At 34.6% G+C, this 72,089-nt stretch overlaps 1 protein-coding gene across 1 annotated transcript; it reads left to right on the top strand.

The window, feature by feature from the left end:
* The first annotated feature begins 29,395 nt into the window (after positions 1-29,395).
* On the top strand, positions 29,396-58,518 carry LOC149213388 (uncharacterized). The gene is made up of 3 exons (XM_089390748.1): positions 29,396-30,733; positions 57,605-58,168; positions 58,261-58,518. Exons 1-3 carry the CDS (start codon positions 30,069-30,071, stop codon positions 58,430-58,432), a joined length of 1,401 nt encoding a protein of 466 aa, XP_089246874.1. The 5' UTR covers positions 29,396-30,068; the 3' UTR covers positions 58,433-58,518.
* Positions 58,519-72,089: the final 13,571 nt, after the last annotated feature.

The following is a 72,089-nucleotide window of genomic DNA, read 5'->3' as shown; positions in this document are numbered from 1 at the left end:
TTTTGTGAGCGTGACATTTGTTGCACTTGTTCTTGTAATTTTGATATATCATGTAGCATTTCTTCCTCTTCTTCATGAGTCATGCTAGAGCTTTCAGGTTCCTTACTAGGTGTTTTCATTTTCTTTCATCGGGGCATCAGTTACCGATAATAATGCTTTACTATGCCCTTTGAATTCCTTCAAACCAAGCTTATGCAAAAATTAAAAAAAAAAAAACTACACACCTTTTTTTACTTTGTAGAAGCCTGATATTGAATCTGATGTATCTCTGTAATTTTGAATCATCCAGTTTTGAAATTGTTACCTGTAGTAGCCTTCTATGTCCTCTTTCCAATGCCACTAGTCTGATCCAAATTGGATTCTCCAAGAAAGAGTTATGCACAATCTTCCGTAGTGACCTGATTATAGACTAGTTCAGTAGAGCGAACTTGTATGAAGTTCCACGTGTCACTGTTTCAACCTTTGACTCTGAAAAATATATAAAAGAAAACTACAGTCCGTCCTATTTCTGTACCTTCTTACGAAATTTCAATCTGATGCTCAGAGAGAAAGTTATAACGATTTTCCCCAGGTCACCTGTTTTGAGTGTAATTCAGGAGTCTGCAAAAAGACCAAATTCCTCAGATCATATCTCCGAAAATATCACGCGAAAAGCTCTGAAATTCGGACCCAAGGTTCAGCGCGATTTCTTCTCAAATGGGTTTTTCTTGCGACTTCTGAAACGTCACAGACAAAAAGTTATAGCGAAAATTCCACGATGACCTGTTTGGAGCAGCGAAACCCTAGAATCCAAAGCTCCGATACCAAATGTTATGAAACCAGCTCAAGAAAAGATAGAAAAGATAGATCAACGCCTTAGAATTCAGCCTCTTCGAGGGGGAAACCTCCTTTACATTACATAAATGAACAATTCTTGGATGCTTCAAATGACAAAACCTCCTTTCTATACATAGGAGTCTAAGGAGTCACAATATAATCCAGCCGACCTAACAATAATAATATAAAGCCACAAAAATAACAATAGAGAGATTCTATGGGCACATTAATAACAATATGGGGGCAATGGGGGCACAACAATATAAATAAGGGGTATAACTACAATAGTAATGGGGTAATCACTAGTATTATAGGGACCCAACACTGTTCCCAAGGTCTGATGACGGGCTTGGGAAGTGCAGATTGAGTTTCTGCATCTGCATGTACAACTGCTGCTTTATTTGAATGAACTGTAACATTATTGACTTGCTGATGATGGGTGGTTGTCTCAATGTTCTGAACAAAAATAGGTTCAGAATGATGTCTATTTTGTTGTAGCTCTTCTTGCTGTAGCTGTGATTCAAGCTGCAAAAAATCGATCTTTTCTTATGCATTACGCAGGCATCTCTGATTATCACAGAGAATGTCTTTGTTGATGTTGACTATGTTTTCGACAATAGAATGTATTAGTGTATTCAGTAACTCTAATACTCCATAAATTCTTCCCATTTTATCAACAAATCAAACTCTGTTAAATACACTTATTTTAACCTATTTTTTCAAAGATATTAGAAGTTGCCCCTATTTCGATTTGCACCAAGTTTTGGCTGGATGGTAAAATCATACAACTTTTGGAATAAGAGGATAACTTCTATATACTTTAATACTCTATGGGAACTTCAATACTGAACACAAAAACCATAATGAGTTTTAAATTCAATGCCACAACTGGGGCAGCAACAACTGCAAATAATAATCCCCAATGCTATATTACAAAAATACGCTGCCTTGGTACACAGATAATCACTTAGCTCTCAAGGTTAAGGCCACACGAATCTATTCAACCATATAAATCAAAAAAATATAATATATATCATTCCAGGGATGAAGAGAGGAACATGAATTGTTAATAGAGGATATATATGCCTTTGGTATAAGGAAAACACGCCCAGAACTGATGTCACACTTCGACCATTTCAGAAAAACCCTTCATGAGCTAATAAATGTGTAGTAACTCAGCACAGGATAGTGTTATCATAATAAACTCGAGCCACAAGAAAAAAATGTTTCTTTTATAAGTCCAGGCACACCAACTGGAGATATTTTGGCTAGCTAGACAATATTAATTCGCCCCTCCAAGAGATAAACTCAGTCAGCAATATTAGAAAGAGAAAACTCTTTATTTTCATCAAAGAACTCATCCTTGGAGACTTCAACGAAAAATGGCATCTTTAATAAGTTGATATTCGACCTCTGAACTCAACATTTCTCTGATGTCTTATATACGATATCACAATGGGCACGCCGCTGCAGCAATTCGGAGATAACAATATTGCTGATATAATAAATATGGTTACTGTCATCAGGATAAAAGGCAGGGGCTGAGATTTACCTGCCCGGTCAGCATAAGCTCAAGAAACAGTTCATTTTCTCACTGCCATTTTTACGAGCATTGCAAATTGCTCCCCACAGTTCCCTTGGAGTAAGAACCTTCTCATGGAAGTTATTTTGGCCAAACTCATGCTACAAATGGCTCAATTTTCTGAAAACAACTTGCGAAGTGCAGAAACAACATGAATGGATTCTCTTCAAATTATTTGGAATTGGCACGAGTACATAATGTCCATAGAGGTGTTAATTTGTATTGTGTATTCAGTAATCCCGTGCTTGATGCCGAATAAAATTAAAGAATCTACAAAATGAGGAAAACAAACATGAACTCCGCTTAAAGATAACACAATAGTCCTTGCCTTTATTGCAGAATCTGATTCGATGCAATTTGGATTTTCTGTTCTGCCAGCTGCGAGAACGACCAGTTTGGAAAACTAAAACAACAAACAGAAAACATGCACATTTTCGACCATTGTTCAAAGCCTGTAGTTCACCATTCAATGCGCATACTGGAATGGCTTTCAACTGATACCAAGACCGTGAGAGGCTCTCCCAGGTAGAAATGCCATGTTTCGGCACAAGGAATACGATGCAAATGGGACACACTTCCAGATGGTAGAGCTAAAGGATGTCTTCAGTCGCGTCAGATTAGCAAGGCACGGGAAGAAACAGGTTCTTATAGAAAGGATAATGGCATTGCTTTCTCCTCCTGATCAGCAAGGGTACAAATGTAATGGAGGCGGTCTGAAAAATCATATTGTTGATATGGAGGAAGTTGCAAAAATTATTGATGACATTTTCAGGAAAATGCAGGGATCTGCGGCTCCAGATGGTAGCAAAAATAAAATCGCAGTGCTTATGGGTCTATCGACTTTGTACTGAGGTGGAAGAATAGATTTAGAAAGGGCCATAGAGGTGTCTCTCGATGTCTCTTTGAAAAACCCTCCTTCAGGATGGGGTTGCATATCCAACAATTCTCTCGTTTGTTCGCACATTAGGGTTCCCTCTGATACCAAGACCGGGCTCACAAATACGGCCAATAAAGCTGCGAAGAGTCCCAAACTCTTTGCTCCAGATTTAGTGGATGATTTAATCAACAGATTTAGTCAGTAGCAGCGTCAGAGATTGAAGAGACGACAAAGGGACAAACGAAACTTGGTTTGGAACAGTCACCGAGCAATGAATATATGGTGGTATGGGTAGGAAATACCAAGCGGTATAATGCAAATAATACGTGGGAGCTAGGTGGGAGCTAGGCGTTCATCAAATGCTCTGACACCAAACACTCTTCTTCTGTAAAACAGATAGACGTTACACCCAAAAACGTGCCAACAATGAGCGCAGGGAGGACAATAATGAACGGGTGCAGTCAATGGTTGAACGTAGGTATCGAGCAGCGTAGCAGTCAAGCGTACAGGTGGGCTTGAGAGAAAATGTCAGGCAACTAACACCACAACGTTTATATGGGCAGCGCTTTTAAATGTCCAGTATATTATATGGACAGTGCTTTTGAATGGAGAGCGGAGGAGCAGATTTTTGTATGCAAGGTAGAACATAGGAAAAATCGAGAGTTACAAAGCAGAGGAAAGCCAAAAATGGTGCTGGAGAAATAACAGGTTGCAGCTAAAATTTAGCTGAGAAAATATTCATGAGAAAATATTCTTAAAATGCAGAATTGATGGCAAAAATGATCTGCACATAAAGGCCATAAAACAAATGGCTCAGATTAATTATGCAGGGCAGGAATACGCCTGCTCTGATACCATGTTAAACACACAGGGGAGCAAGAATAATCTGAATGATAAATCATGAGAGTACAATTTTTATTAACAAATGATTTACATTTATAGTACATGTTGTGACCGTTGGGTTTCACATCCCAAGATCTCTTGGACTCCTTTTGTCCATTCGGCTTCCACACTAACTCATTGAGGATTAGGTGTCCAACAAAATATTTTAATGTCCATATTAAATAGCATAATTTTATAGATACTTTATATAGAGAAAATAAAGTAATTTACATTGAAATTTTTATTATATTTTCACTTTAGTGAGAATTATTTAGAGAATTCTTATTCCATTAATAATTTCTTTCTAATACAATGTATAAGGGATATTTTCAAAGTTTTCGATGTTTAATATGGATTTGATATGTAATATTAATTTAGAAAATATTGATAATAAAAATAATTAAATGTATACATATAGGAAAAAATATGAGGGGGACATATTTTAACATTTTAATACAAAGAATGTGAATTATAAATAAAATATTTCAATGTCAATTACATATATATAAATATACCATCTTCCTAGATCCAACAAGCGCCTAGAGGGATCAAATCTCTTCTCACTGAAAAAGATGTTTGCATAGCAAGAGATTTAATCCCTCTCGACGCTTGGTAGATGCAGAGTTAAGATGGATCTATGCTATAGGTTGTGAAAATATTATGATTTCAGTTATTTAAATTTAACAATATATTGAATTTTATAAACCAAGATTGAATCATTTGTCAACGACTCCACCCATTTCATCAATGAGATTAAGAATTCCAAGCTTCACAAAATGACATTCTTGTTAGTTTTGATGTCACATCACTATACACCAACATTCCCATTGAAGGAGCCATGGAGGTGGTCCATAAATTAACTAATCCTAACACATCTAAACTAATTGAATTATGCCTTAGATCTACTTTCTTTAGTTTCATGGGTGACATTTATGAACAAACATGCAGAGTAGCAATGGGTTCTCCTTTATCACCCATTATTGCTAATTTATTCATGGAATATTTTGAATCCAAAGCCTTAGAATCTAACCCCTTAAAACCTAAATTGTGGAAAAGGTTTGTGGACGACACCTTTAGCATTTTGCCCCATGGGCGTGAAGCATTAGAAACTTTCAAAAAACATTTGAATAGCCTTTCTTCCTCCATAAAATTCACCATGGAAGTAGAAGTCAATAATAGCCTCCCTTTTCTTGACATCTTCATCATCAGAAACCAGGATGGCTCCTTATACCACCAAGTTTATCGGAAAAAAACCCATACATAACAATATATTCATGTGACCTCTCACCATCATCCCACCCAAAAATTAGGTATTCTAAGTACTCTAGCAACACGAGATGTAAGGATTTCTGATAAAGAACACTTGGAAATGGAGAAAGCACATCTCATGAATGTATTCCTGAAAAATGGATAAAAAGGACATTAGGCTATCAAGGCTATTAAAAATGCAATCAAAGAAACTTTTCATAAAAACAAAAACAAGAATGATTTTGTTGGAAAAGTAAACCATCCTTACATCCTGGGAACTATAGACAAGATTTCCCACATACTAAAGAAAATGAATATTTTAACCACCATCAAACCATTAAATACCATCCAGAGTTGTCTCAAGTTTGTTAAATATCCCATTGACCCTAAATGTTAGAAAGGTGTTTACTTAAGCTCATGTTCTTGTGAGGTTCCTTATGTTGGAGAGACTGGTTGACCTATTAAAACTAGAATCCAAGAACAATCTTCCAAAATTAAAAGTAATCGTTCAAAAAACTCTACTCTTGTAGAACACTCCAATAAAACCAAACATCAAATTTGTATCGAAAATACTAGCATCCTTGCCAAAATTGACCACTACTTCCATAGAAAATTTAGAGAGTCTATTGAAATTAGTAAACATCCAAAAAACCTCAATAGGGATGAAGGATGGAGTATTAGTAAAAATTGGATTCCTACTTTGACATCTAAAACATTATCTGCCCAACCCCCTCACCTTAACTCTCCCAATAAATAAAAAAAGCCTCACCCTGATTTATTATTTAATATTGTTATTTTTAATTCAAAACACACATTATTCATCACGTAACTCTCTTACATTAATTAATTTTATTACAAACAATTAACTAACAACTTACCATATTTTTAAACATATCCATAAACATTATTATTTACCATTACATATCAATATATTAATCGGTAAAATATTTAATCTATATTAATACACATAATTATATTATCTCTAATAATTTACTTAATAACACACATTTTATATATTAACAAAAATCCTCCCTTTTTTTCTAGGGTTTTTATTGTCAGCCATTTCTTCCCACCTTATGATTCCGAGTTATATTCCACCTGGGTCATCAGTTTTCCACATTTTATTTTATCTTGAAGATGAATCATAACTGGGGGCAAGAAACGTCGATGATCTAACTAAAATTATGCAATGGATCTGGAAAACCATTTCAAATAATATTACAATCGTCAAAATATGAAATCTAAAAAAGAAAAAAAAATGAATTAGTTAAATTATATGTTTGAATAATTTATTATTATAATATTTTATATTAAAAATTGAATGAGTCACACTTTCGTCTTTTTAAGAACTAATTAAATTATTTTTCCTTTAATTATTTTGTCTTTTTGAATATTGAAACCTTTTACTAATTCATTTAGATTGAAAATCAGTGAATTATCTAAGCAATAGAAAAATATTTATCGTAATTTTACAATCATAGTTTCAACCATACTAAACCTTGTAATTTATAAAAATATCTTTGCATTTTTTTTAAAGTAAGTCGTTTTACATGCAATTTCATATATAAAAGTTGCATATAAATTCACTAGTACATAATTTGTAATAAACATTATTTCATAAAAATAAACATCATGACGATAATCTTCTAACAAATATAAGCATAATCTAAGATAAACATTTGAATTGACCATCATCATCTAATTATATACACTTTTAGTAACACATATAAGCGTCATTAGCTAGCATACAAATATGATAATATATTAGGGCATCATCATCATGATCACATCTAATAAAACAAAAATATTGTAATCTAACATCATCACCATAGACATCCTCAAATTAATAAAAATATCATGTCAAATAACTGTTATCACATACACATCTATTTGTAAGCACATTAAATAAACTTATATAACATGACCTAACAATATACACACCAACACAAACATATAAATTAAGTACATAAACATGAAAAAAAAAATGATATATATATATATACAAAGAAGTCAAATAACTACCTCATGAAGTCAAATAAGTGCAATCAAATATCCGATACAACAGAAATAGTAGTGCCTGCAATCTGGTCTACAATAGAAGATGCTTGATGGTCAGATACTACCTAATCAAGTACGTCTGTTGAACTCAGTTGACGTGGAGGCTGACTAAGAAGTGGTCAGTCTGTAGTAGATGGGCGTGGCTAGTCTACAGGAGAAAGTGGTCAGTCTTATTTGTTAAGAGTAGCATACAACACATCCTCTAGCTTTGTGATCTCCACATCATCAGGGGATTGATAAGCAGTTGTACTACCAGAAGGATCACCGAAACCGTGAAAACCATGATACGATGGTATGGAACAACCAGTAGAAGCATCATCATCACCATCCTCATCATAAAGATCATGATAATCACCCTCATCATCATGATCGTCATCATCACCCTCATGATCATCATGACCACCCTCATCATCTAATGGATGTGTTGTTGCATGATGCCCTGCAGCCCTCATCATCGCTAGTGCGCTACTAGCTCCAATGACATGCCACATAAGAGACATCAAATCCTACGGATAGGTCCTGTAGAGATCCAGGAACATTATATTATCTTTGAGGTTTCTGCGAGTCTCTTGATTCTGTAGTGTAGCTTCCGGATACATCGCATTCAGTTTGTTTATAGTCGACGTTTCGAACCAGCAACGATGGTTCATCATCAGGATTTGAAAAATTGTTGAAAGACTAATCTCATTTTTTAATAAATAGAGATGTGTGAGATGTTAGCCGACAATTTTAATTGTTTTATTATATTTAGTTAATTTTGATTGTATTTGTGAAATATAGGGTTTTATTAATTAATTAATTAATTTATTTATTTATTAGGGTTATGGTTATATTATTTTGATTAATTTCGTAATTATCTAAATTAGTTATTTAGTTTTGATTATTTTAATTAATTATTAATATTGATTATTTTTAATTATTTATTTTAATTATTTCTAATTACATTTCTTTTAATGAATTCTTGAATTTAATTATTCTAATCCTATTTGTTTTAATTTATTTATTAATTATATTTATTCTAATTATTTATTATAGTTAATCCTCTCTTTTTCTTTTTTTGATTGATCTTTAATTATTTATTCTAATTGTCTTATTTCAATAATTATTTTGATTATTTGATTTTTTATTTATTTATTTATTTTATTTTATTAATTTCTTTATTTATTTTATTAATTAATTAATTAATTAATTAATTTTATTTATTTATTTATTTACTTATTTATTCTCATTATTTGTTTTAATGTATTAATTACTTATTTATTCTTATTATTTGTTAAAGTAAATTCTTAATTTTAATTATGTTTAATGTTAATTAGAGTAAATTTTAATGTTTCATTGTAATCATGGTTATATCAATTGAATTTGTATTAATCTTTAAAAATATTTATTTTGATTAATTTTATGACTATTTTAATCATATTTATTTCAATTGATTATTTAATTTTAATTATTTTAATTCGTTAATTATATTTATTTATTTATTTTATTTTATTTTATTTATTTTTTTATTTTTTTATTTTTTTAATAATTGATTTTAGTTGTGCCTATTATACTTATTTTAATTTTAATTATTTGAATTCTAATATTTATAACTTTTAAGTTTGTTCTATTACAATGTCAAAATTATAGTGAGCTCGGGAGGCTTCTCTCCAAGCTTTTTGAGCATAGGAATAAAATCTTAAATCAAAATAGATAATTTGTTTCTTTAGGTCCGATAGACCATTATTTGGTCTCAGTGGACGTTAACCATCATCATCATCATCATCATCATTATAGAGTTCAGGCTTCTGTGATCCATATCAAGTTTGTGAGAGATTTTTCGGCGAACATCACATGGGATACCATTTGTCGATGTGTTTCAAACCAACTAGTGTGGTTCATCGTCAGGACAAGTTGAAGAAACAGATCCAGCTTAGCAAGTTAAATAGTCTGAGCAGAGCCTCCAATGGCTAACTTGACCAACGACTAGTTTGACTCTAGGACCAGGGTTAAAATTATTTTATAAATTTAATCAGTAATATTTAGGACCAATCCCTTAAAAATATAAAAAATATTTTTAATGGGTATTTATTTCAAAAAATATTATTAAAATTATAAGTTAAATAGTATTTAAAAGGAAATTTAGTTAGATAAAGGACCTTATAATATATGAATAAATTAAATGTCTAAATACAAATATATAAAGTAAAAAGTTAATTAATAATTAAATGGAAAATTAGTTACATAAAGGACCTTATAATAAAATAAAGTAAAATCATAAGGATGTTAGGTTAGTTAGAAAATTAGTTAAAAATATAAGTTGATTAGAATTTAAATAGAAAATTAGTTATATAAGCGACCTTATAATAAATTATATGTAGGAATATATGAAGTAATATATATAAAAATAATTGAAAGGGGAGATTATTCAGAAGTACTATTAAAATTAAAAGCTAATTAGAAATCACATGGAAAATTAAAGGACTATAAGAAATGAAAAAATTAGAGGAGGGTTATAGTTATATTATTTTGATTAATTTCGTAATTATCTAAATTAGTTATTTAGTATTGATTATTTTATTAATTAATCAAAATAATATAACCATAACCCTCCTCTAACTAACCTAGAACAAACTTAAAAGTTATAAATATTAGAATTCAAATAATTAAAATTAAAATAAGTATAATAGGCACAACTAAAATCAATAATTATAAAAAAATAAAAAAATAAAAAAATAAATATAATTAACGAATAAAATAATTAAAATTAAATAATCAATTGAAATAAATATGATTAAAATAGTCATAAAATTAATCAAAATAAATATTTTTAAAGATTAATACAAATTCAATTGATATAACCATGATTACAATGAAACATAAAAATGTACTCTAATTAACATTAAACAGAATTAAAATTAAAAATTTACTTTAACAAATAATAAGAATAAATAAGTAATTAATACATTAAAACAAATAATGAGAATAAATAAGTAAAAAAATAAAAAATAAATTAATTAATTAATTAATTAAAATAAATAATAAATAAAGAAATTAATAAAATAAAAAATAAAAATAAAAATAAAATAAAAAATAAAATAAAATAAAAAAATTCAAATAATCAAAATAATTATTGAAATAAGACAATTAGAATAAATAATTAAAGATCAATCAAAAAAAAGAAAAAGAAAAATGAGAGGATTAACTATAATAAATAATTAGAATAAATATAATTAATAAATACATTAAAACAAATAGGATTAGAATAATTAAATTCAAGAATTCATTAAAAGAAATGTAATTAGAAATAATTAAAATAAATAATTAAAAATAATCAATATAAATAATTAATTAAAATAATCAAAACTAAATAACTAATTTAGATAATTACGAAATTAATCAAAATAATATAACCATAACCCTAATAAATAAATAAATTAATTAATAAAACCCTATATTTCACAAATACAATCAAAATTAACTAAATATAATAAAACAATTAAAATTGTCGGCTAACATCTCACACATCTCTATTTATTAAAAAATGAGATTAGTCTTTCAACAATTTTTCAAATCCTGATGATGAACCATCGTTGCTGGCTCGAAACGTCGACTATAAACAAACTGAATGTGATGTATCCGGAAGCTACACTACAGAAACATTATATTAACGATGATATCTCGAGGCCTCATAGGGTGGACTCCCTGCCGAACCAAAACTATGACCAACCTATCACCATAGTCCATCCAACATCACATAGAAGGCCTCCACCCTTAGACACCCACGCCCCCCTGAGGATGTGCCTCACCCTCACCCTCTTGGGTCTTGCCCATCTCCTCATCTCATTCGACATCCGGTGGGGGAGGAGGCATGTCCTCATCAAATGTTATGATGTCTACAAAATATATAGTACAAAAACTTAATTAGACAATTTCATTAAATAATTTAATAAAACAAGTTAAATAAAATGCTAGAATAAACTTTATTCTAATTCATTAAAACAAGAAAATGAAACTAGATAAATTTAAAGAAAACACTAATGTTACCTCTATCATATGAAGGCTCATCTATTGTGAAGAAGATGTTGGGAAACCTTCTCCAATCAATCCCCAGATACCCCAACATGAAAAACACATGGTCATCCACACTAGGCAGTAGCTCCAATGCCTCATCGGAAGTCTTGAATAGAAACTTCAACATGCCCCTCTTGGGAATCATCTACACCCACATGCACATCTGAGGCTCAGTGATCGACCTAGGAAGGTGATGATCAAATGTAGGCCTCGTCTCCAAAAACCTCTGAAAAAATAAACAAAAAAGCTCAGAAGTAAAAGGGAAGGTCTCCCTCCCTTGTTCTCGACAACACACACCATCTATCTAAAGCAAACCATTTGATGCAACATGGAACCTAAATAAAATAATAAACATAATACAAAAGAGGGAAACTATTGTGCTTCCCATCACCATTTGAATGTGAAATGGTGCTGACTAATAATGAGAGGAATTGAGCATCCTTTGTAGCAAAAGAAGAAAATCGTAGTTGTCAACCACGGACTTGAAAATATGATGGACGGACCGTATGAGTTCCAACACATCTCAGTGTATGTAACTTGACTCTCAACTACAACACCATGGGGGACATCAGGGAACTGGGGGAAATCCTCCCCTCTCCTAGATAGGCCATTGATAACGTAAATGTTTTCCTCTATGGGCCTATTCCACAACCGAGGACCGACATGGAAATCCTGCCGCTAGACATTCCATCAGCAACTTTATTCTCTTGCTCCTGCTGCTACTCCCTCTACTGACGTCTATGCTACATGATTAACATATAAAATACATCAAAATCATACATAAAATACAATATTTTTATTAAATGAAACATGTATATAACTATGGAAACATAAATTTCAATCTAAAAAAAAATTAATGGTGCACTCAAAATATAGTCATGCTCCTGAATCAAGCAACCAATCATCTTTCCATGAACCAAGTGAACCATTGAATGAGTCTTAATTTACTCTAATGTTGCAATGTTCCACAACATAATGAGTAGATTCAAGTGCTTTACCTTTCCCTTTGTCAGGTGTTTTACCTTTTCCTTCATCTATTTCCTGCTCAATTTGGTCCCAAGGCAACTTACAAGTTGAAGGATCATGTCCATTTCTATTGCATCGTATGGAATGAAGATCAAAATTTTCTCATTGAAAGTGTCTACCCCTGCTGCCTCTAAACTTCCTCCTTCCTCTTCCTCTTCGGCCACCTCTTCCTATAAATAATTTTATGCATGATTATTCTCCTTTTGTGCAACGCACACAACTTATTCAGAAGGCTGAGGAGTTGTCTTCTTCCCAAAAGTTGTGTCTCTTTCAGCAAACTTCTTCTCAAAGGAGGCAAAGGTAATATCTTTAAGGTTTCCACTTGCTTGCAATGACTCGAGATAATGTGAATAGGTGGGATATAGTGCCTTCACATAATCTATGAGATGAATGTCTATTTCAACACCAATGGTTTTTATGTCATGCATAATGGATCTTACTTCTAATGCTAAGGTGAGAGGGTCATCCTTTTTCAACTCGATATTGAACAACTTTATCATCAATTGAAAAACTTCAAGTTCAGGGTGTGAGTCATGCATTTCTGTCAACTTCTTTAAGGCTTCAAAGAGATTTGAAAAAGAAGAAATATGTTGACTCACCTCTTCATTTACTGATGCTGCAATCAAATCATAGGCCTTGCTGTTCTTTTTTTCCCAAATGGAAAGTTCCTTATCTGAAGTAGGATTTTATGTGCATTGTCTCCTTCTCCTTCACAAATTTCTTTCCACAACTCATTGAAAATAAGGGTGTGTGTTATCATCCGAGACCACTCATGGTAGTTCTCTTTGCTAGAGAGAACTACACAAACTATGGAAATAAGAGAATGCATTTCTACAATACTTTTGGGCTAGCCTTGAATAAATTAAATCCTTAATAATCTTTGATAAAAAATATTTTCAAAATAATATCTAGCATATGCCAACATATATGGTTTTGAATATATAATAAACATTTAAATCTCACATGCACATATAAGTAGATTTAATGCCATCAACGTATATATACCATACATCTTTTATAACCATATACAACCAATGCACGATTTTAAAAGAAATAACATAGTTAAACATAGCATATATTGTTACACTTCAGTGATAAATGACTATCATCTCCTCTAGCAATAGTGGTAACAATCCTCAACCTCTCCTTCAATATATTGGCCCAGTAACCATGCAACTATGTCACAATACTTAAGTTTTCCCACCAAAGTACACGCAACCCAGAAATGGAAGTAAGAACAACAACACCTAACAAACTTCAATTAAGGGACTCAACCCTTGTCAACCAACCACGCAGACCCTTAATAATGATGAAGACTGGTTGTAGCATATAATGTCCCTTCGACCAATAAGAGAGGAAAGAAGCTCAACCTCTTATAACTAGGAAATTCACCAACAAATAGAATGGCTTCGACCCGATAGATAAAAAAAGGCACGACATAAGAGTTACATGATAAAGAAAAACTAAAATGGGACAAAATGTGGCATAACACTGACATGAGTTACATCACAAAAGACTATTTTGGGAGCTGACCCTGATACCATGTCACGCGAGGAGGGTAACTACAAATTAACTTATCTATTTCATTATCAATATCATGAATTTATACATGAATGGAGAGAGTCTTGTTATTTCAATTCCAAAGTCTCTTGGTTTTCTCAAATGCATATTGACAATATTTACAATAATCCTTTCAGGTTAGGTGTCAATACCCTGCTTTTAGCAGGCTATATTTATTTTTGTTTTTAGTAAAGAATACTTGACTTTCATTTAGTTTTGAAAATTCTAAATAGATTTTATAAAGTTCATTAAAGTTTTGAAAAAATTAAATATTAAACAAAATATTTTGAAAATCAAAAATAAATTTTGAAATTTTTTAAATTTGAATTTCTATTATCCGATTGGTTCACTTACATGAAATGAATAATTTCATAAGTCATTTACATGAAATGACTGATTTCATTAGTTTTGAAAGTTCATAAGTCTCACAATATAATCCATGTTTACACCAATATAATATTTTTTATGTGGTATATCTTGTAATTTTTTATACCAGAAAGTTATATTGTTTTTATTTTTAGTAAAAGATGATTGACTTTCAATTAGGTTTGAAATTTCTAAATAGATTTTATAAATTTCATTAAAGTTTTGAAAAAATAAATATTAAACTAAATATTTTGAAAATAAAAAATAAATTTTGAATTTTTTTCAATTTGAATTTCTATTTTCTGATTGATTCATTTACATGAAATAAATAATTTCATGGTGTTTAAAATTGTATTGTAAAAGAAATAAAAATATTTAGAAAACAAAATATCAAAAAATTCTTGTATGCAACCAAGCATCATAACATTTAATAAAGAGTACGCCTATCAAATATAAATATTTATGAAAATGAATTGTCATTGTATGAAGTACCAATTCAAGTGTCATAACATTTAATAAAGAGTACACCTATCGATATTTATGAAAATGAATTGTCGTTGTATGAAGCGCCAAACCAAGTGTCATAACATTTAATGAAGAGTACACCTATCAAATCTATTTTAATATTTATTTTTACTATATAGTTTTACTAATAAAAATATACAAGACAATAAATATAGTCATTCCTCTCTTTTATTATATTATATTATGTTCAATTTGAGAGTTTTTAATTTTTAATTAATAATTCGATAATGGATATAATATAAAATAAACAACAACATATTTTTTAGTTACAATATTCATTTAAAATAATTTATTTTTTATATTTAACTTCATTCCCTTTTATATTTGATAAACGAGTTGAATTTAGTGATACTTTTTGGAAGCTTTTCCAGTGGGCTTTTCTGGTCTAATTTCTCGAAAATCAAACAGGAGTTTATTGAAATCACAAGCTTGATGGGTAATTCCTGCACAATCAAAGTGCCCTAGGGGTTTTTCAATGTATTGAATCCATATATACAGTTAAAAAGCTAGTTTAAATAACACAAATCAAGATTTCACCTCAATTTTTTCCACCAAATTTCAGCACTGGAAAGTCCAAAAGGTCGCACTAAAGACAACTTGTTTCATAAAAGTTTGTAGGTAAAAGATTTGTTGACATGACATGTAGATACAAATTTTTTATTTTATTCCTTTAACTAAATAAATACATCCCAACGGATAAAAAACGTGCAATCATTCAAGGTAAATCATTCACAGAATATTTGAAATTTTAAGTCATTATGATGTTCTTATATCCGTTTATATTTTGTATATGATTATTAAATTTTGTCAACTTTAATAATAATAGATATTCTAGGTACCAACAAACTTTATAGAGATTAACTATGTCAAAATGCATCATAGAAGTGTGTAAAAACAAATTTAGAAAAGCTATAGAAAATATATAGAAGGCGCTTATGAAAATTATTAATGTTGCATTTCAAAATTTATATATTTTTAATTTTTAATACAATCTATTATATAATAACAATAATTCAATTTTAAGAAATATAAATATGATATTATATGTAAGGCTATCTTAAACTGGGGTTTATGATTACTATGTAGCATACTTTATATATACATGGTTTTGGAGGTTTTTAACTGTATAAACATTTAAATTAATCTAAAGTAGTTATCAATTACTTTATAAGGAGAAGGTATTAAGCAACATATTACACTTGTTATACTTGCTTTCAATAGGTTATTTTGTTTTTGTTTTTAGTCAAAAACGCTTGACTTTCAATTAGTTTCGAAATTTCTAAATAGATTTTATAAAGTTCATTAAAGTTTTGAAAAAGTTATATATTAAACTAAATATTTTGAAAATCAAAAATAAATTTTGAAAATTTTTGAATTTGAATTTCTATTTACATGAAATGACTAATTTCTTGGTGTTTAAAATTGAATTATAAGAAAATAAATTATTTAAAAAATAAAAAATCAAAAAAATATTATATGCAACCAAGTGACATAACATTTAATAAAGAGTACACCTGTCAAATCTAAATATTTATGAAAATGAATTGGTATTGTATGAAGTACCAAACCAAGTGTCTAACATTTAATAAAGAGCACACCTAACAAATCTATTTTAATATTTATTTTTACTATATAGTTTTACCAATAAAATTATGTAAGGCATTAAATGTAGTCAATAATATATTATATTATATTATTTTTAATTTAACAAATTTTAATTTCTTAATTAATAATTAGATAATGAATCTAATATAAAATAAATAACAACATATTTTTAGTTACAATATTCATTTAAATTAATTTATTTTTTATATTTAACTTCATTCCCTTTTATATTTCATAAAAATTCGTAGGTAAAAGATTTGTTGACATGACATGTAAATAATTTTATTTTATTTTATTCCTTTATGTAAATAAATACATCCTAATAAATTTAAAATTTTAAAAAAATTGCATCACAATAAAATAATTAAAAAAACAAATTTTTTGGACGATGAATTTTGAAATAAAATTAATATACATGAAGCCATATGTAAATGGAAATGAATCGATCCCGTAAAACTTAAAAAGCCAATAAGAAAAAAATATCATTCCTATTTCTTTTAAAGTATGATGACTAGACCTGACATGCGACTTTGGACCAATATGGTGTGACCTAGTCTTGGTGCTCATCAAAATGTTTTGCAACTTGGCGGAGTGGGGTAATATACTGGCTAGGGAGATCATCTTATGCTCGTCAAATTTATGCTACGAGCTCAAGAAATGAAATATTCCTTTTTATGTGCATTAGATTGTGAGGGAGACCCTTCTCAAAATTGCATTGGTTTCGTGGAAATAGCCTCAAGACATGAACGACATGGATTGTAAGGTCGTGATTCAGGGAATGTGTTCGTGGTCATAAATTGATATTGTAATTTACATGGTGGAAACCATATGTATTATGGGTGAGGCAATAAAAGTCCCTTACAAATCGTGTGCATTGGACCATCAAGTTAACATAGTATATTTTGGTGAGGAGTGCAAGTTGGTGGTATTATGAAATCGGAGGTTGCAAATGATGCTTATCCTATTTCTATGCAGTGTGATGATATCATAATAGTCAACCACCTATGTATTGTGATGTGTTATAGCTAGGGGTTAACATTGGTTAAAGAAAAAAAAATGGAGAACAAATTAGTTGACCCTTTTAAATTAATGTGGAGGGTCATCTAGGCAGTAAAGAGTATATTTTCAATGAAACAAATGAAAGTTTGAAATCATACCAAATTATGGAATAAATGTTCATAGTATCAATTGACATCCCTAAGCTTATGATGTAAACTAGGCATCCAAGGATAAAAAATTGGGGTCGTATTGTGGCTACCTTTACTATGTGCACATATTCATTTGAGGAAGAGTATATGAAATGAGACTTGTGAGGAAAGATTATAATGTAATGATGTTTTGGATACCAAAGTAGGGAAACAAGCAAGGGAGGATGGATGGTTCATTTGAGAAATTAGAATGAAAACACTTAGTCTCATGCATGCATCACAACGAAGAACATACAAAGAAATAATGAGAGGAAAAAAATATGAATGGGCTTAACTCCTATCATGAATCTTAACAAATCGAACAATCCAAGATTTTAAAAAACAATTTCTAACAGTGGGAACTGAAACCAAATCGTGCTCGTACCTGTGGCCAACATGTTTTATCTACCCAAAATTAGTCTCAAGCGGTTCTCTTCAGGCGTTTTAAGTGTCATAGATGGGTTGTAAGGAGCCTCTATGATCAGTTTATCTTCAATAGCCATGGTATTTTCTAACTACCTCTTCTTAGTTGTAAATTAGGATGAGCTCCTTGAGGAGTGGTGAAATAAACTCGAGTCACTTCTCACCCACCATTAATTTTTCTTGTTGTGACTCATAAATTTGTTGCAGGGATGACATACAATTACGACTTATGGTTATCATCTTAATAACTACACATCCCACCAAATGTTTTTAATGTGGACTTTATGAAATTTACTTGGCATATAAGTATAAATTCCTTTGATGGTGTGGCTTGAACTCAATAGAAAAAAAAATTGTCATGTGTAAATAAAAATGCTAGAGGGAAGGTGGATTATAGTGACATGTAGAAAATATAATTTATCAACATTTAGTGCCCCATGGAGTTTACAGATGGCCCTATACCATGTAGCTTTCATGGTTGAACGACATTGTGCATGAGCTGGCAGTGCCTATGGGGTTCCTTGAAATGGTTAAAAATACCTCCCCCCATATATTATTACAGCCTACCATATGATATGATGTGACGAAAAGTAATTTTTCACCACCTTATCACCCAAAGTCTATGGATTACGTAGCTTGGTACTAAAGGGATGGCAAGAACATATGGAATTTCATAAACAATATTAAAAAACCTAGATCGCACGTGTTGTTTCCTTTCATGGGTTATGAAAATAATTGTCATACTTAGTGTTTGAATAATATATAGTTTTTTTTGGCACAAATATCACACTGAGAGGGGGTTGAATTAGTGTGAGATCAAATTTACTATTTCACAAATTTTTATAATTAAAAAACCATATAACAATGAACCATAAGCATAATGTGATGAACTATAATAATGCATCATCAAGCTACCATCATATCAGGAACATATCAAGAAGCCATCATATCACAAAGAGACACAAGGTTTTTAGGTCGAAACCCATACGAGAGAAAACCACTAATATTCTTATTCTTTATCTTCAATTATTTACATAGATTTTTAGGCCACGACATACTGGAGGCAACTACCCCCAAGAAATGCAAAATTCCACTTGTGATAGGATACAAACTGATTAAGGAACCGACATTGAAATAATGCAAGGAGTCTCTCACTGCACGATACAACCTCTTTGAGACACCAATCTTGTGAAGAAGTAGGATCCAACTTGTTCTAAGCTCCAACATAAGTAAGGTTTCAACCTCTGTGGAGGTATTGACCTCCTTCTTCAACTTCACTATGGACCTCTATTTCATATCATTTTCAAACTGGATCCACTGTCATCATATATCACTAAATCATAGGTAATGTCATAAGTTGCAACTTGTAATGCTTTGTCCATAACCACTATCACAACTTGCAATCACTGCCACTATAATATCCAAAACCATTGTTATTGTAATATCCTATAACCACTATCATAAATACTTCCATAAACTATCATACAAATAGCTGTCACTAGCTATCATGCTAATTCCCATATTTTTCTTCTACCAATTCATCAATCTGATCACTCTATCCCCTTCTTCAAACTCGTTGTGTCAATGCATTTAAAACCATTACACTCTACTCATAGCTACTCAAAATATTGAAAAGGGATTATTCTTAAGTGTATAAAGAGCATCACACCCCTTTGTTTAGATTCATATCTAAGGCCTAAACGCCCAACTTCGTCTGCAACTCAATTTGGAAAAATAACACTCTCAAAAACCCAAAATAACCAAATAAACTATATATTAAATTAAATTAAATTAAATATGCTACAGTTTGCCCCTTTTTGGGCAAGCTCGATAAAATGCCAAAAATATGGTGTTGGTGCTATAATTTTCATATTTTTGTTGAGTTATTTATTCGATAGAATGGAAACCATAAATTAAAAATAAAATATACTTGAACTTGTAACAAGGGTCGAACCTGTGACCTGGGATCTATAGTGCACACACCTTACCGACTCAGCTACCTAGTGTCACTTGTGGTAACATGTTGTGCTAATCCTTTTATTTTAAAAATGTTACCTCCAACTTGTGTAAATCCATTGACATATTAGCCTTTCCCATGAAGTTCCATGTAGATCGACCGTGGCTTTCCTCTCACATGAACCTACCTTTGTGGCTCATCACAACAGGGCCAACTTGGTCATATATGTTCACGTGCATAGAGACAGGGTCACCATGGTCACGATACAATCTTATCACATAAGAAAACCTTAGTGGCACATTATAATAAGGTCACCATCATACGTGTATTCAAGTGAATGAAGACATGGCTAATCATGGCTATACCAACAATCTCTCATATGAACAAACCTCATACCATCCACTTCATGCAACCAAAAAACAAATCATCTTCGAAACTCCTTGGTCTCTTCCATATATCATATACTCTATACTCTTTTGAATGAATGTAAGTTATGGATCGATTAGTGTGCCCAGATATATATATATATACACAATGTGAGTGGTCCCGTAGATGGTCTAACTAACCATAGGATACGTCAATTAGGGTGTGAAATTTGGAATTTACCGAATGTACAAGGGACAAGGCTAACCATGTGACCCTTCTGGAAGTTTCCATATGACCAAGATTTTGAGCCAAACTTACCGCATTTGATTTTTCCTCTAATATGACCATGTGACCACCCCATATAACCTAAGGGTCACTAGTTCTTTGCATGATGACATGAACATGATGTCATCTTGCCATGTGGAAACTCACGATGGGTGCCACATGTCACCCCTTTTCAGACTTCTACCAATCACAATGTTCCAAATCACTATGCCATATGGCAACCCCTAGTGGCACCATGTCACGAGATGATGCTATCTTGCTAACGTGTCATGCTAACTATGAAATAGTTCCAAATGTGTTTCATCAATAAGTCCACATCATTATCAAACTAAATTTTTCCTTGTGTCATCATCTGGTTCGGTCGATGATGCTGATTAAACATCAAGTATCTCTAATCTCATATGTCTATTGAGATGTTAAGAGTAACACTGATTTTCCCAAAAGATGTACTTCACTTAATGGAATTAAATAGTGCACAAGTGTGTCCACCAAAGGCCATTGATTTTCTCTGCCAATAGTGGATCCCTACTAAACATGAGCATTGGTTAACAAATTTAATATTTTGGTTTTTGTCCTAAATGATTTGATCCCTCGATTAACATTGAAAATTCAATTGGCCATAACTTATCATCTAGGAGGAGTTTTTTTTTTTTTTTTTCCGAGAATGATATATTGTTGGAAAGGTATCTAAAATACCTACATAGCCATTCTATTTGTAGGATATTTAGGAAATCATAACTACATCTAAAGCTCAAATAACATCAACCACCTTTAACTTCTCTTGATGAGAACTAGTAGGAGATCCAACTGTCATATTACTTCAAAATGAGCCTTGTTGCTTCTTCGGTCATTATAGGAAGTACTATTATTGTCTCATACATCTCCTTTTATATCCATGACATCTTGTTGTCATCAATTAAAATACTCTATGCAACGATTTTATAACTTTATATATGAATATATCCCTCATGAATAGGTTAAGGAATTGCATATTTAAGCCTTAAATTTTACAATGTCTCTATAATCGAAAATATATTTCATTATGGAACTAATTACTCAATGAGTAAGGTATTCCTTGTTCCTTTTATTCCATCAACCGATCGTGGAATTGAGGCACCCATAGAGATCATGTAGTTTTCAACCTCATCCCTATATAAATATATCAATATAAAGTTTTTAAGCTATATGGGTAATGTCTATCAAGCATATATCAATGCATAAATTTCTGTAACACCCATTACTAATGTAAACATATGAAATGTAATATAATATCATATAAGTACTTCTTATTCCTCTAAGGGACACCAACTACTAAGACTTAATTCTTTTCTGATTTATTTTAAGGGTATTATTTTTGAATTCTTTTTAGGAGGAGAAGTCATGATTATAGCCCAATGGTTTGTGTACTTCTTTTATGTAAGTAGCTCAACAATATTATCACCCCATAGATGGATTTTGATATATTTTCAAATGGAGGATATTTTTCGATGGATTGGCACATTACAAGTAGCTTACCTAGTGATTTCTTGACATTACTTGGGTTCTTTCTTGTAATTCTTCACTGGGGTGATGGAGTTCCTTAAAAACTTGGAGGATATCCTTCATGATGGCCACATAGGGAGGTTAACTTTCTTATATGATTTCCTAATTGGGAATAGGATGATTATTCATCCAATAGGGGGGCTTCAAGCCCTTGATAACTTAAGGATACTTGGGTTGTGAAAGTGTTCATGCAGGAGTAGAACCATTAGATAAAATGGCTTAGGATGAGCAATAGACTATATGATGGATTGTGATGGATGGGTTTCGACACACCTTATGTAACTACATAAATTTGGAGCCCCTTTTCTATATGATACCACCTTAGTGATTGACACATGTACATGTGTAGTGTAGTTCTTTACATGTGTTAGCCTACATGAGTTTAATGTAGTTTAGCCTATATGAGTTTAACACTATGAGTACCCACATAAAATTGTACTCATTATTGTACTGATCATTCTTATTTATCTTGTTATTACAAAACTAACTAAGAGTAGGAGCACAATGGTCATATTTTGTCTCTTCTATCTTCATCTATACTCAGTGTTTCTCTCTCTCAAAGTTTCTAGGGTTTCTTGATCTTCTTTATGAATCTTGAAGTCTAGGGTTATGGTTTCATTCCTTATATAGTCGGGATTAAGGTTTTGAGATGAAACCCTATGGTATATTTGGCAAAGAAGAAGAAGAGGAGATATATTTCCTTAGATTAGTTGTTTTAGTGACCTATGCATGTTTTAGATCCTTGGTTGAATTGGGGTTTCTTATTGTTTTCATTAGCTAGGTTTTCAAAGAGATAGTGGATGGCACTAGTCTTTTGATAAGGATATGGTATGTATAATACCTTAATGCATATTAATGAAGTTTTAAACTATCTAATATTTGTGTAAATTGTATATATGATTTTCATCCATCTATGTTCTTGATGGGTTGAAATTTACATCTATATATGTATTGTTAATTCGACATAAGCAAATGATAGTTCTTAAGTTGTTTAACATTGTAATTGAAGAAGACAAAGGTTGTTTTATTGATATGAATAAGAGTTTTCATATTTGGTTTATGCGTGATAATTTTTCCCAGGAGCGACAAAACTTTAACTTCTATCCTTAGATTTTCTTGAAGTTTTAACTGTCAAGGATTGTAATATTTCCCACTTCCACTAATAGTTTGTTTATATTTTAGAACATCCCTAAGGATGGAAATTCATAGGATTAAAATCTAAGAAACTTATACTTAAGAGGATAATTTTTTGCATTAGGGAAATTTTGAGGTCTAAAATGGGCCTTCTTAATGTAACATTGATATTAACACTAATTTAACATAAACCATGGTAAAATATAGTCAACATTAATGTATTGTTAATGTAACAATGTAAAAATCATCAACATTAATGTACATTGTTAGAATGATGCAAAATATAAAAAAAATTACATTAATGACTGACCACGGTCAACCTCAATCCACCATGGTCAATCTTAATAAACTCTCTTCAACCTTGGTTAACCTCATCAACCATTTCCAACTTCATCAAACGTTTCCAACCTCATGAACCCTCTTCAACCATGGTCAATTGTCATCAACCATCAACAACCTTGGAATACCATGGTCAACCATTCTCAACTATGACAAACCATTGACAACCATTTTTAGCCATCGCAATCAACATGAACCATTTACAATCATGGTCTACGAATCTACCTTTGGCACATCGGTAATCTAGTAGCACAACCACATCACTAAATGTGGTCGATATATGCTAATCAACAACATTTATCACCTTTTATACTCCAATTAGTGTATGAAAATGATGTTGATCAACATATATCAACTACATTTACTAACATGGTTGTGCTAATAATTTCACTGTGAATATATTTTTAATGATGAGGGGAAACTAATTGGCAATGTAGTGCAAGATTTTTTTAAAACAATGGTAAAGGACGATGAAGTTTTTTTTTGTTTTAAAGAACAATGTTAGTAATAGCGAACGAGGACACTATCGATTTATGGGTGATCTGAATGCATATTCAAGCAAGCTATTTATGACAGACAAACAATGTAAATCATTAATGGAAGATACTTTATGCTACTTCAAAAACAAATCTTTGGTGTTTTTCTATATATTTTAGTCCCCTACATGTTGGGTTGGACAAAGTGGTTCCTAATTTCTCGTACGTGTGGCCATGTTTTGATTAGGAATATCATATGAGGGTAGTGTGTTTTACTCTTGCACAATTTTTTATCAAGGTCTTTGTGCTTGCTCTCACTCATTCCATTTGTTTTTGGATATAAACAATCTCAACACATGACATCCATAAAGAGTATTGCATTTATGAGTTTTTTAAAGTGGGAATATACAATTTGTAAAATCCAAACGTTGTTTTTGTAACAATAAGAATAACTCTCATTGTCCTTAAAGTGTTTTTCTTGTAAATGTGCATCAACTTAACTTCTTATGAAATCTAGCTTAAGGTATTTATGGTTTTAATTTATCTCTAGTGGCTTATATTTGATGTTAATTTGTGGAAATTTTCTTCTTATTTTTGGAAAGAATACTAATATTGAATACTTATATCTTTTTTTGGGGGTGTTCATGTTTATTCCAACCTCCACCAAAAATGATTATAAGGCCTTAAGATGACAATATAAGCTAAGTAATGTCCCCATTGTGAGTGTCACATTGTTTATGAACAATTATATCTCTCTAATAATCAGTGATAGGTTTACCCACACCTACAGTTCCTTGTTTAGACATCCTTCCAATGTATCTATGTAAACATTGAATAACATGGGCAAGAGGGGTCAACTTGGCTCCCCAAATTTCAATATTCATCATCTCTAAAATGCACATTATGGTTTTGATTTTAACCTTTACATTCTCATAGAACATATGGATTTTTGCATCGAAACCATTTGGGACTACTATTTCTTTCAATATCTCCCACAGTTCCCTCGGGAAAATGTCAAAGACCCTTCTAAAATTTAAAGAACAACATCATAATGCCATGCCTTTGTTGTCCTATATTTTGTTTATTATTTGCATAAGTGTGAGGAAATTATTGATGGTGGAGTGGTTAGGTCATAATCCAATGCATCTTTTCTCCATCCCACCTACCACAGGCTTAATTTTTTTTTTTGTCGTAATTTGGCTTATGAGTTTAGCAAGCATTAGGATGATTAAGAATCATGGTTTTGCAATAATGTAGATAGTTGTTTTCTCCCACCTTGAATATGTATATAAAGAGTTTTATTATCTAGTAATATGGGAAGCTCTCTTTGATCACGTTATTACTTACGATTGTGATGTGTCAAATAACATAATCCTTTCCCCACCTTAATTATTCTTAATACATCCCTTTGATGTCTTTCACTTTTCCCAAATCTTATCTTCTTAATACCTATCTACATAGCCTCTTCCATGAAGAGGTCCTTTCTTGATTTTTTATGGTTGCTTTCTCTTTATTGGATTTTGATACTTACTATTGTGATGTGTCAAATAACATAATCCTTTCCCCATCTTAAGTGTTCTTAATACATCCCTTTGATGTCTTTCACTTTTCCTTAATCTTATCTTCTTAATACCTATCTACATAGCCTCTTCCATGAAGAGGTCCTTTCTTGATTTTTCATGGTTGCTTTCTCTTTGTTGGATTTTCATACAAAATTCTCCCATGAGATAACTAAAAGTTCTTGTGTGATATCATTGGTTTTCCCCTTTTTTGATTTATAGTGCCCTAGAAATTGATTTCTTTTGCCTGCTATCATACTTTTTGTTTTTTGTTTTTAGACTTGCAAAACTACTATATATCTTCTTCACAATCAACTTATATAGTGAGTGAAAATACCTTTGGTATTATCTCTCTTTAACATTTACTCTTTGTTGAGTGATGTATTTACTTAGAAATTGTTTAGCATTGCCCCTCCTTCCCACCGTTTTTCATAATTTCACCTTTCCAATATTGTTTAAATTGCATTAATTAGCTCTTTCCACAGATCCATTGTTTCATTCATGAAATTGGTTTAGGAGGTCCTTCATTCAATTTACAATCTAAATATTTATTCATTTTGTTTGGTAACACCTATTATCTTTTATAGTACCTATATCTTGATGCATTATCTTCCCAACCTCCTTTATGTCCACTTAATATTTTCTTACCATAAGTCATGATCCAATCACATTTTCTCTTGTGTAAACCATAAATTTTGACATCTTATATATTATGTTCCCTAAAATAATATATTCTAACACAATTTAATATTCATACATGTAAACATAACCTCCCTTATCCTTGCATGAAATAATGATATATTACATATATAGAGTTTCTTCATTAAAAAAAAAAATATATCATTTCCTTCCTCTATTTACCCATTCACAAAGTCCTTAAGTATTTCTTTTTTAAATTCCCCCGTAAAGTATAAAAATCCTTATTCACAAGTTCCATATCATCCCACTTAAATCCTTACCAATATTAAACCAGCTATATTCTTTCAAAGCGAGAGTAATTCCTACAAATATTCTTATTTAAAAAAGTAAAATAACAAATACTAAAAGAAATACCAATGTTTCATTCACTTTTTTGTGAATGTTTTATTTTTATTTTTATTTTTTTCTTTCTTTAACTTTATTTATCTTCCAACTTTTCTTTAATACCTGCAATCCTATGTTTTTTTATGACGACCTTAACCATGACTTCCTCTTTTTATATTTATATAAATATAAATTCTATAATTTTAAATTTTAATGGTAAGGAATTTAAAATATTATTATAATGGCATATCCCTTGTGTTAATGAATTTCAATTTATGTTATCAGGTCATGCCCATGTGAAGACTCCTCCTAAGCCAGCGCTTGCAATTTCATACCTTTTTTTAAAATTTCCTTCATGCGTTCGGTCTCCTTTTTTTGGTATTATGCCTCTAAACTCTTCTGCCTTGACTTAGTCGTTCCAAAGGATTGGCCACTTCCATGGAAAAGGAAACATCTCGGTTGGATCAAGGAAACTTTGCGAGGTGGTAATGTGACGTGAAACCATTGAATAATGACATGCGACGTTCTCTGGTTGGATTTATAGGCAATGAATACAAACCAGAAAGGTGTTATCTCGCCCAAATCATCTTGGTTGGATTTAATAAATAAATAAAAAATCTCCACTAGTAAGTCTAAAACCGGTGGCAGTAGGAAGAAACGTAATGTGACACGGCAAAATATTGAAAATAACCCACAAAACAACAAAGGGTACTATCATCTTGGTGGGAAAAAAGAGAGCACGCCTAGTAAGTCAAATACAAGTGGCTCTGACGGCAAGAATTCTAATCCAACACGGCTATATAATGAAAACAAAAAAATCAGAGTTGTACAATGGTGTTGGGTAACAAATATGAGGTTTTCTAATGTGTATTAAATGAGTAAGGGCTATATATATTTATTTTTAAATAATTTTTATGTTAAAATTTAAGTGGGTATATACATCCTAGCTAATTTAATATTCATTAACAAATTATATATTTTGAGCGATGGTTAGGCTACCTATAACAAGTTAGTTACATATTTTTAGTTGTGGGTGGGCTACCTATTTTTAGCGGGTGGTGGGCTATATGGAGTGAATACAGACAAGAAATGGAATCATCTTAGTTGGACGAAAGGGACTAGACGAAGTAAGTCAAACACAGGCGGCTTGACAGCAGGAAGCATTGTAATGGTACACAGCTATATATTGAATGCAAACCACAAACGTCTTTGTCAAATTTGCAGGCAGGGATATCATCTTGGTTGATTAAAGAGACTTCGCCTTGCATTTGGCATGTAGAACTCTATGATTGACTATTGCTTCTCGCCCATCGCTGCGCGAGCATATAAAGAACGTCAGAAACTCTGGAATCGAATGAAACTGGAGACGCCCAAATGCTGCGAGTAGGTAGCAAAAGTCGGGGAAGCAATTTGGAGACGGGATGGACAGCGAAGCGCGCATTCTTAATGCTTTCATGCATCTTCCATCTTATTTTATATTTTCTTGTATAACGCAGCATACCTATACGTGGCACATGCTAAATATGCCACCGACAAAACTCCCCATGCCTCCGTTGTTGCAGAAACAGGATGTGTCCATCTAAAGTTGCTTAAAAGGCAAGACCTTTACCTCCAAGGCTCGGCTCCCTCTCTCAATTTCTCAATCTTTGTATTATAAGTAGTTTTCTCTTTTATAACGCCGAACATCCAGTCACACTCTAGTCAAATTTACAATATCTTGTAAAAATCATACAACTTAAAGAGAGTTTATTTTTAAGACAATCAAAGATTGCAACGGTGTTTTTATGCATTTTTTGGGGGATTATGGTGTCCATATGGTTTATTAATCACCTATTACGGTACGAGCATTTCAGGTGTGGGTTTCTTCATGTTAGAAAAATATTTTTCATACTTTTATTTTTTAGGTTAATTCTTTTTTATAGGAAAAGTATTTGTTGTAGAAAGATATTCTTTTGTGAAAGAGATAAACTAGAATATATAGGGTTTTTTATTTTCAAAAAAGGAGGGTTAGGTCAAGCATATTCACATAATAACCTACCAATATGTTAGTAGGGGTGATTAGTTAATAAGTGAAGTATAAAATAAAATTATGTTAATACGAACTCCGCTATTTTACACTATGAGCAGGATAAAAGTTCACTTTTTAGAAATCATACGTAAATCATTGTTTACGCTGTGGTTTTGCTTATTCATTCACCACTCAATAAATAAAATGTTTATATTTCCTTATATAATCACTCGTTATTACAATTAAATATAATTTCCTTTATTTCTCTATAATATGGTTTTTAAAAATGAACCATCTTTACAACATGAGCTTTCAAACACTTCATAGAAAAATAAGTATAAAATCAAAAGGCTCCTACATTTGCTTCTATCCTAATATACCTCCCCTCAGATAATTATAAAACTCTATTTAATGATAGATTTATCTCATTGTATATCTTAATAAATATAAACTTATTTAATTAATAAATATAAAATAAAATAATTAAAAATAAATATATTAAATTAAATATATTTTATTATAATTTTTTTTTATAATTAAATGTTTTGAATTTCATATTTTTCCCATTTAATTTCTTCAAATTAAACAAACCATAAACACATTTACAATTCCAATAATACATATTGACATAATCACAAATTATCGAGGAAGGCTGACCGTTTCCTGTAGATTATAAAAACACCGAATTACTCTTGAAATTATTACAATCTCCCAAAAGATAAGTCGGTAAACGCACTCTGTTTTTTTCTCAGTCCCGCACTAATATTGCAAAGTGTTTGGATCAACGCAACTTGTTCCTCCCGCCGCAGCCGCCGCCGCCCCCCAAGTCCGTGAGGAGCCACGCCGACCGGGCGCTCCTGCAATCGGAGATGCTGGGCGCGACGTCTCCTAGCTTTTTGCCTGTTCCAAACATCTTCGTGTTTGGATTCAACACATACTATCCCTCTCCCTCTCCTCATGAGGTCCTTGATGAGTCACGTGGACCATCCTTCCCTGCAACCGGAAAGAGGCTAGGCGCGAGCGCTCCAAGCTTCTGCTTTTCAAGCTCTGAAATAAAATGTGACACACAATATCCTATCGAGAGTAGCAAAGGACTAGTGCTAAGTTGCGGGAAGTCAGTAAGAACTGCAAAGGGCTGTGATTTCAACCAGACGAAGAGATCGAAAAAAATATGGAGGTTCAGCGCCCGTACCCAATGTCTCCCATGCATCTTCAATCTATTCTCATTTTTCTGTGTATCGCGGGACGACTATACTCGGCCATTGCTATACCTTCCATATCGACCTCCGCATTCTCCTCACACGCTACTTATGCTACTGATCTATTTGTATCCGCACCCCCATCGGCCTCAACTGGTAACCACAATAACCCTATTGTTTTCGTAAACCATCACCGGCCTGATGTAGGAAAAACCTTTGCCAGTCACCTCTCCCGCACCCTAATTTCCAATGGACTGCGACTTGGCACCATTGAAACCGCTTCCTTGCACATTGCAATTTTCTCTAAGAATTACGCCAAGTCCAGTTTTTGTCTAAATGAGCTTCGGATTATGTTGAAATCGGGAATACCTGTTATTCCCCTTTTTTACGATGTCAATCCTTCGGATTTTGAGTGCCATGAAATGTATGGTCCAGTCCTGCGGATGTTCCGGTGGACGGTAGTCAAGAACGGAGTTCTGTACGACGAAGATCTGCGCATGCTGGAAGAGGAGAAAACATTTGATGCCCAAAGTTGTCAAGAAAGGCCGCGGTACGATCCAAAGACAGTTACAGAATGGAGGAAGGCTCTTTTTGACGCTTCAGGGTTATGCGGTTTCGAGCTGGCAACCTATAATGGGTGAGAACTCCGACCCTTAAATTTTTTGGATTAGTTAGGTACATGAACCTAGAATCAATTTAGTTTTACATTTATTTTTTTGATAAATTGAGAATTAAAAGATGAATCCCATGAAAACATCTTAATAGGACGCTGAAGGAGACCTGTACTTTTTTTTAATATGGTAGTGATACATAGTATACAACGTAGTTGCAAAGGAATAGTTTCTATCATTTTTAAAACTTGTTTTCTTTTATTTGAGTTTATGGGAAATTGGGAATGGATATGAAATGAACGTAAGTGGTTGAGAAGGGTTTTCAAAGACAGTTTTGAAGTTAATGAAAAGGGAGTTTCGGAACATTTTAGATGGAGTTGCTGGTATAAGGAGTTTAAGTCTTTTATTTTACATGAAACATTGTTTTGCTGTTAATTTCTAAAGTCTTTTATGAGAAAACCATATAACTATTTAAAAACCCTAATTCCTATTTTTGAAATAGCCACCCTATAATGAAGAATACACGTGGATTGGCATTTGGTATCAGGTTGTATTATGAGTAGTGTTTTGAGTCTTGTGTTAGTGAACAATGCTCCAAGTCTTGTGTGAGGAGGGATAAGTTGTGTAGAGTAGTCGAAATCGAGTGAGGGCTGAGACACATTGAAGAGTCAAGAGGCGAGTGAAGCATATTTAGGACTATTATGAGCAATGCACTATTAGAAACAACATTTAGCATTGTAATAAGAAATGTGAGAATATGTGATAATCTAGTGTTTTCCATGGATGCTTGTCCACTAAATTATGACGCGTGATTTCTTGTAGTTTTGTCAAAACTATGGCATGGTTTCTTAAATTCAGTTGTGTGGTTTTACTATTTTAATTTCATGTGAGATCTACAAAAGCCTTATTGTAATAGCTTATAGCTTATTACTGGACCTGTTTGAAGTTTTTTCTAGGTTTAGTTATAGAGATTAGTGGGTGAACTTTGTTACTTGTAACTTGTTAAACAAATAAATATGATGAAGTAGAGTTGTCCAAGATTGACCTCAAAATTTGATTGAAGTTAATTTTTTATATTAAAATCTGAGGCATTGCTAGGATGCGAAAGGGTTTAGGAATTTCTTACATTTTGAATGGAATAAATACTAGATTCCAAACATTGCGAGGAGGTAGAACATTCTAGTGGTGTGTTTATGAATCATGAATGGATTATGGACATTTATAAGTGGTACATTCAAGCAAGTTACAAATTGAAATATTGTATATATCAATAAACCATCCACTCTAGGGTCATACCTTATATGTATCATTATCTAGATACATTATAGTGTAGACTACTTTTTTGTACTTTTTAATATATATATATAGTAATTCCCAAAGTGGCCTTTCTTACAAATTTGGGGAAAACTTCTAGCCATTTTATACATTGACATCCATGTAAAGAAGTAATTCATCTCATTTGAACTCTAGATCTATCATGTGTGGAGAAGGATCAAGTCCCTTTAAGTGAAAAATTTGTTTAGATTGAAAAATATTAAGGAAATGTGGGTGCCTCAAGGATTTTGATCCCTCTCAATGCATGATAAATGTAGTGCAAAGGGGATTTACACTGACAGACAAACACAAACCTCTTTACAAATTAGGAAAAATATCCTATAATCCATTTAACAGTGATGGGTTAAAAAAAAGTTAAATTTATCTTTACGTTACCACCACAACTAAATCCTATATATATATATATATAACATGTTTTTCCAATGAAAAAATCCATGTAAATATATTTACAGAAATAGAATATGTTCTTAGATGTTGTAAAACATTAATGTTTGCATTATAAGGCATGTAGCATATAACATTTGTAACTATCCCTTTTATATATGAATGAGTAGAACCTTGATATATGATAACAATACTCTCTTACTTCCCAAACAATAAATTGGTTCCTCTCATTTCTTTTAGAAATTACATCTCTTTTTTAATCATTAAAAATGTATCAATGACCATTTCCTATTTGTTTAATTCACTATCCATGAGATATACACGAAATGTAACTTAGAAAATGTTAGAAAATGTTGTATAAGTAAAATTTATATTTATGGATTGTGTAAATATTCATTTTGTCCTTGATAATTCTTGAATACTTTCCAAACCTCTGCATCCAACTCTAACCCTTTTTTTTATAAACCATCTATTATCTTACTTATATCCTTATAGATGTGTTCACAGGAAGTATGAGTGAAGGTGGAATGTAAAGGAATAACATCAAGAAATAAAGATTTGACCATGAAATATCTCAGGTTTGACTCTTGTTTCATAAACTAAATTTGAAGGCGTGAATCCTGAAATATTTGAATATGTGTTACTCCATTTTCATCCGCTAACATCATAACCAATTTGAGTGCCTTTAATTCATAAAAGCTATTTGATTCTTTTCCAACTTTAGCTTTGAAAAATATACTATGGAATGTATAAAAATGAAGGATTAATCTTTTCCCACCCATAGAAGGGGTTCCCTAAGAAGCATCAACAAAGAATGCCCATGGAAACCATGTGTTAATTGCTTCTTGAGTTGGTTGTATTACTTTTTGTTTTTCCTAAATTTGAGGAACTGTAGATAATATATTTAAGCATTGGAAAACACATTTCATAGGAAAAGTACCCCTATCTTCGATCAATTTTAAGTTCCCAACAAACCATACACCCTAAGAAATTGTTAAAAGGAGAGATCTATAGATTTTGGTTTCCCTATTAGTGCACCAACTTCTGAAAACATTTTCTATATTTTTCATTTCCCAAGAATTTTTCAATCTTATCAATCATTCTTCATCACTCCAAACTCGTTTTGTAATTTAGAAAGATAGAAATAGATTCTTCATCTTGTTTTCAAGGAAAACATTATCTAGGTCCCACAAAATTTTGCTCTACAAAATATCCAAGATTAAAGCTTTATTATTCAATAGTAGCCACATGAATATTTTAGATTTTGCTAGGCACTTAAAATTTCAAACTTGTTTTCATGAGCAAACCTAGAGACTCTAACTCCCCTTAGTATCTAAATCCTTATATCCAATGCCTCACACAGACTCAGTCCCTAGTTGGATTTAAAGACTAAACAATCCCATCCTCATCATCACTTATTCTAGTATAACATGCTCTTAATTGTTTATTGTACGTTTTCAAATAACTGTGTCATTCTCCCTTAGATTGATCTCCCTTTAAGATAACTAATGTTGTTTCCATGTAGTTATCCTATCCCATCTCGCAATATTCTTGAGTGTATAAAATTTCCCATCTCTTAGATCATAAATAAAATGTCAAGGTAACCTAAGGAAGCCCTTATTTCTTATCCTTGGGTCTAGCACATTTTGGACTTTGTCTTTGTTTCCCACACTCCACACCAATAAATTCCCAACAGGTAAAAAAAAATTAATGATCACTTTCCATATAATTGAGGTGTTTTAGATTTCTCTTAACATGATTTCTTACTCATTTCTCCAATATATCTAGAGCCATTTACTTGTCTTTAATGACTTGAACTCATAACCAAAAACTTGAATTAGTTGTCATACATTCTTAGCAACTAGTGCATTAAAGAAGACAAATATTATTTAACACTCAACCTGATTAAGCCTTTGGTATTGGTAGTTTTTCCCATGAAACTAGAACAATTTCATTTTCTTATGCATTCGTAACCAAATAAACCTGTGATGTAAATACATGATCCTTACCAATAGTATTTTATGTATCCATCCAAATGACATCTAGTAATTTGGAATCACTTATAACAATACTTTCGCCAAAACTAGTTAACCCCCTTTAAATAGCCACTGATTACACCAAGTATTTAGTTTTTTCTTTACCTTTGTTATTAACCATTAATAGTCCCCCTTTATACATATTATCTTTTGGTTGAAGCCTTAAATATTTCTAACCAAAATATATTTCAATGAAATTGAAGGGAAATAATTGGTTGATAAAGTTTTGTCCCTATTAGAGATACCCCAAAAGGTTATCTTTGATCTTTATTAAGTTTATCTTCATGCCTGTAGCCATGTAAACAAGGGAAATGTTTTCTTTGAGCATCTCAACCATTATTCTAGAACCTTCATAAAATATAAAGATATAATCACTAAAGAGCGCGTGGGTGACAAAATAGGAGTTCTCAACATTTATTGTTTCAAAGTCGCCCATTCCCACTAGCCTCCATTAGCAATTTTCTTATATCTTCTGAAACTATAAATAAAAGGATGGAGGATAATGGGAATCCCCATCTAAGCCCTATTTTTGGGCTTAAGTACTAGATGTTGCACTGGTTATAAGGATACCAAAAGATAAATAATTGATAGAAGTCATTTCCCAAGTAATGGAAAGAGATAAAAACCCATATGAATAAGGATTAACATTATTTATAGCTAGCTCACCCTATCATAAACTTTGGATAAATCCACCTTTACCACCAAATCTTTTAAATTTCCTTAATAGAATGTAATGTTTCTTGTGCAAACCTCACTACCACATAATTTTTTCTCACTTCCAAAATTTAAAATTATTCAATAAATATTTACAAGACATGATCCCTTTCAACCTTCTAGCGATAATCTTTCAAACTTCCAGTAATAAGCATTGATATGATTTTATAGATATAATTACATGGTGACATTGGTTCAAATTTTCAAATCTAGTCAAATTATCAACCTTGAGAATCATGGCTATGAATAATTTGTTCGAAGTTTCCTTAGCTTTTCCAAGAATTTTCCAATGGTTCTTGATGAATAAATCATGTTCAATGAACTCATAACACCTTAGGAAGAATTGCATCGGTATTCCTTTTAGACCTGAGTTTCTATTATTTTGAAAGAATTTAGGTATCATATGTAATCCATCCTTACTTACTTCTTTCATCAATGCTTGATTTTATTCTAGTTTAACAAACCTTGGGAAGAAAGTAGATAATCTAATTACTTCATGGATTGTAGCTTGATTTTCAACCATAAATATTTTAAGCAGTTAACACCTTTTGTTTCCATATCATTAAAAAAATTCACCCACACTTCACCTTCCTTCCCAATATTTCATTTAGAGCTAATGTTTTTCTCAATTGGCATATATATGAAAAAACTTATGTTTTCATCAACCAGCTAGAGCCAGATAGATCTAATTTTAGTCTCCACTCTTTCTCTTTGTCTAGAAGGGTTTGTCTCTTTTTATCTTCCAAATGTTTTACTTTTTCTTTTGATTATCTAAATTATAACCAAATAGCTCACTATAACATAATAAGGCTCTAAGAATGTCCTCTAACTCCTCGAGAGTTTAGTCATCCCTCTCCCTTTTTTCTTTTTACCATATCACTCCAACCTACTTTTCGCTATTTAAATTTTAGTGACGATGAATACAGATTGATTCTCTCAAATAAGAATCAAAAGATTGCTACACTTCTTTTATCCCACTCTCAATTTTTTTTCTTTTAACCATTTTAGATTAAGCTTGAATGTACTAGCTAGCTTCATTTGGGTTGAGTCCGCCTAGTGGAAACCATTAATGAGTTATTATGGCTTATTGGAGGAGAGATTCTAATACTAAAATATAATCCAACCTTCTTTCTATGCAATCCTCTCAATATTCTCTTGTTTTATTAAGTAGGATTTAATTTTGTAGGTTCGATGTCCAATAATCCCACCTCCAATTTTTCTATAAAGTACAAGGTAGACAATCATATTTGGAAAATAGTCCCCATACAGTCAATTCCAGTGTAGTGAATTTTAGGCCCCTTCCAATCACAGCCAAACCTTTTTGAAGCATTCACAATTGAACATATTATCCCAATATTTTATTCTTTCCATATAAGGCACATACATATGCAAAACCATGGTTTATTTTCCTAGGTTTAGATAAAACAATGAAGTCCTTATACCTGATGAGAAATCCCATGAATTAGTATAAGTAAAAAATATGCCCCCCAAACCAAAGGTCTCCTTACTATGTAAATGTAATTGGACTTCCAACACCCAAAAGTTTTGAGGGATCTTGCACAACTTTCTCCTCAATTGTCATTAATTCTTACAAAAATATGATAGATGGGTTATGTACATCTATTAATATTTTTGAGGCCAATTTTTCGAGGAATTTTCCATCTCTTGACAATTCACATAAAAAAAAAAAAAAATTGAACATTCTCAAGAGAATTTTCTCCAAGGGCCCAAAATAATGACATATGATTTCCACTTTTAAAATTATACATATATTTTTAAATTTGTGTGCTTAAGAAATATAGTGTGTTCCTCCTTTTTGAGAGGTTTTAGGTTCCTTTTCTTTCAAAAATACTAAGCCGTACTCTATCCTTTCTGGAAAAATTGAAGAACCTTTAGCTCTTAGCTCAAGGTTGTATTTTTTCATTCTAATGATTCAACTTCATAATGGGCTCCTAGGTCCCCTTATTCATTGGTTGTACTCATATATTTTCTAGATGAGAAAACCTCACTAGCTTGAAGCTATCTTAACCCTTTCAAAGGTTTATAGGAAAATGCGTTGGAATTTTTATCCTAAATAAACTAGGGAGGAAGTAACTAATTTGTTCTTCTTCCCTACTAACTTTAACTACCACCCAAGATCCAAAATATAAATTTTCAAAACTCATTCTTTTATTAGGGGGTGGGAAATTTTTTTATTACCCAATGCCTTTGAGATTTCCTTTTTGGTCTTTTTAGCGTTTGAAATTTTCCACCCACATAAGATTGTGCCTATCAAGATTTTTACTTCTACCATAAAGGATCCCTTTTATGTTTTTCAAATGATCCTTGGTGATCACCTTAACCCCAAGATATTGTACAACAACCTTGATCCTAATTTAAACAGGAATGCAACAAATTACAGATATAACCATAAATATAGAGATGCAATAGAAATAACACTTCATTTCATTAATATCAGATACTGAAATATGCTTACAAACAGAATGGAAATAAGATTAGCTTGGGCAATTGTAACTTATCTCTCAGAAGAGATGTAGCGGCTACATGCCTCTGAACTGTGTTACAATGAGGCTTGATGGCCTATTTATTATTGAGAAACAATGGAAAACACCAAACATCCAAAAACCTAACCGTAGAAGATGAAACACCAAACTATGGGCCTCGTTGGGGTAAATTGGTACACCAACTTCTCGGGGTCGTAACTTTGGCATACGATCTTCGTTTGATGCACATGATAGCTCGTTAGAAGGATATATCCAAGGAATACAGCTTCTAACAACAGATATCAAGTTGACAACTCTTATTTTCCATCATGACTTTCCAAGAAAATGTTGTTTAGGGCCTCAAAGTGGCTCCGGAAGTTCACTACCTGAAAAACTACCAAAAATAGTAAATTGTGCTACAATTAAGGAAACTAAAAATATGAAAGAAACAATGGTGGGGGTCTAACTGGAATAGAAGGGTGGCTACCAATATCCACATGGATCATTCCTCCCCCTTACGAAGCAATGGTCCCCATTGCTTTGAGTTCCTCCATGAGATGAGGAAACTTCTTCTGAACTTGGTCCCTGGTAAGCCACTTTCCCTAGTGAAGGAGTTGGCCTACTTTGACAACTTGATATAGTTGGATACTTTACTGTCAGGTGTTCTTGATTTGTGTGTCCGTGAACTGATCAGATGTAGCTTGTTCCATGCAGTCTAGATTTACTCCTGTAGGTGTGAGATGTTCTGCAATGTTTGATGTGTCCAGTAATGGTGGGAAGTATGGTTGAAGGAAGTCCACATTGAACACTGGGTGCAGGCCAAGGATTGGGGGAACGCTAAGTTCAAATTCATTGTCTCCCACAACCTTGGTAATAGTGTAAGGACCATATCGGAGTGGTCTAAGTTTCTGATAGGCTCTCGTAAGGCGTTCCTTTTGAAAATGAAACCAGACTTTGTCACCAACCTGAAACTTGTGTGGCACCAAATGTTAATCATGTTGTTTCTTGTACATGGCATTTGATTTCTCTAGAATGTCGTGGACTTGCTAATGGATGCGTTGGATGCGTTCAATAAATCTAGTCCCTTTATCAGCCTCAGAAATACATGTGTGGATTTGGTCCGTGTAGTCGCATGAGGCATGGCAACATCAATCAAACATAATGGTTGAAATTCGAGACCCACTTGAAATGGACTGTGACGAGTCGAGTTATGGAGAGCTCTATTATAATTGTGTTGCACATATGGAAGACTCTCATCCCAGGTTCGAGGATGCTTGGAGTTGTACATGCAGAGTATGTGCACTATCATCTTATTAACGACCTTCATCTAACCATCAATCTAAGGATGGAAGGCAGTCGATTTTGTGAGCTTGGTGTCTAATTGTGTCCAGAGGCTTGACTAGAATGTGCTTAGGAACTTGCTATCCCAATCCGATATAATGGTATGTGGGATCCCAAAATGCACCCTTACTCGTTCAAAGAAGAGTTTGATAGTGTCCCCTGCTGTGATACTCTTCTTGTAGACTGCCAATATAGCCATCTTATAAAATATGTGCATGACCATAAATACACAGTCGTTACCATGCTTGGTAGAATGGATGCTCGACATATAGTCCATGGAGATGGATTCCCAAGGCTAGCTAGGAGTAGGAAGAGGAGTGTACAAGCCTTGCTTCTTGATGGTTGGCTTGGCAATGATGTAGGCAGTGCCAGATTTGATATATTTCCCAAAATCCAGTCGGATTTTGGGCCAATAAAAGTACTTTTATAATACAACCATATTTTTCTCCACACCAAAGTGCCTTGCTACTCGAGTGTAGTGCTCCTCCCAAATCATATTGGCACGCTCGCTTGAAGGAACACAAATGTGGCCTAGGTAACATAATAATGCATCATGGAGGTGGAAATCAGGAACTTTCTTTCCATCTACTAGCATATGTTATGTGGAGGTGAACTCTGGACCACTTTTGTATAATTGCAGCCATCTAGAGGTCTCTTGACCACAAAAGTTGAGAACAGTAGTTAGTGCTTCCACTGTGGTCCAGCTGAGGGGGTCTACAACATGATTGGTGCTGACATTTTTGTATTAAATGTTTAAGTGGAATTGTTGCAGATATGTAGACCATTTCTAATTGCGATCATTTTGCAACTCCCCTATGTCTGTATAAACTGAAGAGCTTAGTGATTGATGTGGATAACCATCTCCTTCCCCAGAATGTAGTGCTTCCACCATTGCAAGCCTACACAATTGAATATATCTCTTTATAATATTTGTGGTACTTTCGAGTTGTATTAGAAATTTTCTCACTATGATAGGCCATTAGATTCCTGTGTTGGGTGAGGACTGCACCAATAGCATAGTCTAAGGGATCTGTCTTGATTTCGAATGGCTGTTGCAGGTCTGGCAGTGTGAGTACCGGTACAGAGTAGAGGTGTTGCCTCAACTCAATGAACGCCTTCTATTGGTACTTGGACCAAGAGAACTTTTCTTTCACCCTTCCCTTAGTAATTTGACTAAATGACCAAGTGATATGGGAGAATCACAACATGAACATCCGATAAACATTTGCAAGACCCAAAAAGCCGCGAAGCTCCGTTAGAGTGGTCAGCGCTGACCAATCGTGAATGAATTGGATCTTGGTTGGGTCCACACGCACGTCATGCTCATCTATGATGTAACCCAAGTATTGGACTTGGCTCATGCCAAAGGTGAATTTCTCCAAGTTGGCACACATTTTGTTTTTCAGAAGGGTTTGAAGGACCTGCCAAATGTGTTGCAAGTGTTCTTCCTAACTCTTGCTGAAGATGAGGATTTTGTCTAGATAAACCACCATGAATAAGATGGTGAAGGGCCACAATATGTCATCCATTAGCTTCATAAAAGTGGCAGGGGCGTTTGTCAACCCAAAGGGCATAACCAACCATTCAAAAAGGCCTTCCTTGGATTTAAGGGTGATCTTCCATACATCCGTGGGCTCGATTCCCTGCTCATGGGATCTCGAATTCCTGCTCCTGTGCGCGTGCTTCCTCATGAACACCTGATACACAAGCAAATGATTTCATCATAATCTTCTTGAGAAATATCCCCTTTCCCCATTAAGTTTAGAGTTTCTATCCACTCTTCTTTCATTCCTTTAATTAAGATAGCTCTTATGACTTCTTTTGGTAAGGTGGTGTGTGGAGATCTCCACAAGTTATAATTAAAATGTTCGACGTATTCTTCCAGAGTTTCATTATCCTTTGCAACCATCTTAAATATTTCATCTTTTAGCTCCCTAGTATTGCAAAAGTCCTAGTATCTTGTGAGGAAGGAAGTCTTCATATCATCCCAAAAATTAATAGTACGTCCACCCAAACCCATGAACCATCTTAAAGCTACTCCTTTTAGAGTAGAAGGGAATAGTTTTAGCTTTTGAGGGTCAGTGGTGTAGTCATACCCTCTATAGAGGACATAAAATTCAAATAGGAAGGCATCAGGATCCTCTGTGATCATCCCATGAAAAGTTGGGATGCTTTGCAGAGGAATAACCTTCATGGGGGCATTAGCTACTTGGTCAATTATGGGGTATTCCAATGTCAAGGCTTCACCTTGAGGTGGTTGATTTTCCATTTGGTCAAAGATGTGCCAATATCCTTCAGGGATTTCCAAAGGTGCTTTTTGATTAAGCAGAGGATTAGCAATCCGGGTTGGCTTTGCAACACTGCCTAGATCTGGGATCACAAGAGATCCTTGTTCCGACAACTGAGGTCCTGTCTTAGCAACTCCACTGGTTTCTCCCTCTCCTCTCTTAAGTTACATGAATTTCCCTCTTGTAGAGGATCATAATGTAAATTTGTTGTAACATGAAGTCTCTACACAGATCCTCCAATTTGGCTTTGAATCTCAGTGTAAATTGTAGATGGTGAGCCTGTTGCATGAGGGATTGCAACAGGACTTTTTCCAGATACTTGAGACTCTTCTTTTCTTAAAATTTCATCTATAAATGTCGTTCTCCCAAGGTTCATCGATCCCTTGGGTTTTTTGGATTTAGGTGGGGGGTTCTGATCTTTTTCTATCTTTCTATTCCTAGTCATTCATAAAAAGCTATTCCTATTTAACCTCTAAGATTTTGCTGAAAAGCGGGTTGGTAAGCAAGCAATTTACTTGCTAGGTACACATGTTCTTACCTCCCATTTTGTAAACGCAATTATTTTGCAAAAAGATACAGAGGAAATCACTTTGAAACACTCTCCCCAACAACGACGCCAAAATGTTGGTGCACTAAGATGTCTTTTTTACAGGCAATCTTAATTCCTACATTAATTGTCAACCCAAGACGAGTCTTTTTTATTTCAAGAGTGTCAACAATATATATGCAGTGAATTCAGAGGTTAGCTAATAACAAATCATTGCAATTAGTAATGACTATGTTTTCAAACTCAATCGAAACAATTATGAAATAAGTAACTCTGAAAGAAAATCATAACATACTTTGTAATTCTACTTAACCTATCATGAAAGTAAATGAATCTGAATAGAACCACAAAGAATCACACTTGGTAGTCTTAAATGGAATTGAAACTAACTCACTCAATTATTAAAGAGACTACGAAAATTGAACAACAAATGATAATTTAACAACGAATCCCAATTGGACAACAACTGATAATTAAACAACAAATGATAATAAAACAACAAATGATATTTGAACAACAAATAACTATATTGTGGAAAGCGATCAATTCTCTCTCAGAAATCTATGATAACATTACTTGGAATGAATCAACGATCTAATGCTGGAACTAACATAACCATTCCAACCAAAATCATTACTCATATATAACACATGGCTAAATTTGAACCTCGAATGAACAACAAAAGCAAATTGAATCCTCACGATAATCAAAATGATTTTAACTTAACATTAACAAACAGTAAAGAATAAAATAGAAAATATCATAGCACACGCAAAGCAGTAGATCTTCTCTTGACTAGGCCCAGAGTTGCTAGAAGTCTCCACTATGAGATACTCAGAATATAATTATGATTTAAATGTAGTCTTCTTCATTAACACGAATAACAGAGTTACAACATCAGCAAAGTAACAATATTGTATGTCCAAAAGAATAATTATGAACTGTGAATTTCTGAACTAGTCGTGCAGTTTGCCTTTCGGCCTTATATATAACAATTAGAAAATTAAATAGATAAAAGTGAATCCCGAGGATCATGGGATCTTGAGGATTTTTCAATACTCAATATATTCCTGACATAAAATATTATTGGTCTGCCCGGTCTTTCGTTGTGTTGTCTTGCCTCTAACGTTGTCTTTCTCCTTTATGAGATGCTGTTATTCTATCGATTGAACAACTATTGTCCAATTCACGTCTTCTTCTCATAAAGATAGTAAAAATCAGTTTTTCCTGCTTATATTCGTCTAATTTGTTACTGATTAATTTTACCCAACTGTAATAGTTATTTCCTCTACTTTTATCCATAAAGAAAGATAATCATGTGAGGATGAGTGCTAAATAAAGCTATTACTAAGGAGAAAACATACCTTTTTCTTGACCCAACAAGTGGGGCTACCTCCAATATCCTATATAACCTAGTACCCAAATAAATAATAACAGAGTGGGGTCTAGACTCATATACAACATGTTGCTCCCATAAGTATGGTGACCTAATAATAAATCACACACTTCATGAGAAGCAACATCACACAATACCTCATCCATGAAGGGCGTGATGTTGTAGGGAAGGTGACACTGCTAGCTGACACGAAGATCACATCCTTGGTGGATCCACCTGACCGTGTATGGCTGTGGATGTACTGTAGTCAGTAGGATCAGCCGCTTCATGAACTTTGCTAAAATTTGGTTCTTTCGGCTCTTGTTGTCAACAATTAACTGTGGTGGAGAACCCTTCACCCACATCTGCGAGTGGAATAGGCGTTTCCCTCTTTTGGATCTTTAGGCTCGATATTTTGGAACTTGGTGGTTTCCATGGTGGAGATGGGCTCGACGTCAATGATCTGCTTCCCCTTGTCATCCTGCTAGCAAGGTTCTGACTTAGAGTCGGAACATGCGTCGGACTCAGAAACCTTTAGCTCGGCCACCAACGACTGCTTGGCCTGACACTCACTTGTGTTGTGAGTGGAGCTCTTATGAAACTCACACAACTTTCCCGTGCCCTTCTATGTCTTCGTGGTGTTGCTCTTTTCTTGCAGCTTCAACGGGTTATCTTGGGTCACCCCGCCTTGGCTCTGCCCTTTTCTCTATGCTTTGGGGGCGTCTTTCCCTTGCTTCAGATTCGTAGATCCAAAGTCTCACTGTTTTTGTTTAAACTTCTGTTGGATCTTCACAATGTATCGGTACACATGCCGAGTGAGAGATGTCTAGGAACTCCATCTCATCTTGGATGTACCTGTGTAGGCAGCTGCAGTACTTGAGTACCAAATGTTTCTCAGAATCCCCGATACCCAACTTTGTGAGAAGGGTATGAAAAAAAATTTAAACTCTAGCAGGTCTTAATCCCCTCCCTGTCGCAACGTGGTCCACTTTATGTATTTATCCTCATAGCTCCCGACAAGGTAGTACTACTCCTTGATGACATCCCAGAACAAATCCCAAGTGGGTGCGGCTGAAAATAGTGAGTGCATACTTTCATCCTTGTTCTCACAGTAGGTTTCCCACCACTCCTTAATGTGGGGGGTGGCTTTGAGCAGAGAAAAAGTGATATTTTCCCGACTGGAAAAATAATGAATAGAAAAATATCCTTCTAGTAGATTTAACCATTTGTCCACATCATCCACATCTATCTAACCCTCAAATATGGAAATTTCAAAGTTAACTTGTACCTCAAAGGGTGTGGTGTTTCCAGAGTAGCCACTAGAAGTAGATGTGTCATTGTTGGGTAGGCGTTGAAGGATCTAGGCGACTGTTGTCCATCATCGTGTTCTTCTATCGCTCGAGGGCTTCTTCAAGCAACATTTTAAAAGGATATCATGCCCCATCATCTTTATTTTCTTCCACCATGGGAGGCTAAAGGGATTTGTGAGGTAGGTCTTGCAAAGGTTCAACTAGTTTGAGCCCTAACTCCTCATATCCCAAACTTGTTGGGGACATGCAAAGAAAAACAGAGAAAGGGAAGACCACTCTAATACCACTAATTTGAATTTAAATAGGAACGCAAAAAATTACAAATATAACCATAAATATAGAGATGCAATACAAATACCACTTCATTTCATTAATATCAGATATTGAAATATTCTTACAAGCAAAATGGAAATAAGGCTAGCTCAGGCGATGGTAGCTTATCTCTAAGAAGAGATGTGGTGGCTACATGCCTCTGAACTGTGTTACAATGAGGCTTGAGGGACTATTTATTATTGAGAAACAATGGAAAACCTCAAGCATCCAAAAACCTAACCCTAGGAGATGAAACGACAAACTATGGGCCCCATTGGGATAAATTGGTACATAAACTTCCTTGGGTTGTAACTTTGGCATATGATCTCTGTTTGACGCACACGATACCTAGTTAGAAATATATATTCGAGGATTAAAACCACTAACAACAAATATCAAGCTGAAAACCCATATTTACCACCAGTGATTTTCGAAAAAAAACGTCATTTAGGGCCTCAAAACAGCTCCAAAAGTTCAAGACCCGAAAAACTGCTAAAAATAGTAAAATGTCCTACAATTAAGGAAACTGAAAAATTGAAAGAAACAATGATGGGGGTCCAAGTAGAATAGGAGGGTGGATACCAATATCCACTTAGATCAACCCTTAAAACCTTCATCATTAACACCTTGTTTATCCTTTCATACCAAGAGCTTCCTTATATTTGGAATTAGAAAGGTAACACTAGACAACCATGAATATGACATCTTCCACAGTTAAATGGAATGCCTTCATAATCGATTGGGTTGATAGAAAATGTTAGTTCTCTTCTAGTTGTTATCGAATCTACCAAACCTTTTATTAAATCTATTCCTAGTAGTATCTAAGCCATCCCCATATAATTGTAATTACAATAAGGTTTATCCACCTCATAATAGATACCTAAATCATTGCACATTTTCATAATATTATCATCTGACCATCAAATTTGGGGGAACCTTCTATGTCTTATCTAGACTCGTAAATGTTCCATTCAAGTTGATAAAAATGATCTAGCATCAAAATCCAAGTGTCATTTTAATCATAGCATAGGTTGTGATCCCCACTTCCCTTCCACTAGTTATATATCATTTTATTGACCTTGATGTAGATGTAAGTGTCCATACAATGCACCCTTTTACAACAATGAGTATTTGAGGAGTGTATCCTACCTCCACTTCAAAGTGTTACTTCATCAAGGCCTTTAAAGTATCACATTCCATTAAATTTTTTTTAGAAGAAAACCACTAATGTTGAGTCCTCTAAACCCATAATCTCATGTATTTTTATGTTTTCACCCAATTGTAGGCTTATTACCTCCTAATTTTTCTTAATGCACTCTCAATATTTCTTTGATTTATTAGCCCTTCCAAGTCTCAAACCCTCCAACTTCTAAAATCCTAAATCATTTGATTCAAAGGATGATATCTTGCTCGTTAAATCTTGCTCTTGTATAACTATAATGGAACTTTACCAATTGAAACAACCAACATTTCCATCTTGAAATAAAAATGAAATTAATTTATTCTAGTGTTGAATGTAGTTAAACTTTGTTACGAGATCTTACTACATGAATAATTGCTCCATGTGTTGATGGAAACTCTTTGTTCGATTATGTGTAGAGAAAGTGTGTTCCAGAATCCATTGGATTTGTCGAGAAGTAATTTATTGTTAAATACCTTTCCTCATATTGAATCCCCATAGATGATTTTTTTTTCAACCAGAGACCCTTCACATAAAATAATGTCATTGTATGTGTAACCATATAAATGTGATATCAACAACTCATCAAGAATTTCCATGGTTTCTTCCTCTAATGGATATGATCTCATTTGAATTTTACTTAAAGGGGCACACACATATTCATGAGAATTGGTCACTATATTGGACTATATCTACTAGCATTCCAAAGGATCCTCCAAAATGTCCATCACATCCTCCTCAATGTTCTGTGAAGATCCCTAAACCCTCGGTCAGGCGGTAAGAGTCGATATTGCGGACAAAACCGACCTCCCTAGAAGCAAAGGCTTTCTAGTGACAAACAAGACAAATAAACACTACTTTTCTCTAAACATGCATTTAGAATACAAGTAATCAGGTGATTTTAACATACCTTTAGTCCAACGCTTTGTAGTAGTCCAGCCTCGCCGATCTGGATGAGCTCCTCCTTCTCTTCGAAACCTGCATTCACTAACAAGCCAAAAGATTAAATAACACCTGATAGACTTATAAAATAACAGATATCCATCATACAGACCAAGGAGTATATGAAACAAATCATGAATAACAATCTGTTGAGAAAAATGAGTTCATTTGTATTAAGTGGAAACAAAAGAAACCATTACAACCTGAGCCTTGGTGTTGTGCAGGTCCCTCCTAGGGTCCAACAAGATTTTTCCTTTACTTTGATCAGCTCACCCACTTCCAAATAAGGCTAGGAAAGGATGGGAATCTCTCCTCTCAAGCTTTAGAAGGGAGTCCTAATTCTAGCAACATCTACCCTTAGGAATGTTCAGCTTTCAACCTCCCCTCCCTCTGGCCCAATGCCTGTATTTATAGTGCTCTAGAGGAAGTTATTCAGGTCCACCATCAATGGGAGAAGCCCCTCTTTGAATGGGATATCTCCCCTCTTGATGGGATAAGTTCCTCTTTCATAGGGATACATGAACCATCTGGAGGCGCTCCATACACGTCAAACAAGCTTCTAGAATGCTCTAGAAATGACCACAAGTAACTTTTTTGGAGTGAAACTTGCATCTTTTGACCTTTACAGGAGTACGCACACTACCCTTTACAGACAGAGCGTACAAGTACGCAGGTATTGTGAACTTGGGGTGCGTACATGCAGGTAAGGCTAAGAGAAACTGCGTACCCAGAGATATATAGATTTTTAAAGACTTTCTCTCTTTCTTGGAGTTTGACATGGAGAGCAGAGGTATGAGACTTGCCAAGGAGGATAGTATGACAGTTGATGGAGACATAGTAACTGCAAATAGTCATGGTGACAAATTTTAGTGTAACACCCTCCTTGTTGCAGCTTTAAAGATCCTCCTTAACATTTTTTCTTCTTAACGAAAGCTATTTTTAATATTTTAATATGCAATAAATTTTTTTACTCAATGTTTACCAAGTTCTTCATCTCTAATTGGTATGTAGACCTTGTCTATCTCTTTCATAGTTGTATTATTTAATTCCTTTTCCACATGTGTAATTTTACCTCCATTAAAGGGACCCAGGGATAGAGCATGGTAGAGAACACAACAAAATAGGCTAGGGCATGAGTTCTCTAGAGAGTGAAAATAAAAAAAATGCTAAAGGATTCTCCATTAAAACAACTTGCACCATTATGATTATGCCACCATATATTACATGCCCATTTTGGGAAATAAATGGTAATTTCCTATGGCTTTCCCTATAAATAACCTAAAAGAGATTATTGGTTAGGGTAAAGATAAATTACAAGTTTGTGAACCCTGAAAATCTGAATTGCTTGTAGTGCACAAAATCTAAGTGGGACGATTTGAGAATAAGCTTTGACTACTGTGCAAGTATGTTACATCATAAAAGTTAACAAATGATGTTGAAAACCCTATAAAAATAAGACAAAACAAATCCCTCATCACAACGATGCAATCAAAGCCATGCAATTATTTAAATTGATCCCCATATTTAATCATTGATTCATCTTAATTCCATCAAAATTCATTTACTCTGAAGATTGATCCAAAACCAATTTCTAGCAGTTTAGTTTCCTCTTTCTCCAAGTTTATTAAATGATCAAATATTCCAAACCAAAATATTTAATTTAGAATATTAGTTTGCACTGCTAAGATCTTCCTTAGATGATTAACAAAATGCTTTCATTGTGCTTAAGGATTCATGAATTTTTGCAAGTGAAATGAAGAGTTTTTATGTTAATTTTATGAGCAATTTAACATAAACCATAAACTGAAGAGCAGCATAAACATGCACAGAACATCATCAAAAGCACATTACAACAAGCACATGATAAAGGAGTTCACCCCTCCTAGGCTACGTCTCGTTGGTCCAACTTCCAATGGCTTGGGCATCTCTATTATGCTTAAAAGTATAAAAATTTGTGTTTACAATGCTCGAATGCTTCTAAAACCTGCTCCAATCAGTTAAGAATGCTAAAAATGGCTATCTAGCCTCTTTTTTCATCCATTTTGGTGGAAAAATGAAGAAGTTATGACTTCCCCTTGTTTTCCCACTATTCATTCCATAAATTGCTCCACATCCGTGAGGAACCCAAAATTTCACTCCAAAAATACCTAAATGAGTGAGAATTTTGCCATGTGGCGGGCCATAATTTGTCGGCACCGACTGCGCATCACAAATCGCAATCGGCAGAGTCTCGCGGTCTTCTGGACTGTGCAGCGGGCGGGAGATATGTGATTGTGATTCAGCAGACCCGATGAAACTCTTAGATGAAGCTTATAAATGTATCGTGTCCGAGATCCTTTTGTAATTGATGGATAAACCAACCCATGCTTAAAATGCTCTACGATACGGCGAACCCACCGGGAGTATTAGACATAACATATAGATTATCACATCCAGGAACCTCATCACATATCGCAATCAATGCTTTCCGTCGATGGATACCAAAACCCATACAATTGCGGACCCGCTGGGATTATCAAACCTAGTCCATAAAATATCGGGTCCAGAGCCCCGTTGAAATTGCAATCAGCTCTTAAACCATATGCGTATGGACCCAATCTCCATTCTATGATAAAACGGACCCATCTAGACTATAAATCACAATGGATAAAATATCAGGTCCGGAACCCTGTCGCAGTTGCAACCGGGATTACTCCGGGGATGCTTTGTAAACACTAGCCCCTTTGCGATTGCTATATGTGATAAATCACATCGAAACTCAGTACCTACCGAGGGATGATTCTATAACACCTCCCTTCGATGATGTGTGATTTTCGAAATACAAGAACCAATGGTGGCCTATCACTTAGCACCTCCTGATTCCCTGATGGAACTTGCCACGTCATCCAGTCCTACCATGTGAGCAAGTCAAACCTGAACTTTGACTTGCTCTAACTTCTGCATATGAGCTTAGATTTGAGTTCCATTCACACTGATGGAATCGGGATGATGAGCTCTTCGATCTGAAGCTAATTTTAACAAGATTCTAACACTTTGATTTTTGAGCCTAATTTTGAGCACCTGATCACTCCTCCCCGCTAGAAGCCATTTGGACCCCAAAAGGATCACTTTCAATTGTTTAGTAGGTGAGGTTATAGTTCCCTTACCTTTCAAACCTCTATCCATTTAGCTTTTGATGGAATTTTAGCCTTGAGCCCCACTAGAAGATAATCAATACTTCCCCTTTTTGTTGTCCTTGTTCTTCTGTCAAGTATAGTGTCTTGTTGAAGCACATCAAGGAATTCTGGAGAAAAGTATTCAATAGATGGAATTTGAATATTCTCTCCTTGATATTCAATCAAAGGAGGCTCATACAACTTGAAATTCTAAACATTAACAACAACATAAATTTTCATATATGAAGGAAAATCCAACGTGAAGGCATTGTTACCAATATTTTCCAAAATTCTGAATGGACCATATCTAATTGGTTTGACCTTTTTACCTTCTGCTTGGAGCCTCTCTTTGTTTATGTGAAGCCAAAATTCATCACTAACTTGGAACTTGTGATCTTTACGATGCTTGTCGTGCCTTGCTTTGTACTTTCCTTGATGTTTCTCAAGATGTTCTTGAACCCTTTGGTGTACTAATTGTATTTGTTCAATGAACTTTATTGCTTTGTCTATGTTGCTATGACCTTCAATAGCAACAACTTTGGCAAAAATAAAATCCAAGGGAGATTTAGGCAAGTATCCCATGCATGTCTCAAATGGCGAAGTTTGAATGGAAGAGTGTTTGGCTCGGTTGTAAGCATGCTGAATATAGTGCAACTGTTCATCCCACAACTTAGGAAGCTTGCTGCAATACCCACACAAAACATGTATCACTGTTCTATTCACTACCTCTGTTTGACCATCTATTTATGGATGAAAGGTTGTACTCTTTTTCAATTTGGTGCCCATGAATCCCCATAATCTTGACAAAAAAATCCCAACAAAGCAAGAATCTCGATCACTAACAATGGATGTGGGCATCCCAAAATGCACCCAAACATCCTAAAAGAATAATTGAGCAGTTTGTCCAGTTGTAACTTGTTTTTTACATGGAATCAAAATACACATTTTTTTGAACCTATCCACAACTACATACAAATAATCAACATCTCTTTTTGACAATGGAAGACCTCCTATAAAATCCATAAAAACACTCTCCCACTGTTGTGTAGGAACCGAAAGTGGTGTGTACAATCCTAACTTCCTATTTCTACGCTTACTGATTGCACATAATGAACATCCTTTAATAAAACAAGACACACCTTCAAGCATGTGAGGCCAATAACAATACCTCCATAGATGTACCATCATCTTACTTACACTGAAATGACCCGCAATATGAGAAGTATGTGCCTCTCTTATGATATTAACTCTTTCTCCCTATGGAATACAAAGCTTGCCAAAATGACACAAGAAGTTATCATGCAAATGATAATCCAATTCCTCCACTTGGTTACCTTGACCCAATCTTGCATAAACATATTGAAAGTCATTATCTGATGCATATTTCTTAATATAACTTTCATGTAAAACATAACTATGCTTGAGTAAAGTAGCTACACTAAAAATAGGCCTAGAAAGAATATCAACAACTTTATTGTAGATACCTTTCTTATACCTAATTACCAATTGGAATGGTTGAAGAAAACCCATCCATCGAAAGTTCCTTGATTGCTGCAACTTTGATTATGATTGCATGTATTGCAATGGTTGATGATCAGTGTGAATGACTGTTTCCTTACCCATCAAATAGTGTTTCCATTTTTCACATTGTGCACCAATGCATACAATTCTTTGTCATATGTAGGATATCTAACCACTGCACCATTAAAAGTTTCCAAATGAAAAGAGATAAGCTTGCCATGCTACATGAGCACTACACCCATAGCATAGTCACTAGAATATGTCTGAATCTCAAATGATTGTCTCAAGTCTGGAAGTGTGAGTACGGGATTTGTACTGATCTTTTTCTTCAACACATCAAAGCCCTTTTGTTGTTTGCCTCCCCACTGAAAAACCTTTTTCACGCTTGTCAATGCATGCAAAGGAGCTGCTATAAGAGAAAAATTAGCAATGAATTTCCTCCAATATTGGGTTACTCCCAGAAAACTTCTTACCTCTATAACTGTCTTGGGCCTTGGCCAATTTACAATAACATCAATCTTGGAGGGATATATTTTCAAATTCACCTCCTCCAACAATATGACCCAAGTAAACTAAAGAAGTCTTTCCAAACTCGCACTTTGACATGTTAAGATACAACTCTTCTTTTTTCATGACATCAAGTACTTTTCTTACATCCCTGACATTCTCATCATGGGATTTACTAAAAATTAAGATGTCATATAAGTAGACTATGACAAATTCATCAAGAAATGGCCTCAACACATCATTCATCACACACATGAATGTAGCAGGAGCATTGCATAAACCAAACAACATAACTAGCCATTTAAACAAACCTTGTTTTGATTTGAATGTTTTCTTCCAGATGTCTCCTTCAGCTATTCTAGTTTGATGGTAGCTGCTTTTTACGTCGAGCTTAGTAAAATACTTTTCATCTTTCAATTGATCCATTAAATCATGTATTCGAGGTAGTGGGTAATGGATTTTTATCTTAGTTTTGCTTAATGCACGAAAGTCCACACACATGCACCATGTTCCATCCTTCTTTAGCACCAAGACAATAGGTGAACCACATGGCGAGGAAGATGGTTTGATGATCCCTTTATTCAACAACTCCTGGATTTGTGTCTTAATTTCTGCACTTTCCATCACTAACATCCTGTACATGCCAATGTTAGGAAGAGGACAATCTTGCTACCACTGTATCTCGTGTTGGATTCCTCTCTTGGTAGGTAATCCCTTTGGTTCCTCAAACATTTTGTCATATTGGTTAACTACGTCAACCAATTCAGATTTCAAATTCAAATCACAACCTTTAAAAGCTTCATTATCAACATCATTTTTGGGTTTGATCATGAGAAGCACAAAATTCTTGCTCGAATTCACCAGTTCTTTCATATGCCCTGCATTAACAAGTGAAAGATTTGTTTTCTTACTGTGAGCTCTCACAATATATTCTACTCCATTTTTTTAATAAATGATATTTATTTTCATGTTGATGGAAGATAGTTTTTTTTTTCATAAAGGTATGGGCTACCCAAAACAATGCCACGGATATCTAGTAGCACAACGTCAAGCTCCACTTCATCTATGAAATTTGCAATAATAGCAAATCTCAGTTTACAGTTTCTAGTAACCTACAATTTCGCATTGTCACATACCCATCCAAGTGGATACGGTTTATGATGTGGAATAATTTCCAGATTTAAACTCTTGATAATGCTTTCAGAGATAAGATTGGCTCGAGAGCCACTATCAAAAAGCGTATCAATCTTGTTATGTTTTGAGACCATCCTTATGTGAAACAATTCTATTCTCCTCTTTTCATTTGGAGTTTCATTTTGAGACTTTGAAGAACTAATGCTAGAAATGGATTATATTCCTTTTAACCCCATGGCTATGATTTTAGTTTCATCACCTGAATCAGATCCCAAATCTTGTTGAGTGGCTGCAGTTGTCTTATGTTTTCCTTTGTTGTTGTTTTTTTTTGGTCTCATTTCAGGATGAAGCTTCCAACAATGAGCTTCATTGTGACTCTCTCTAGAACAATGTTTGCATGTAATTTTCTCTCCTTTTTTGATAGATGCATTTTCTTTGCCTTCCCTTTCAAATCCTTTTCTTTTTCTTTACCCTTAAACAACTTTTTACTACCTTCTTCTCGGGTGTTTTTCCCTCTTTCCTCAAGATGAGTGGCTTGCACACACACATCATCTAGATTATTGGGATGAAACATTAAGATAGTATGCCTAAGGTAAATGTGCAAACCCCCTATGTACTTCAACAAAGTGTCCTGTGATTGCAAATCTACACCTAACATCAAAGACCTTTTTCTGAATTCTTGGGTGTAGTCTTGCATATTTTGACCTTTAAGCTCTCTAAAGTTCTTCTAATTCATGATGATTTTCTGCATATAAGCTAGAGGGTAGAATTGCCTTTTAATTGTAGCAATGAATTCATTCCAAGAAATTGAGATATTATTGTGTTGGTTAATATCCTCTTAGGTCTTTGATTCCCACCATATTAGTGTTGCACCCTCCATTCTCAAGGAAGCTAACTGAATCTTTATGTCATCCTCTTGAAGGTTTTCAATCTTGCAATAGACCTCCAACTGACGAATCCAATTATCAAGATTCTCTTCATTCACTTCACTATTATACATGGGCAACTCGAATTTAACATCAAGTTTTAAAAAAGGTGATTTACCAGTTCCTTTTGAAGAATGATGATGGATATGAGTAAGGGTTGTGTTAGTGGAAGAGGGTGAAGACGCTTGTGAAGAAGAAGATGAAGTAGATGGTGGAGAGGGTGGGGTTTTGTCTCCATTTCTATTACCTCCTCTTGAAGAGCCTTCTCTATTGGTAGGTTTGGAACTTTTTTCTTGCAACCTTGTATTCCTCTCTTCATAGAGGACCTTCACCATCTCTGCATATCAAAAAAATCATTTCTGAAAGTCTTCTCATCCTCTGTCATGTTTATAGGTTCTCCTTCATGAGACATGATCTCTGGAGTCTCATCTGCAACTTGAGGTTGAATTGGTGTTGGAGATTGTTGCAACCTTTCTCTTCTTCCCCTTGACCCAATTTCAGGGCTTCCAACTAGCTTTCTTTCACCTTTTTTGAGTCTTAACCTTGTAAGCATGACATAAGCTTGAAAACAATTAAATCCTTCTTTCACAAAGCGAACCTAGGGCTCTAATACCAAATTGATCTAATTTAGAATATTAGTTTGTAGTGCTAAGACCTTCCTCAGATTATTAACAAAATGCTTTCATTATGCTTATGGATTCATGAATTTTTGCAAGTGAAATGAAGAGTTTTTATGTTAATTTTATGAGCAATATAACATAAATTATAAACTGAGCAACAACATAAACATGTACAGAACACTATCAAAAACATCTCCTTGGTCCAACTTCCAATGTCTTGGGCCTCTCTATTATGCTCAAAAGTGTAAAAATATGTATTTACAATGCTAAAATGCTTTTGAAACCTGCTCCACTCAGTTCATAATGCTCAAAAATGGTTATCGAGCCTCTTTTTGAATTTAATTTGGTGGAAAAATGAAGAAGTTATGACTTCCCCTTATTTTCCCACTATTTGTTCCACAAATTGCTCCACATTTGACATGAACCCACAATTTCGCTTCAAAAATCTGCTAATCAAGTGAGAGTTTTGCTGCGCAATGGGCCATAGTGTGTCGACACTGACTGTCCATCGCAAATCGCAATCGGCGGAGTCCTGCGGTCTTCTGGATTGTCAACCAAGCAGGCGATATGTGATTGTGATTCGGCGAACTTGACGAAACTCTTAACTGAAGCTTATAAATGTATCGCGTCTGGGATCCTTCACAATCGATGGATAAACCAACCCATGCTTCAAGAAATCTACGATATGGAAAACCCATCGGGACTATTAAACATAACATATATATTATCGCATATGGGAACCCCATCACATATCGCAATCTACACTTTCCATTGGTGGATACCAAAACCCATACAACTGTGGACCGTCGGGATTATTAAACCTAGTCCATAAAATATCAAGTTCAGAGCCTCGTCACAATCACAATCGATGCTTAAACCATCAGCGTATCAACCCAACCTGTGTTCTGCGATAACACAGACCTGCCATGACTTTAAATCACAATGGATAAAATATTGGGTCTGGAACCCTCTCGTAATTGTAACCAGGATTATTGTCAGGGCAGCTTCGTAAATACTAGCCCCTTTGTGATTGTGATATGTGAGAAATCACATCACAACCCGGTACCTACAGAGGGCCGATTCTGTAACACCACCCTTTGCTGATGTGTGATTTGGAAAATGCGGGAACTAATGGCAGCCTGCCACTTGGCGCCTCCCGATTCGCTAATGGAACTTGCCACATCATCCAATCCTGTCATGTGAGCAAGTCAAACATGAACTTTGACATGCTCTAACTTCTACATACAAGCTCGAATTTGAGTGTCGTTCACACTGTTGGAATCAGAGTGACGAGCTCTTCGATCTGAATCAAATTTTAACAAAATTCTAGCACTTTGAATTTTGAGCACCTGCTTGCAAAATCAAGTTTCAAATTATAATTTCTTCTCTCAATCAAGCCAAATTGGCATCTGTGATTTCTCTTCGATGGGAGAAACACAAATCCTCTTCCTCGATTGTGACAAAAGAGAGAGGATTCCATATTTGAGCTATGTTTCACCCTCCATCTATAACTTGACATATAAAAGGTCAACCACTCATCGAAATAATGTTGTTCCAAAATGAAAACATATTATTTTGCTACCAAGTCATCATATAGTTATATTATATTATATCATTTCAAATATGCCTTTGCAATTTTGTATTCTCTCCAATTATTTGAGTCTATTGAGTTTGTTATAATTCCTTTAAACTTATTGAGTAATACAATTTGCAATTATAGACATAGAAGATAAAATTTCTAGGAAAGAACACATCAACTTTAAATTCATCTTAACTCAAGATATATCATAGCTTTCAAGGGATTAAATCCCTAAAGGTGAAAACTTTTCCTCGAGATTTTTTCAATCTAAAAAATATTTTCATCTTATCCCTCTCTACTCATGATAAATTTGATAAAATGGATTTACTCTAGTTCTTAATAGACATACACACAATGTTAGCTCCATGCTCTTAATACAAACACATAAAGCCACCATGTGTTAACTCGTTTTTAATACACATACACACACATACCCACTTTTTGTTAACCCCATGTACTTAATACACAAACATACGCACACCCACCATGTGTTAACTCCATGCTATGAATAAATAGATATACAAACACCATGTTTGAACTCCATGTTGAACTCCTTGTCTTTAATACACATACACACACAAACCCACCATTTTTTAAACCCATGTTCTTAATACACAAACATATGCACACCCACCATGTGTTAAATCCATATTATGAATAGATAGACATACAAACACCCTGTGTGAACTCCATGTTGAACTAAAGAATTTCACCTCCCTTGTGTTTAGCAGTATACTATTTAAATGTTTTAATATAATTTTTTTTTCCTTAACATTTAATTGTTATATATAATACAAAGATTTGATGCTAATATTAAAATATTCTACTTATAAATAATATTGAAATATTTTTAAACATGTGCCATATCCATATAAACATGAAAAGAATTCAACATCTCCTCCATACTGCTTAAAAGACACCTTTTCACTGAGAGATCTTGTCATAAACATGAAAAGAATTCGACATCTCCTTCATACTGCTTAAAAGACACCTTTTCATTGAAAGATCTCGTCATATAAAATGTTGGTCCCACTCTATGTATCTCTATCTCTAATGATATACACACATTAATTCACTATTAATTATAATTCAAAGGAGTACATTATATAATTATAATGAGTTCATTATTGTTTTTTTACATATCTCTCAAAGTACTTCATTTAAATAACATTTTTCTAACCGGCCATAATATTGTGAAAATTTTTCAGTGACGAGGGACGGTTGGTCCATGATGTCGTTAAACATGTGTTGAGTATGAAACGTGTACACAAAACATCCAGCTATTCCTACGATGTGTTCCTCAACCATCGTGGCAAGGATGTTAAGAACACACTGGCCAGCCATCTGTACTATCGTCTTCGTAATTACGGTTTGAGAGTGTTTTTTGACAAGGAGGAGATGCAGAAAGGAAACAGAATAAATTTGGTGATAGAAAACGCTATTAAAGGCGCGCCTGTTCATGTTGCCATCTTTTCTGCAGCCTATGTAGAATCAGAATGGTGTATGGATGAGCTTGTACTCATGGTCCAATCCGAGTCGATCATTATTCCAGTTTTCTACAATTTGAACCCTACAGAGATGTGGTCGAATCCTGTGGACGGCACGAACGGTGTATACGCTGAAGCCCTGCGGTTGCTCGAAGAGGAAAAAACATTTGACCCTCAAAATCATCAAGAAAGACCGCGATACAAGTCGTCGACCATTGAAAAATGGAGAAAGGCTCTGATGGAAGTTACAGGGAGGGACGGTTTCAAGCTGGAGACATATGATGGGTGAGACCCCCACCTGCAACATTTTTTTAATTTTACCATTTATCTATTTAGGCGTTTCTTACTAGTAATTTCATTGTAAACATTTTTTTCAGTGACGAGGGGAAACTGGTCGACATGATCGTGCAAGAAGTTGTTAAATACAAAAGCAAGGGACGATGGAGCAAAACTTTTGAAAAACAATGCCAGAACAATGTTAGCGGCATCGAATGGGAATGGGAACGCTTTGTTGTTTTACCCAAATTCGATTTCGATTGGATATGGTAAAAATGGGTGTATAAAGATTTAATATAAAAAAAGAATTGATGTTACAAATTCTTACCAATAGAATTTACCATTCTTTGACACTTTCATATGATACTTTAATATTCTCTACTACACGGAATTCCTTGTTTTTAGCAACTGCAAATGGAATTGGCGAATTTACTAATTTTTTGGGGGGCCAATACCGCCAAACTTGATAACTATGTTTGTGTTCCGAGGATGATCATATGTCAATCATTTATAAAACATAACTTTTAGTTATTAATGGAATTGCTTTTATGTTACGGGAAGAATATGGGTGTGAAATATTTCGAAATCTTTAATGTTTGCGAGTTGCAGATTTCGAAATAAAAGCATCTTTTTGACTCACCCCTCTCCGTCGGAGATGCCTTGTTTTTCATATATATTTTAGTATCGCAACATATTTGGTTAGACAAAGTGGTTCACTTCTGTTATCAATGGAAAAGCCATTGGGTTTCCAATTTCTGATTCTGATTATTAATGGGAGTACTCATTAGGTTATAAAAGCTTTAAGACGACTGCATTGTCTATTTTTTCGGTTGTTATCATAATTTGAGGTCATATGGACCATCAGTGGATACACAGGTAGAGCATCGGCTTCGTCACCGAAGTTAATTCTCAATAAACACATGCTTAGCTTGACTGCACACAGAGATCGAGTTGGATACAAGTCAGTGGCCATTTTGAAGTCAGTGGGTAAACATTTTCGTATATTTTTATCCGATTGGAGTAATGTGTGTTTTCGTTCATATTTTTATTATTAATGATTTTTTATTTTTTCTCTGGCCATTTATTTTTATTTTTTTAACTTTTCAGGTAACTTTTATAGTTTTGAATTTGAATTTGTTGGGAATTTTAATTAGAGTTGCTATAATTTTGAAGTTAATATGTTTGGAGTTTATTGTGCTGCTAGCATATGCTGATTCATAATTTGCTAGTTTTAGTTATTTTGAAATCATTTACCATACCAATTAGTTTGAACATTGAGCAACTCGAACTTTGCATTGCTGATGTTTCGCATTGCTAATAAAGAATATTTATATATGAAGATGAAGCTTCTAGATCTTCTAGATTGTGGGTGACAATGGCTCTTTCAAGAAGATACGTGAACTCTTCAAAAGTGGCGAGACTTTATCTCCAAAATCCGCTATCTAATTCATTTAATGAGGTTGGTGAAAGGTACGCTAGAATTATTAGTCTCCTAACATCCCCTTAATTCCAACTATATGACAAACACACAAAATACACTATAACACAATACATATTCTTAATTGATATATTTGCTCGTCTAAGTGTCAACTAAGCTTACAACATAATTTTGTTTTTCTACAACACATAAGTTACTTCTACAAATCTCAAATTTAGTCTTCCCAACAGGCTTACTGAATATGTCAGCCCCATTTTCATTTGTATTACAATATATTAAGTCAATTTCCTTTTATTGGAATTTCTCCCTTACAAAATGATGTTGCGTATCCAGATATGCTTTGACCTTGCATGATATACAAGATGGTTGACCAATTTGATGGTGCTCTAGTTGTCACACTTGATTAATGTAGGTCCTTTTTGTATTTTTCCAACATCTTCAAGTATCCTTCTGAACCATATTGCTTCGCAGGTGACATTGCATAGAGATTTATACTCTACTTTTGTTGATGACAAGGAAACAATTGGTTGTTTCTCACTGCTCCATGGTATAGCTCCTCGTCCTATATTGAACGTGTATCTACAGGTGGATTTCCAACCCACTCGAAATAAGAATGATTTGTTAATTCAACATATTCAATACCAAAATTAATAGTTCTCTTCAAATATCGAAGGACCCATCTTGCAGTTATACAATGGCTTTCACGAGGCTTAGCCATGAAATGATTAAGTATGTTGATTGCATAAGAAACGTTTGTTCTAGTGGTATTGAGATAATTCAAGCTTCCCACTAATTCTTAATAAAATGTTCCATTTACCTCTTTTGTTCCATCATCATTTCTCAATTTGATCTTTTGTTCCAATGGAAAACTCAGTGCTTTGCATCCTTTCATATAAAGTGTATTTAGTACCTCATTTGTATATTTTCTTTGTGTGATTAATGTCCTTCCATTATCTCTCCATACTTCAAGACCTAGACAATAGTGCATTCGTCCAAGGTCTTTTATCTCAAATTCCTGTGATAACTTCCGTTTTATATATTTAATTAATTTAGCAACAATCTCGGTTATTATTAGATCATCAACATATATAGAGACTAATGCTATATTTCCATTTCTATTTGACTTGATATACAAATTAGCATCATTTTTGCTTTTGTTAAATCCCTGTTGAAAGAAGAATTTATCTATTTTCTCATATCAAGATCTGGGTGCCTATTTTAGTCTATACAAGGATTTCTTTAGCTTACAAACAAGATGTTCTTGTCCCTTCTTTACAAATCCTTATGGTTCAACAAGATAGATATCCTCTTTTAAATCCCCATTTAGAAATGCCAATTTCACATTTAATTGATGTAGCTTCCAATCATATTTAGTGGCCAATGTTATCATTATTCTGATTGTGTTCATTTTTGCGACTAGTGAAAAAGTGTCTTCATAAGCTATACCTTCTTTTTGAGAATAACCTTTTGCAACCAATCTTGCCTTATATTTTTCTATGCTACCATCTGCATTAACTTTTGTTTTCCACAACCATTTTGATCCTATAGGGACTTTATTTTCTAACATCCCTCTATTATTTATGATTTTTAACTTGTTCATAATTTAAAGGCTCAACAACAATAATCACTTGAGACATTAAATCATAATAGTTATACCTGATAGGGGTTTGAATTTGTCTTGTCGACCTTCTTAGAGGTTCATTTCATTGTGGAGTACCTTCTCCTCTTCTTCTTCTCTGTGGAGTGCCTTCATCACTTTTGTGGATTTTGACTTCTTGAAATTCCTCCTGGAATGTTCATGCTTTATTTAGCTTGAGCTGATTCCATAACTTCTTCTTCTTCTTTAAAGTAGTCATAAGGACTATATGCCATACATTATGTTCATCTTCTTCTATTTGTTTATCTGCATACTCATGAAATATAACGGAGTCTACTTGCAAAGACCTTATGAGTACTTGGATTATACATTTTAAATGCTTTTTGATCAGCACAATATCTAATAAAAATGCATTTGGTAGCTTTGACATCTAATATTCTCTAATCATCTTTAGGAATATGAGTAAAAGCATTACATCCAAATATCTTTAGATGATTAACTTTAGGTTTAAAACCATAAATTGCTTAAAATTATGTTTTGTGTTCATGATATTTTTGTAGGACTTCTATTTTTGAGGTATACACCTGTATTAATGGCTTCAACCCAAAAACTATTAGAAAGTCCTTTACTTTTTAACATACTACGAGCACATTCAACTAATGTTCTATTCTTTCACTCAGCCACTATGTTTTTTTGAGATGTATATGTAGGTTTTAACCCCGTACAAAAATTACCTTCATACGAATTCTAAAACACAGAAAATAAACTATGCGAGAGCATTACACATAAAACACATATACATAGAGATTTCCCTTAGATCCCAAAACTGGGACTACTAGCTTGATTTTTCATTATTTTCCTTTCAATTTTATAATACATATTTATACATGCCAAAGCATCCAATACCATGTATCGAAAACCATCACATCCAATACCATGGACTGAAAACTATCGTGTCCAAAACATGTGCGAAAATCATGCACAAAACCATAGGTGGGTCTGCCCATCCTAACATAGGGTCCAAAACCAAAATTTTTCGGGGCACTGCCCCGGACCCCATAAAGTGGGGTTACGGGTACGCATCAAACCACTTGTGACCCCCCCCCCTCGCTACACAATCAGCACAACGAAGAGGGGCTCTACTGCCCCTCTAACCCCCCGGTTAACTACGTGGGTTGGTCGTGGAAAGAGTATAACACAATCGAACATTCTCCCACTTGTTTTTTTCTTTCCACAGGGGGCCACAAGAGAGCTTAGTCATTTTTGCAGCCCTGAAACGCCCATTGTCTCTCTACACCAAGAGAAACTCTCAAAGCTCACAGATTTTGTCAATGCATCTGCACTATTCTTCAAATTGTCCACATTTACCAGCAACACCCTTTTGTCTTCTATCATATCCCTCACAAAGTGATACTGAACATCAATGTGCTTTGTCTTTGAATGATATGCAGGGTTCTTTGCCAAGAAAATTGCACTTTGGCTGTCACAATCTATCCTTATAGCTCCCTGTACTAACCCCATATTTGAACAAAATCTCTGCAACCAAACTGCTTCCTTGCTTGCATGTGTGGCTGCCATGTATTCTGCCTCTGTAGTTGATAATGCCACTACAGATTATTTCTTACTTATCCAACTGACTACACTTCCAAATAGGTTAAACACATACCCACTTGTAGATCTTCTCTGATCCAGATCTCCAGCCCAGTCTGCATTAACAAAGCCTCGAATATCCAACATTCTGTCCAATCCTGATCTTCCTTGGTAGCACAAACCATAATCACTAGTGCCACGCAAATACCTGAAAACCCACTTCACTGCTATCGAGTGCTCTTTCCCTATTTTTGACATAAACCTGCTCAATACTCCCACTGCATGTGCAATTTTTGGTCTAGTACAGACCATTGCATACATCAGGCTACCGACTGCACTTGCATATGGAACACGAGACATGTCCACTTCCCCTTCTTGTGTCTTGGCACCCTATTCAGCAGATAACCTCACACCAACAGGAATAGGAACCTTCACCGGTTTACTATCCTGCATATTAAACCTCTGCAGTATTGTCTCGACATATTTCCTCTGGTTTAACCAGAGCTTCCTCTTTGCCTGATCTTTTTTGATTTCCATGCCCAAAATATAGTTTGCAGCACCAAGATCTTTCATGTTGAATTTGGAGGACAATTGGGTCTTCAAATCGTAGATAATTTCTTTGTCATTTCCAACTAGCAACATATCATCCACATATAAGACCAGATAAATAACATGGTCACCAATTAATTTAAAATACACGCAGTGATCTTCTTTGCTTCTGGTGAAGCCAAGTCCCCTTATAAATGTATCAAATTTCTTATACCACATCCTTGGTGACTGTTTTAACCCATACAGACACTTCTTTAACTTGCATACCAATTCTTTCTTACCCTTCATCACAAAGCTTCAGGTTGCTTCATGTATATTTCCTCTTCCAGATCCCCGGAAGAAATGTTGTCTTCACATCCATCTATTCTACCTCAAAATGAAAAGCAGCAGCAACAGATAAAAGCAATCTAATAGAAGTTACCTTGGCAATAGGAGAAAAAATATCACCAAAATCAATTCTCGGCACCTAGGAATAGACTTTTGCTACCAACCAAGATTTGCATTTCTCCACCTTTCCTTCTGCATTTGTTTCCTTCCAGCCGGCAACTCCACTAGATCCCAAGCCTCATTTTTGTGCAAAGATGCCATTTCATCAACCATGGCCTCTTTCCAGAGTTTTCCATCCTTTGAATCTACTGCCTCCTTCACAATTTTGGGATCATCATCAATAACATATAAAGAAAAGTTTGAATAGAAAGCAAATGGACAATACCTTTCTAGCTGCCTTCTTTTTCGAACTGATCTTCTCACACCTGGAGTTTGTGGCTCTTCCTCTTCTGATTCCTCCTCTGCTGTAGAGTTTGCTTCTTCCTCCTTAAGCTAAAACTCTATCTTCTCAGGTTCCTTTGGTTGTACTTCATGTTTAATAACATCTTTTACCTATCTGAACACCACATCTCAGCTGTACACAACCTTCCGTGTGAATGGGTTCCAAAGCTTATAACCATTTAAACCATCCTTATACCCAATAAATATGCACTTTTCAGATTTAATATCCAACTTGGTTCATTTCTCCTTTGGAACACGTACATATGCTTCACATCCAAATACCCTCAGATGTGAAAGAGAGGGTTTCTTACCAGTCCATACCTCTTGTGGAGTCTTATCCTCCAATGCTGATGAAGGTGACCTGTTGACCAGGTAACATGCAGTACCCACCACCTCTGCCTAGAATTCTTGTCCTAACCTGACACCACTGAGCATGCTTCTTGCCCTTTCCATCAACGTCTTATCCATTCTTTCTGCAACTCCATTTTTTTGAGGTGTATATGCAGTAGTCTTTTGTTGTGCTATACCACACTTCTTACAAAATTATTCAAATTCCTTGCTGCAAAACTCTCCACCATTATCTGTCCTCAACACCTTTATCTTCTTCTCTATCCGATTTTCCATGAGCGCCTTAAATTCTTTAAACCTGTCAAAGGCTTCAGATTTCTTCTTGAGAAAATATATCCATGTATTCCTTGAGAAGTCATCTATAAATGATACATAGTACACAGACTTACCCAGTGATGTAACCTTCACAGGTCCAAACACATCACTGTGCACAAGTTCTAATATTTGTTTCACCCTCTTACTACTAGAGGGGAAACTCAACCGATTCTGCTTCCCATATACACAACTTTCACATAAATCAAAATCCAGAGAGCTATTACTCATACCTTCTACCATACCTTTACCATGAAGTATTCGAAGGCCCTTGTCTCCAATATGTCCAAGCCTTTGATGCCACAACATGTTCTTCTCTCCAGAGACCACTAGATTTTCTGCTCCACTTTCAGGAACCACAGAACTATTGCACCCATCAATAACAGTGCTACCTTGCAGCTTGTACAAAGTTCCAATTTGAACTTCCCGCATCAATACCAGTGCTCCCCGAACCATTTTGTAGGTATCCTTCTCGAACACTATTTTTACACCTGCATCATCCAATTTTCTTACAGAAATCAAATTTCTAGCCAATGGAGGAATATGCGAAACAACCGGAAGTGTTCTAACCCTTCCACCTTGCAACTTCAACTTTACTTTTCTGCGACCAATGATTCTAGCCTTCCTATCATCCTCTAAGAAGACATCACCACCATCGTATTTCTCATACTCGTAGAACCACTCTCTATGGGGAGAGAAGTGAAAGGATTCACCTGAGTCAATCAACCATGCCTCATGATCTACATGTGTCCTTGAAGAATCCAAGTACACATCCCTACCTTCATCTGAGGTGGTTTTCGCCTTTGCAAAAGGACCATCATCATATCCCTTTCCTTTTTCCAAAGCTTTAGATTTACAATCCCTTTTGTAGTGCCCTTCCTTTCCGCATTTCCGGCACACCACTTTTACAGGTTTTCCTGGAGATTTTGATCTCCCTCTAGATTTAGATCTCCCACTCAATGAACTATTTATGTTTCTATTTTGGGACCGTCCTCATACAGACAAGGCATCACCATTTTGGCTCCCCATATTTTTCCGTCTCATCTCCTCCATCAACAAGGATGAGACTATTTCATCAAACTACAAGGCAGTTTCATTGCTACCTATTGCAATAACCAAAGTATCCCACGAATCTGGTAGAGAACACAACAAACTGATGCACTTATCTTCATCTGAAATTTTAGTATCAACAGATGCTAACTGACTTACCACAGTATTAAATGCGTTCAGATGTTCTTTCGCCGAGTCCCCATCTTTCATCCTCAGGTTATACAACTTTTTCTGCAGGAACAATTTATTCACTAGAGACTTAGATTGGTACAAAGTCCCTAACTTGTCCCATTAAGTCTTCATCGTAGTTTCCCCTGATACATTCAAAAATATTGTATCTGAGACACACAATTGTATTGTGCTCTTTTCCTTCCGATCCAACTTCTTCCATTCTTCATTGGACACTCCCGTTGGTTTAGTACTCTGATCTACCATGATCCACTAATCTTTATCCACCAATAGATCCTCCATCTTTAGTTTCCACAACTCAAAACTCTAACCATTAAATTTCTCGATCTCTATCTTTCCACTACTCGCCATCTTCTTTCACCACCAGAATCGATCTCGCAGATCTCCCACTGAACAGGGTCTACCACAGGCCCGAGCGAAACCCCTTAGCAACAAAGGCATCCCCTTAAAGCCAAAACTGCTGCGATACCAAATGTAGGTTTTAACCTCGTACAAAAATTACCAACATATGAGTTTAGTCATCCCTCTCCCTTTTTTCTTTTTACCATATCACTCCAGCCTACTTTTCCCTATTTAAATTTTAGTGACGATGAACACAAATTGAATCTCTCAAATAAGAATCAAAATATTGCTACACTTATTTTATCCCACTCTCAATTTTTTTTCTTTTAACCATTCTAGATTAAGCTTGGATGTACTAGCTAGTTTCATTTGGGTTGAATCCACTTCCAAAAACATTGGGCAATGATATGAGTCCCCCCAGCGGAAACCATTAATGAATTATTATGGCTTATTGGAGGAGAGATTCTAATCCTAAAATATAATCCAACCTTCTTTCTATGAAATCCTCTCAATATTCTCTTGTTTTAGTAAGTAGGATTTAATTTTGTAGGTTCGATGTCCAATAATCCCACCTCCAATTTTTCTATAAAGTACAAGATAGACAATCATATTTGACAAATAGTCCCCATACAGTCAATTCCAGTGTAGTGAATTTTAGGTCCCTCCCAATCAGAGCCATGCCTTTTTGAAGTATTCACAATTGAACATATTATCCCAATATTTTATTCTTTCCATATAAGGCACATATATATTCAAAACCATGGTTTATTTTCCTAGGTTTAGATAAAACAATGAAATCCTTATACCTGATAAGAAATCCCATGAATTAGTATAAGTAAAAAATATGCCCCCCAAACCAAAGGTCTCCTTACTATGTAAATGTAATTGAACTTCCAACACCCAAAAGTTTTGAGGGATTTTGCACAAATTTCTCCTCATTTGTCATTAATTCTTGCAAAAATATGATAGATGGGCTATGTACATCTATTTATATTTTTGACGCCAATTTTTCAAGGAATTGGCCATCTCTTAACAATTCACATAAAAAAGAATTAAAACATTCTCAAGAGAATTTTCTCTAAGGGCCCAAAATAATGACATGATTTCCACATTTAGAATTATATATATGTTTTTAAATTTTTGTGCTTAAGAAATATAGTGTGTTCCTCCTTTTTGAGAGGTTTTAGGTTCCTTTTCTTTCAAAAGTACTAAGATGCACTCTATCCTTCTTGGAAAAATTGAAGAACCTTTATCTCTTAGCTCAAGGTTGTATTTTTGCATTCTAAAGATTCAACTTTATAATGGGCTCCTAGGTCCCCTTATTCATTGGTTGTACTCATATATTTTCTAGATGAGGAAACCTCACTAGCTTGAAGCTATCTTAACACTTTCAAAGGTTTATAGGAAAATGCGTAGGAATTTTTATCCTAAATAAACTAGGGAGGAAGTAACTAATTTGTTCCTCTTCCCTACTAACTTTAACTACCACCCAAGATCCAAAATATAAATTTTCAAAACTCATTCTTTTATTAGGGGGTGGGAATTTTTTTTATTACCCAATGCCTTTGAGATTTCCTTTTGGTCTTTCTAGCGTTTGAAATTTACCACCCACATAAGATTGTGCCTATCAATATTTTTACTTCTACCATAAAGGATCCCTTGTATGTTGTTCAAATGATCCTTGGTGATCACCTTAACCCCAAGAGATTGTACAACAACCTTGATCCTAATTTAAACAGGAATGCAACAAATTACAGATATAACCATAAATATAGAGATGCAATAGAAATAACACTTCATTTCATTCATATCAGATACTGAAATAAGGTTACAAACAAAATGGAAATAAGATTAGCTTGGGCGATTGTAACTTATCTCTGAGAAGAGATGTAGCGGCTACATGCATCTGAACTGTGTTATAATGAGGCTTGAGGGCCTGTTTATTATTGAGAAACAATGGAAAACACCAAACGTCCAAAAACCTAACCGTAGAAGATGAAACACCAAACTATGGGCCCCATTGGGGTAAATTGGTACATCAACTTCTCGGGGTTGTAACTTTGGCATACAATCTTTGTTAGATGCACACGATAGCTCGTTAGAAGGATATATCCAAGGACTACAGCTTCTGACAACAGATATCAAGTTGACAACTCTTATTTTCCACCATGAATTTCCAAAAAAATGTTGTTTAGGGCCTCAAAGTGGCTTCGGAAGTTCACTACTTGAAAAACTACCAGAAATAGTAAATTGTGCTAGAATTAAGGAAACTAAAAATATGAAAGAAACAATGGCGGGGGTCTAAGTGGAATAGGCAGCTGGCTACCAATATCCACATGGATCATTCCTCCCCCCTTAGGAAGTAATGGTCCCCATTTCTTTGAGTTCCTCCATGAGATGAGGAAACTTCTTCTGAACTTGGTCCCTGGTAAGCCACTTTCCCTAGTGAAGGAGTTGGCCTTCTTTGACAATTTGATATAGTTGGATCCTTTATTGTCAGGTGTTCTTGATCTGTGTGTCCGTGAACCGATCAGTTGTAGCTTGTTCCATGCAGTCTAGATTTACTCCTGTAAGTGTGAGATGTTCTGCAATGTCTGATGTGTCCAGTAATGGTGGGAAGTATGGTCAAAGGCAGTCCACATTGAACACTGGGTGCAGGCCAAGGATTGGGGGAATGCTAAGTTCAAATGCATTGTCTCCCACAACCTTGGTAATAGTGTAAGGACCATATTGGAGTGGTCTAAGTTTCTGATAGGCTCCGGTAAGGCGTTCCTTTTGAAAATGAAACCAAACTTTGTCGCCCACTTGAAACTTGTGTGGCACCCAATGTCAATCATGTTGTTTCTTGTACATGGCATTTGATTTCTCCAGAATGTCGTGGACTTGTTAGTGGATGCGTTGGATGCGTTCAATAAATCTAGTCACTTTATCAGCCTCAGACAATACATGTGTGGATTTGGTCCATGTAGTCGGATGAGGCATGGCAACATTAATCAAACATAATGGTTGAAATTCGAGATCCACTTGAAACGGACTGCAACCAGTTGAGTTATGGAGAGCTTTATTATAATTGTGTTACACATATGGAAGACTCTCATCCCAGGTTAGAGGATGCTTGGAGTTGTACATGCGAAGTATGTGAACTATCATCTTATTAACAACCTTCGTCAAACCATCAGTCTAAGGATGGAACGCAGTCGATTTTGTGATCTTGGTGTCTAGTCATGTCTAGAGGCTTGACCAGAATGTGCTTAGGAACTTGCTATCCCAATCCGATATAATGGTATGTGGGATCCCAAAATGCACCCTTACTCGTTCAAAGAGGAGTTTGATAGTGTCCTCCGCTGTGATACTCTTCTTGTAGATTGCCAATATAGCCATCTTAGAAAATATGTCCACGACCATAAATACACAGTCGTTACCATGCTTGGTAGAATGGATGCCCAACATATAGTCCATGGAGATGGAATCCCAAGGTTAGATGGGAATAGGAAGAGGAGTGTACAAGCCTTGCTTCTTGATGGTTGGCTTGGTGATGACATAGGCAGTTTCGGATTTGATATATTTCCCAAAATCCAGTCGGAGTTTGGGCTAATAAAGGTACTTTTATAATGCAACCATAGTTTTCTCCACACCGAAGAGCCTTTCTACCCGAGTGTAGTGCGCCTCCCAGATCATATTGGCACGCTCGCTTGAAGGAACACAAATGTGGCCTAGGTAACATAATAATGTGTCATGGAGGTGGAAATCAGGAACTTTCTTTCCATCTACTAGCATCTGTTATGTGGAGGCGAACTCTAGACCACTTTTGTATAATTGCGGCCATCTAGAGGTCTCTTGACCATAAAATTTGAGAACAGTAGTTAGTGCTTCCACTATGGTCCAGCTGAGGGAGTCTGCAACATGATTGGTGCCGACATTTTTGTATTAAATGTTTAAGTGGAATTGTTGCAGATATGTAGACCATTTCTAATGGCGATCATTCTGCAACTCCCCTATGTTTGTATAAACTGAAGAGGTTAGTGATCAATTTGGATGACCATCTCCTTCCCCAGAATGTAGTGCTTCCACCATCAACAGGCCTACACAATTGAATTCATATCTTTATAATAGTTGGGGTACTTTCGAATTGTATTAGAAATTTTCTCACTATGATAAGCCATTGCATTCCTATGTTGGGTGAGGACTGCACCAATACAATAGTCTGAGGCATCTGTCTTGATTTCAAATGGCTGTTGCAGGTCTGGCAGTGTGAGTACCGGTACAGAGCAGAGGCGATGCTTCAACTCAATGAACGCCTTCTATTGGTACTTGGACCATGAGAACTTTTCTTTCACCCTTCCCTTAGTAATTTGACTAAACGACCAAGTGATATGGGAGAATCCCAACACAAACGTTTGATAAAAATTTTCAAGGCCCAAAAAGCCGCGAAGCTCCGTTAGGGTGGTCGGGGCTGAACAATCCCAAATGAATTGGATCTTGGTTGGGTCCACATGCATGCCATGCTCATCTATGATGTAACCCAAGTATTGGACTTGGCTCATGCCAAAGGTGCATTTCTCCAAGTTGGCACACATTTTGTTTTTCAGAAAGGTTTGAAGGACCTGCCAAATGTGTTGCAAGTGTTCTTCCCAACTCTTGCTGAAGATGAGTATTTTGTCTAGATAAACAACCATGAATGAGGTGGTGAAGGGCCACAAGGTGTCATCCATTAGCTTCATAAAAGTGGCAGGGGCAATTTTCAAGCCAAAGGGCATAACCAACCATTCAAAAAGGCCTTCCTTGGATTTAAAGGTGATCTTCCATACATCCGTGGGCTCGATTCCCTGCTCATGGTATCTCGACTTCCTACTCCTATGCGTGTGCTTCCTCACGAACACCTGATACACAAGAAAATGATTTCATCATAATCTTCTTGAGCAATATCCACTTTCCCCATTAAGTTTAGAGTTTCTATCCACTCTTCTTTCATTCCTTTAATTAAGATAGCTCTTATGACTTCTTTTGGTAAGGTGGTGTGTGGATATCTCTGCAAGTTATAATGAAACTATTCGACGTATTCTTCTAGAGTTTCATTATCCTTTGAAACCATCTTAAATATTTCATATTTTAGCTCCCTAGTATTGCAAAAGTTCTAGTATCTTGTGAGGAAGGAATTCTTCATATCATCCCAAGAATTAATAGCACATCCACCCAAACCCATGAACCATCTTAAAGCTTCTTCTTTTAGAGTAGAAGGGAATAGTTTTAGCTTTTGAGGGTCAGTGGTGTAGTCATACCCTCTATAGAGGACATCAAATTCAAATAGGAAGGCATCAGAATCCTCTGTGATCATCCCATGAAAAGTTTGGATGCTTTACACAGGAATAACCTTCATGGGGGCATTAGCTACTTGGCCGATTATGGGGTATTCCGATGTCGAGGCTTCACCTTGAGGTAGTTGATTTTCCATTTGGTCAAAGATGTGCCAATATCCTTCAGGGATTTCAGGGGGTGCTTTTTGAGTAAGCGGAGGATTAGCAATCTGGGTTGGCTTTGCAACACTGCCTAGATCTGGGATCACAAGAGATCCTTGTTCTGACAACTGAGGTCCTCTCTTAGCAATTCCACTGGTTTCTCCCTATCCTCTCTTAAGTTACATGACTTTCCCTCTTGCAGAGGATCATAATGTAAATTTTTTGTAACATGAAGTCTCTGATCAGATCCTCAAATTTGGCTTTGAATCTCACTGTAGATTGTAGATGGTG

The sequence above is a fragment of the Pinus tabuliformis genome, chromosome 1_1, assembly GCF_031772625.1.
Source record: "Pinus tabuliformis cultivar Carrire ecotype Pingquan chromosome 1_1, CPIR1, whole genome shotgun sequence".
Lineage (NCBI taxonomy): Eukaryota > Viridiplantae > Streptophyta > Pinopsida > Pinales > Pinaceae > Pinus > Pinus tabuliformis.
The sequence above is the reverse complement of the archived record's forward strand: the minus strand, read 5'-3'. Positions and strand labels throughout refer to the sequence as shown.

Bases quoted from the DNA above. Each gene is read 5' to 3' on its own strand.
- LOC149213388 (XM_089390748.1), top strand. From the start codon at position 30,069: ATGGAGGTTCAGCGCCCGTACCCAATGTCTCCCATGCATCTTCAATCT. The intron at 30,734-57,604 runs GTGAGAACTCCG...AAAATTTTTCAG, and splicing joins GAGCTGGCAACCTATAATGG to TGACGAGGGACGGTTGGTCC. The intron at 58,169-58,260 runs GTGAGACCCCCA...CATTTTTTTCAG, and splicing joins AAGCTGGAGACATATGATGG to TGACGAGGGGAAACTGGTCG.